Here is a 70,725-nt window from a genome sequence, read left to right on the forward strand (position 1 = left end):
AGAGCAAACAAATCATTGGCACAGATCTCACCTTTGGGAGTTGTCATACTTTGCGTTTTTTCTTCTTCGCTCTCTTTTCTTCTTCCTCCCTGTGAAAAGTTAGCTAGCGCTTGCATATCATCATTAGTGTGGCTGCTGCTCCTTCAGAGATCAAATGCTGTTTTCTCAGCACTAGCAGAAAGTCTGTTGGTTTTAAACTCCAGAGGGTTTGCCCCGAGGCATTAAAAACATAGGCATGTCAATCTGTGCATGTCGAAAGCACTCTCACAGGCTGCTAGATAAAAAAACAGCGATCATTTAAATGGTAAATAGTCTAAATGTTTGGCGTTTGAAGAGTGGAGGAATGCCAAAATAGATGCTGCTATGGTTCATAGGGAAGCAACGAGGGGCAAAGAGGCTTCTGCCTACTATTTCATGCGCTATGGCTAATCGTGCGTGTATCGGAACGTCTGATCGTTAGTGTTGAATTGAAAGGAGAGTTTCTAAGGCTGGGCTTCCAGTCTCAGATCTTTCTGTATTGACACGTTGCAGCAGTGCAGACGAGAAAATGCAGGCAGCAAAACACAGTAAAGAGGGGATTCTCCAGTGATTCGATACTGACTGCAAACACTTTAATATCTGAAAAAAAAATCATGAGGTGCAATCAGCGAGTGTAGAACATACTGTAGAGCAACAAAGAGAGTGAGAGAAAAAAATTATGTGTGAAATCAGGGTGATCTTCATGTTCATAAAGAGTACACTGAAATGCGTAATATCACCATACTGACAGAATCTTCAAGGTGAACCCTTAAATGTATATGTGCACCTTGATACAGTTGCATAGAGGTGCTCTCTTTAACTGGTAAAGATGAATAAACTTTCCAAGAGAAAGGCAGATTTGTCTTTCAATTTAAACAATACTTTTATGGTGCTTTGTGAAACAAAACTCCCTTTGTGTTCAACAGAAAATACAAGATAAAAAGTTATTGATAGTAATGCATAAATGCTGACAATTTTCATTCATCTCATGTTAATATTTTAGCCTTGGTTAAAGTCGAATCCTCTGAACATGTTGTTGAACATGGCACCAGAGTGACGTTTTGGTGGTGCAGAATAAAAGTCAAAAGAGTGATTGTTTTCTTATGAGAGTTCTAGTAAAAAGGTTTACATTTTAGATCATGCTGAATATGTTGACCTGTTTCAGTGTCTATCCAAATATGAAAATCTGGTTTCACAAAACATCAAAAACATCTATACATAATCATTAGGGCCGGGACTCGATTAAAAAAATTAATCTAATTAATTAGAGGCTTTGTAATTAATTAATCGAAATTAATCGCATTTTAATCGCATATAAATATTTGACCTGAGAACAGTGAGAAGTAAGTTTTTTTTTATATGGATTTTTAAATTTCCCATCCACAGGGCCAACCAAAGCGGTCTCATCAGCTTCTTTGTCCATGTTCACTGTGGTTTGTTTTTGTCTGTTTCTCAATATGCGTTCTTCAGCGATCTTGCGTCCTTGTGTTCTCGTTAACCGTCGAAGTTCAGTTCCAATTCTCAAGAACGCAAGTACAGAGGATGCATGAAAGTGCCCGGATATGTTCTTGAAACTGAGGATGCATCGAGTGCAGACTTGAGAGAATCGAGCCGTTAGAAATCCCAGAAAACGCTGTGGGCGGCCGGTGTACGGAAGCCTGTAAGCTTTAAAGTCGCTCTCACAAATACTTAACGGCTCTTCAAGTTGAAAGTAAACATTTATCGTTTTGTTTTGGTTAATTTTAAAGTTATAAGACCCGGAGAAAGTCTGCATTTTTATTGGCATATTAAAATGAATCTTAACAGTAAAACATATAACGCTGTAAAATAAAACACAATACAATTATATGAAAGTAATATCTATAATAGTATGAAATGTTTTAATAAGTTATGACATTTTGTAATATTTATTGTTCATTGGCCGTTTCTTATGCTGAGACTATGCGGTCAGTTAAGCAGGAATGCAGTACATCTCAGTTCTCATAAGTGTGCGTTCTGTGTTCTCGCGTCCTTCCGAGTTCGTTCTTCCAAGGAAGCTTGCCAAGACTAGGGCTGGGTATCGTTCAAAAAATTTCGATATCGATACCGATACCTTGAGTTCGATACCGGTTCCTGAACGGTACTTTTTTCGATACCAGTTTTATAAAATCCGTTTTAATAAGATTACATTATCTGAAAAAACTATTTTTTTTAGCTTGTTGATATTTATACAGACTCAAAGTCTCATCTCCTGAGCCACTGCACAAAGGAACTAAATATATCCAACACAATAAATAAATAAATAATTTTAATAAAGTTCAAATTGTTTTCAGTTTACACATCTGTTAGGCTACGTTTACATTAGTGCATGTTTATTTTAAAACACATAGCTCAAGACAGAATCATCATTTCTAGGTTGTTAAAGACTTCAAGAAATGTAAAATCTTCATCCACTTTCATAAGTGGGTGTTTTATTTTCTTTCACCATATGTTTTATTGTTATTAAATTCTGGTGTAGTATGTCTAATTATTTGAATGCATAAAAACAACTTAGTTTATTTAAATTTATTCTTAAAATAGCCTAATGAAATGTTTTATTTTTCCTCAGAAATTCTGTTTTCTGTATCTGGTTTTCAAATGAAGACATAAAACATTAATTTAATTTATATTTAAAATATTGAAAATCAAAGTTTATTTATTTTGGCAAACAAAGGGAGGTTACTATTAAAATTAAAAACAAAGGGAGGTTACTATTAAAATTAAAACATGGAATAACTGTTGTGTGATCATTACTAAAAAAAAAAAAAGTTTTAATAATTTTAATAGTAGCCTAGTAGTAGCAGTATGTACTGTCTGCTGAACAATATTAATACCGTTAATATTAAAACCGAACTTTTATTTTGACGGGTTGCCTGGAATACCTTTACAGTTCTGTGTGTATATGAGATGAGTTAGTTTTACTCGAATCAAACGGTAAAATGCTCATGAAGTGACTTTCAGAGCAGGTCTGGAGATGTTCTTCATGTCCTCATTTAGAGAGGCGGCAGACGCTGAAATGACCGCGAACGTCACTCGAGCTTCAGTCTGTGTATAATAAACAAACCGCGCGATTTAAAGAGCAGACTGCTCCGGGCGTGCGCTTTCGAAACGCTCTCGCGGAGGTCAAACACTGATCAATCTGCACGTCGCCGTTTCTAGTCAAACACAGCTAGTGATGCAGGCTTATTGGCTCACTGATGTGATGAGATTAACCCCTTAGGTATCGAAATTTGGTACCGAACGACAAGACGTTTTTCGATACTCGGTGGTATCGAGGCAATTCGGTCGGTGCCTAAAAAGTATCGAACTCGATACCCAGCCCTAGCGAAGACCGGTCTCCACGAACGCAAGTCCGTTCTGACGCTAGTTGGTGCTCCAGTATAATCGGTCCGCCGAAACTCATCCAGTGAGAAACGTTCCGCGGTGCAAAAATAAGTGCGATTAAAATGCGTTAAAAAAAATTAACGCGTTATTTTTGTGTAATTAATTAATCTAAATTAACGCGTTAAAGTCCCGGCCCTAATAATCATATATAGTTTAACTGATATAAATAATGAATTTGATTTAATTAAATTGGAAAAATATAAATATATAGTTGTGTAATTACATTTATATATTTCTAATACATTTGTATGACTTGGCAGTCCTATAAACAAGTGCAAAATAAATTTAGTTGTGGTTAAGTATCTGAACCCCCCTCAACCATTGTAAAAATATAATAAATAAAAAAGGACTTGTTGAGAAAATGTAAAAAAAAGCAATGCTTCAAAATTAAGTTCCCTTAAAAATAACTGATAACTTTAGTATTTTGAATAGATTTGTTTTCTAAATACAAAATTATGGGAAAAAAAACCTCTCGCCCCGCCCCCCCCCCCCCCCTCTCTCTATTTTGCAGTTAAAAATGTACTTGTAAAAAAAAAAAAAGAAAAAAATCTATTGTCATGTCTTACCTCATTTAAAGCATCAAGGAGCCCCCTCAACTGCAACCTAAATTCCAGAAATGTTGGGACGTTTTTTTTTTTATATATAAAATGAAAACTAAAAGACTTTCAAATCACATGAGCCAATATTTTATTCACAATAGAACACAGAGAACACAAATGTTTAAATGGAGAAATTTTACACTTATCAACTAAATGAGCTCATTTCAAATTCGATGCCTGCTACAAGTCTCAAAAAAGTTGGCACGGGGGCAACAAAGGGCTGAAAATGCAATAAATTTTGAAAAGATTCAGCTGGGAGAACATCTAGCAACTAATTAAGTTAATTGACATCAGGTCTGTAACATGATTAGCTATAAAAGGGATGTCTTAGAGAGGAAGAGTCTCTCAGAAGTAGGCTCTCCAATCTGTGAAAGAGTATGTAAAAAGATTTTGGAATACTTTAAAAACAACGTTCCTCAACGTCAAATTGCAAAGGCTTTGCAAATCTCATTATCTACAGTGCATAACATCATCAAAAGATTCAGAGAATCTGGAGAAATCTCCAGAAACTCATAACCTTGATAGCCAGAAGTCTTTAAACTGTTTTGAAAATAAGAGGAGATGCTACACCATGGTAAACATGCCCCCGTCCCAACTATTTGGAGACCTGTAGCAGGCATCAAATTTGAAATGAGCTCATTTTGTGCATAAAATTATAAAATTTCTCAGTTTAAACATTTATTATGTTATCTATGTTCTGTTGTGAATACAATACTGATTTGAAAGTCTTAAAGTTTTCATTTTATTCAAATAATAATAAAAAAAAAACGTCCCAACATTTCCGGAATTCGGGTTTTAAGTCTGGATCTGGTTTAGAAGAAAGAAAAAGCAAAAACATCCTACACCAATTTGATTATTTGAATTATTTTCAATGTGGGTCAATGTAATAAAAAAGAAGTGTGCTTTTATGCCTTAAGAAACTTAAAAATGCATAAGAAACAGGGTGACAAAGACTGATAAAGAGAGTGATAAAGAGGCAAAGGGGACAAAAAGATATGACCGAGACAGCACAGTGTAAGAGTCTGAGATGCAGCATCGTGGCTGTGGTAGGACTCCGGCCTGCTGTCCTCCCCGTGTCCTCTCCCAGCGCCCCAGAGTCACGCATCACTCATCGTGTCACAGTGAACTCCAGATGCTCTCACCCAGGAGAACCATCCCACCCCTCTCATCCCTCTTCATTCCCTCCAACAATTTAGTAATGAAATATTGATTTTTAGTTAGATTCATATTGATGCTATTAGCTTTGCATTGATAAATCACAGCTCTGTGCCCGTCGGTGGCAGAGCAAGTGTTTGCGGTGCAGTGCCGGGGAGATTACAATCAAGCCATTGATGTGTTAATTTGATGGATATCTTTGATTTCTGTGTCGTTTTTTCCCCTCCCTTTTTTTTCCCATGCTGTCCTCTATTTCCACGAACCGAGTTTCATAACAATGCTTTAGCACAAATCACACAGCTGGATTTATGAGACTCGCTGTCCACTGGAGCGCCTGCAGCCTCTCTTGCTCCGTCTCTTAGTGTGTGTTTGTGAGAAGGTGATATCATACTCTTCGCCTCAAATCACCCACGCAGCATTTGAGTGTCAGCCTGCACACATCCCAATTAAAGCCCTGAGAGAAAGAGAGGTGAAGCTAAAACTCAAAGCCCTTTTAGTCTACACCCACAGAATGTTTCTATAAACACAGCTGAGCAATAGATGATCCTCATCATTTCATGTAACATGATTAAATACACAATATTTTAATTAAAGCCAGTCTCATCAGATATATTTCTTCTAAAACAAATAAGCGAGGTGACCGTTGCTTAATGTGCGTGCAGTTAGTAAGATGTTTCGGTCAGAAACCACCTGTTAAATGATAATCTGTAATATTAAGAATAAAAATGTAATGAAAGTCGATACTTTAAAAGTTTTTAAAGACTTTATGGATAAAGAATTATTGTAAAACTGATTAAAATTTTGACTGGATTAGTTGTATTAAACCACTATAAAATGCAGATAAACACAATTGCATCCACAGATGAAACAATCTATATATATATATATATATATATATATATATATATATATATATATATATATATACCTTGTGGGGGATATATATATATATATATATATATATATATATATATATATATATCCATATCCCCCACAAGGTGAATTTCAGTCACATATACTAAATGTTTTGTGAATATCTTCAATCTTCAACAACAACAAAAAAACCAAAGCTAGCTAGACCAACAATATTCCCATGTTGATTTTGATATTATATATTATTTGCTCCTAAGTAATGTGTCATATTAAACTACATATTAGAATAATATAGAAATAATATTTTTGTGGTGTTATTTATTTTGTCTGTAGTTGACTTGACAAGTTTTTTAATTTTTTATTTGGTGAACTAATTCAAATTGGGAAAATAAAAGTATTTACTGTATATTCTGCCAATTTATCAGTTATTTTTAAGATAATTTTAAAGATTTTTTTACTTTTTAGTCTTATTTTTCCTCAAGAAGTCCTTTTTTAATACTAAAGCACTATATTACTTGGTGAAAGAAATGTTTATTATTATTTATGATTTTTACTAGTTAAGCAAAGTTTAGGCACATACCTGGGGTGAAATTATTGTAATATGGCCTCGTTGCTTACTGCTTTACTAAGAAGAGATGAATACTAATACAGGTATCCAGTATCAGGTCCTTTTGGCCTTCTTTAAAACTATGTGACCACCAGTTCTTACCAAATACCATATTAAACATTTCCAGTAGCCATTGGAAAGAAATTAAATTTCCTTCCTCTTCGCCACAAAGACATTCAACTTGAACTGAGTTTAATTGGAAATGATGTCTACATACAATGCACGTTCTTTCTTGTAAGCATATGTGAAATGTATAGAGGGTATATAAGTGTAGGTTTTAAAACTGTAATGCTTGCCTGTTTGTCTTCCCCTTTGACCCATGGAGGCAAGAGGAAGTTCACAGTCTCCAAGGCACCAGATTACTCCATTGATCCGAACCCAAAATGGCTCCATGTCTGGCATTTTCAGAGGCCGTTTCAAGTCAATGTCATCCTATCTGCCTCAAACTAAAAGAGACAAATACGACTGGAATAAGGTATCTGCCTAATTATGAGGCACCACAGATCAGAGCGTAAATAGTTTAGACTGATTCACTGACCAACAAAATAGCGCCAGGGCTTCAGTTCGATAAAACAGCCTGTAGCCTCACAAAGCGCCGCTTAGTTGTACACTCAGAGATCACTTTGGTATACTACCAATCCAATACACTGTTAGTACTTTATTGTGTGTACAAATTATACTGGAACTGTAGAGTCATTTTTGTTTTCATAGTCATAATGATTTATTCATAGCTCACTTCTAGTTCAATGCATTTACGTTTTAGTATTTTAACATAGTAATAGATGTTGTTAGCACCTGCAATGTATTCATACTTTACATGTGAAATGCTAACCATAGAAAAGTGCTTTAGTGGGGCCATAACTGAAGCCTTCTCTTGCAGGTAAAAATGGAGTGGTTGCCTTGCTGTTGTGCTGGTATCAGACATGGGCTCTTCGTCAGATGACTAATGGAGTTGTGCAGCTAACCAGGAGGCCCAAGGCTGTTTGTTAGCTCCTAACAAGGTGAACCAGCTCCTACGGAACAGCACACTAGCGCTGAAGGATTTATTATAGATCTGCGTGTCCGCAGGCCATGAACGGTAGCGCCGGTCTCATTGTAGTGGGTCCACCTCACTAGCAGAGGGTTTAGATCATTATTGCCTCATTGTTTTGATACAATTTTGGAGAGCAGATGATGGATGGATGGATAATCGGATGAGTAAAGGAGTTTTGGTAGCCTAGCACATGAGGGTAATGGATGGACTGCAAAAACACACGGAAAGGATAAGGAAAAATGAGTTTTGAACATGTTTTAAGATGGAATTTGGAAAAAGTTTTCAGTCTTTACATATTTAGATTGACTGAATTGACTGAAGTTGTTCGTAGTTGACTGAATTAATGTTCTATGTTGTAGCTCACCGAAGGTTATATTAAACAACATTGCTTTTTATAATTATATATTCATTTAGAAAGACTTACTTTCTTATTTAGTTACATTTAAAAAATACAAATTAAAAAATATATATTTATGCATATGCAAATTAAATCTTTAAAATATAGGAAACATCAATTTATACAAATATTGACAAAATTGTGTTTGTTTGTATGTATATATATATATATATATATATATATACACACATAGTATAGATAGATAGATAGATAGATAGATAGATAGATAGATAGATAGATAGATAGATAGATAGATAGATAGATAGATAGATAGATAGATAGATAGATAGATAGATAGATACTTATCTATATATGATTTATATATCTATTTTTTTCATTGTTGGTAAATGTTTAAATTATATATATATATATATATACATATATATATATATATATATATATATATATATATATATACATACATATATTATACATGCATATATATATACTGAATTTAAATATCTATTTTAATATTTAAACACTAAAGCTTTTACACTTTCTGCTTTTGGAGTGTAAAAAAATGCACAAGTGACATTTTAAACAACTATCCGGCATGTAAACCAGCGCAAATTTTCCCAGAGAAAACTCTGTACTGTTCTGCCCTTTTGTCCCTCCGTCAATACAATCAGCCGGTGTCATCCAGCGGTCAGTCTCCGTGCAGGGGCAGGCTGCGAGAGGTAAGGGGGGCTTTAAGCGACGCTAATCACCGCGCTCACTGTCAATCGCCTGCCAATATTAGCCGCCCCGTCCCCATCTGTCAGAATGGGGCCTGATGGCTCCCTCGTTAGCGCCGATCACCTGCTCTCAGCCGGAGCGGCTGTGCTAACATCCATCACTCACCCGCGCCCATTTTTTCCGCCGCCGCTGTCTAATGGCCTTCGTTCAATTGTCTCCTTTAGCTCGGGCGCTACAAAGTTAGTAGAGCGCAGGGGTGATGGGTTGGGGGGGAGGAATGTAGAGGGAGGGGTGCGACAGAAGCAGCTCAAACATTTCAGGCACGCTGCGGTGGTGTAATGAGCCATGGCAGCTGGATATACCTGTGCATGCTTTGATAAAGGTGAGCTGACACACCAGGGCCAGATAGGCACTTTGGTGTCGCAGACATATGTCTATCTATCACCGCAGAGCGCTGGAGGGGAGAGAGAGAGAGACAGGGAAGAACAGCGTGAGCGGGAAAAAGCCAATAGGGAGGAAATGGTGTGAGAACAGCTGCTAGTATTTTGTAGTCATCAGTACGTACAAGCAGCGGTCTCCAAATTGGACATTCATGGCTAGAAGGCTCCTGATCTCAGTTTCCCCTCTAACAATCCTCTGAAAGCCAAGCGAGATGATAAACTGCTAAGAGCGTCTCCAAGCTATTCCTCTTGTGTGGCCCTCTGCGTCTCTCCCTATCCCTGTATTCTCTTCCGTTTCTTGTCTTTTGTCCAAAAAAGGAAAAGAGAGAAGCAAACATTTAGGGGTGCAGTGTAGCATGCTGGACTGATGCAATACATTCTCTTTGTGGGACCATAGTGGTAAAGGCGCTGGACTGTGGCTCTGCTCGCCAGCCGTGAGATGATTAATTCAAACTTAACACCAGAGAAGACACTAATATTCATCACCTCTGCTGCATTCCTCTCTAACGCCAGCCTACAGCTCTCCTAATTCATCAGCACAGACTACACCCCAGCAAAGCTGCAAAACAACACTGTACGCTGATAGAAAACAATGAACTCAGAACTCTGCGCTGGTGTGGCTGGGGGTCTCAAATAGCTGTACGTTTTGATTTTTACTAGGCCTGATCTCTGTTATATAGATATATTATTATAGTTCTTGATATTTTTGTTCACCTTTTTATTGAAAGCTTTTGCAATTTTATTGTGATTTTGTCATTTTTATTAGATTAACATTTTAATTTAAATTTAAAATTCTATATATATATATATTTTTTAAAGTCTATATATTTTTTTCAGTTCATTTTGTTTAAAGCAACACATTTTTATGCTTTTAGTTTTAGTTTATGATAATAACACTGGGCCTGATGCGATTATGACAATTTGGCAAGCATTTCATCGTCATACAAAAAAAAAAGGATTATTATTTAGTCACACTGGAAACATTAATAAAATATATGATTTCTTTAAAGGCTTTGTAAGCAAAAATGCCTCAGTGTCAAATTATATGAATGTAATATTCAAAAAAAAGAAAAAAATCAAAGTTGTGTTACTGATTTTTTTAATGCAGCCAACCTGAATATAATATTAAAGTGATGCTTATAATATTAAATAAGTATTATTAAGTATTATAAGTTTTACATTCCAATTATTGAATTACATTGTTAAATAAATATATAGTAATAATGATAAAAATAATAAATCATTATTATTATTATTATATTGAAAAGTTTTGACACATAATAAGTTATGTCTGTCTTAATTAAATCAGTGTCACTCAACTTTTCATAGCAGTCCAGTTCCCTTTAGTCTTAATATAAGGGTTATCAATAATATATATTTTTGTTGTTGGTTTTTCTCAGATAAAAACTCTTACTCTATGTCATGTATGTTGGTTTTTGTAACATCCATTTATAATAAAAAAAGTGAATCTGAAGCTCGTTGCATTGACACATATAAAATTGGCATTTAATTTTATGTTTGTGTAAAATTCCCATATTTTGGATGCCAATATGTTATTCGAGTTAACATGTACAAAGATAACCGTAAATAATCGCGACAGGCCTAACATTTACACATTTTTCACGAGTGATTGCGCATTGTAGTCCAGCCCCTTTTCTTTATTTCCATACATGATGTTATTCTGAAACGAGTGTCCCGGTGCTTTTTGTTCTTTTGAAAATAAATCCCATTAGTCAATGCGACATCATACACTATTGTGTAAATCTTTTGTTTCATGCCATTCAGATGCCTAGCTCAAATGAGATATAGATCATCTGAATCGTGATTGTTGAATGAAAGGATTGTTAGCATGTAAATTCATCTCTTAAATTAGCACCTTTCATTGTGTAATCAAGTTCTGCTGGATGATGAAAAATAAGACTTTAAGGTTCTGAATCCTGCGTTGCTATAGAAATATATTTTTTTTTATGCAGTATAATCCCTCTCCTCATCAGAGGGAGAAAATACCTCACTTTGTTCTGTTGTGCTTTGCATTGTTGTTAGCCTTCCATTCAAACAAAGGAGACATTTTATGGTGCAAACGATCTATTCAGTGTTACCTCCTCTCATAACTCCTCTCAGAAGCAGCCTTTTATGCTGGAGAAACACCCTCGTATGTTAAACAGACAAAAAAACAAATCCCTTCTTCCAAGTGGGAAAAAAAGAAACGTGCATTTTGCCGAGAGCTATTTTTCTCGTTTTGTCACAGGGGAGCGAGAGTTTACACGTGCCTCAACATGGCGGCCTTGACCGCGTATGAAGTAGAACAAAAGTGCTGACTTCATCTCCACTTCCCTTTTCTCTCAGTAGCCAGACAATCTCATCAGCACTGCTTCTCTTCAGCATCTGTTTCGGTTATGATGGCCACCTGTCCTGTTGTCCCTCGAGACAAGGAGATAGGACAGACAATTCACACATGTAGAATGCCAAAATATGGTGTTGGTGTTCACACCAAAATCTTTTGCTTTTTTCGTTCTCAAGACATGTATATTCACCTATGGTCTGCAGGTAGGGTGTTTTATTGTTCGCAACATGCCTCGTTCGCTTTTCACCTTTCAGTTTGAAGCGTTTATGTATTATATGGTGCATATCATAAATGAACGAGTTTCTTTTCTTTCTCTCGCAGCCTGAAGAGAGCGAGTCACATCTTTAGAATAATTTCAGGGTTTGTTTTATTTCTTTAAAAATGCAGTGCTTCAGTTCCAGACAGTAAATATGTTGCTGTGCTGGACTGGAAGTGATAAATATTATACAAAAATTCGAAAAGTTCTAAAGAGAAGCTCTTTTTTATTATACTTTTAGACATCTTACATCTGAATGTGTCTTTTCAAAAGCACATCTTGAGTGTGAAAAGGCATACCTGTAAAATGTCTAAATCTAAGTGTTCCCCTGATACGGAGTGGAAATCAATTCCTGTCTGTCAAATTTCTCTCTTCCACATGGTTTGTTTGGTAATTTGTTTTAATGCTGGCAATCTTGACAAGCTCAAGAAGGTGAAAATGGCAAACGATGCGGGGCCAGCTGAAATATTTCAAACCCATTCTCACACATTCCCTATGTACATTTAAAATATTTTCTTTTTGTTTTAGACCTACTGACATTTTACAGCAATGGTAATTAAAAAATAATCAGATAAAGACCCAACAGTACAATGCTCTTCTTATTTATTCAGAATAAATGAATAAACACATTTATTATTAAGTAGAGAAAGATACTCTCCATGACCTTTGTACAATTTGCATACAAAGTATATCTTAAAAAAAAATTGTGCTGATGGTAATGAGCATTGCACAGACTGACTTTCACCTCTAGAATACTTGATTCTGATTGGTCAATTACAGTTTTGTATGATGACCATTGATTGAGGCAACGATTTCCAATCTTTATCTTTTTGCAGTCGCGTCCTCCTCACATAAAATAATTTCATTTCAAATCAGTATTTCAAGTCCATTTTTTTATTTATTTGTAATAGTAGTCATTAAAATAAACCCCTTCATGCTGATTCAATCCCCCTTTAGTTGAATGCTTATATTGTGATGATGCCTGTACATTACCGCTGCGTATACTACAATAATAATATTTACAACAATTTCACTAAAGAGTGGCACTTCAGAGCCCAAAGTTTCACTTGATCAGTTCACAACACCATTTAAATGAAGCAATTATACATTATTTCTTACTTTAACCAGTTTGTTAGTCTATCATAGCACCGGCTCGTACACCTGCTTTTCTCCATTGTTACAGATGGGTCGTGCACTATCATTCGGCACAATAGCTGCCTTTTAACTCACAGAAATAGCTTGGGAGTGACACATTAACACAGGTGTTCCTCTCACAGCTAAGTGTTCCACGAGGTGAAAGGCCTTTAAGTACCTGTTGATAGGTGACAGGGAGGGACATGTTAATAAATACTGTTAGGCTGCGGAGAGGGGCCTGGTGTAATCGTGTGCAGTAAGTCAGATTGCTGTCTGGCTCTGCAGCAACAGTAAAGAGTTAATGACACGCTGTGCCAACCGCACGCCGCCTCTGCCTCGCCTCTCTATTGTAAAGGCCCTGCGCTACACAATGCTGTGAAGAGGGATGAGCGGAGAGAGGCGGCGTGCCTGCCGATGAACAGGAAATGACACAAAGAGAGAGAGGATGGCCTGATAGCAGTGATTATTACCCAAAATATCATATAAAGATGGCAGCGAGTGCGAGGGGGAGGACTAGCGTGCCGCCCACTTAGCCTCGCATAATGAAAACGTGCAAGGTGCGAACGCAGGCCTGAATCGTGTGTATGTGTGTGCGCGTGAAAGAGAACGAGGAGGCGGGGGGGGGGGGGGGGTAAAATGCTAGGTATGTAAGTGTGTTTCTTGAATCTGCCAGAATATCAAGGTTACCAGAATTCATTTGTCCTTTTGCCATTCTTCGGTTTTACCCAGGAGAGATGGACCGCGGTTGCACCTTTTAAAAAGGTAGTTAATCTGGAAGTGAAACGTACACAGACTCGCCATGCCCTTGTAATATGTTGCTCGAATGAAGGAGCCGATCAATCTGCTTTTGATTCATTGACATATTTTTCAGATTAACTCTGCGCTGCCATTAGTGGCCCCTGGAACAGTGGTGAAACAGGGTTATGATGTGCGAGGTAGCGTTTCCTGTTTATGCTGATATTACAATGCATTAATAGCTCTCACGCTTCCAAACAAATGAAATCCACAGTAAACTGACTTTAAATCAATAGTTTTCATCTGAAGCCAGCAGAAGTTGGGTCAAGCTGAAACAATGCCCCAGTCAATGAGCAGAGTGAATAAATCTTTGGATTAGGAGATGGACGTGTGTGAGCTGTGACCTTACTGTTTACTAAAGTAAACGCGAGGTCTGTTACACGGTCCATTACATATTTACAAATAATTTTGATTCTGATTGGTTAAGCCGCATCTCTGACTGCGCATTTTATAGCTAAATTGCTATCAATGCTGATTGAATTTTAGTCACTCATAATTGATTAATTTATTCTACAGTACAGGACTTTCCCATGACCTTTCCAGTCATTTTTGGTGATTAAATGTTTTTTTTTTTTTTTTTATTCAGACTGAATGCCTCATGAACCATTAAGAAGACTGATAAAACAGTTTGGTTAAGGCAAAAAAAAAAAAAAAAGATTTGCTCACAAGTCAAACTTTTCTGTGAGTTGCATGCAACAATGGCAAGATCTATCCAGTAAAATATTTTACAGCAGAGCAGGATTTTTTCCAGGCCTGGAAAAAGGCTGGTCTTTTCGGGTTTTCTAATACATGAATTTGTGATTATAATTTATTTATCATGAATTATTATCTATGAATTTTTTTTAGAAATAACTTTGATTCAGGCTGATTCACTAATGAATCATTTTGAATCATTTGTGAACCAGTTTGACCGATTTATTGAACTGACTCAAAAGAATAATTCACTCACAAATCAAACAAGCTTTATACTCAAATCGAACAAGTTTTAGGCTGAACAATACCATGTTTTTTTTTTTTTTCTTTTTTTTTTCCAAGCTGGAAAAAAACTTCAAGGACTTGACAATTCCCTTGCCTTTCCAGGTTTTCCAGTACAGTAATTTGTGATTATTGGGGGTCATAAATTATTTTCATTCAGGCTGATTCAATGATGAATCACCTGTGAACTGGTTTGGTTCAATTAATTGAAAAGATCCAACATGCAAGAATGACTCACTCAGAGACTGAGCACTAAGGCTGCCTTCTAGTCAAGAAATATAAATGAAAAAAATAAATAATAATAATAACAACAGAGCATATAGTTAGGAAACTGTTTATACACTATAGAAATGTCCAGGCCTGAAAAGCACCTTTTCATAAAATGTCCCCAACATCCAGGTTTTCCACGACTGAGTTTAGGAATGACTGACAAAAAAGTTCCCTGGCTTCAGTTTTACCCGTGACATTTCTAAAATTGAAACCTGAAAACTTCCATTTTAGCGTGAGCATGAACTCCCTCTTTTACCTGCCGTCTGTTCCCGCAGTCTGACCTCCTTGTATAAGGTGTTCTATTATCTTTTAAAACGATGGGCAGATTCTATTTCCTGTCCATCAATCAGCTACTTAAAATGTACTATGCTTGAGATTATGACGAGCAAATTACACATACAAGAGCTCTCAGCTTCAAAATGGTTATGAGAGTCGTTAAGAGTGTAATTAACCTTGTGTTAAGTGGCATTTACTAATGATTAATGTGTAGTATTATAAAGGCAGATTGTTTCCGAAAATGAATACCTCGAACATAACCAGTTTAAGGCTAATTGATCCAGACATCAATAACCCAATGCAGGATCAATTACAGCGCCTATTATCAGAACGACAGGAGAACGGGACAGCTTTTAGTTGACACAAATGGCTTACTTACTTAGTGATATAAATTTATCGTGCAATATTTGCTGACAATACATCGCAGGAAGTGTATTGAACTACACATTTGGAGTGTTTGTAATACCAAAAACAGGAATGACTTCAAGAGCCGTCACGTCGAATCTTGATGAAGAGGGGCATGTGAGGACTCTGTCTCTCTCCTTGTTTTTCACCCGCTCTGCTGACCCGCTGTTAAGCTCTGTATTTGTGTAGCTTCTGCTATGTGTGAGGCCTCTGCCCCTCTGTCCCTTTCTTTCTCTCATCCTCTCTGTCTCCCCCTTTTGCTCGTTCTAGGTTTACATGAGTCCGTGAGTGTGTGTGTGTTTGTGTGCGTGTGTGAGGCCCTGGCCTCTCAGTCTGCCTTTCACAGAGCGAGATGCCTGTCATTCTAATCAGCCGGCTGCCCATCTCTTCCACCACCAGATGGCTGAGTCAACAAGAGAGAGGGCGAGTGTCTGAGTTGACTGGGCTGCCAAAGAACATATGCCCCTGTAACGGTATCTACTCCCCGAGCTCTGAAACTCGCGGCCTTCTCTAGCTGGCAGGGCCGTCTATGATCCGTGTCTGTTAAACCCATGTCTGACTGACACTGCCAGTGAGCTGGGTCCTGACACGCTGACGCTCAGCCGATCTGACACGCCGCTGCTCGGGCTGATTCCTCCGTCCGCTACGGTAGGGAGGGAGTGAAAGGGGGGCTGCAAAGACAAGACAGCAAGGTTTCATTTAAATAAGAGGGATAAGACCGGGATGGATAGATGAAGCGACATTCTATAGGAAAGGAATTTTAAAATAAACACATTTAGAGGTGACAACAAACAGTTAGCCTATGGCTATCCGACCACTTCTATCCATCACTAAATGTCTCAATGATCGGCTAATTATATAGAATAAAATAAATAAACCGTGAATGAATTTAGAAAAAAATCTGCTGGTGCTTTTCTGCAAACTGAACAACGATTGCTGACCTCTCCAAGAAGAAATTTCTGGAGGCAGTTGTCTGAAAATACCTCCAGCCCTCAGATTTAGGCCGCTCCAGGGCTCTCTGCTTACCGTAGCGCGCCATCTGCTGGTCGCATCAACAACTGCGCTTCTGGCTCATTCGAGGGAATGCCGCTCTTTACAAAAATAATAGCCTATGTAGCGAAATATTTCAATACAGGTTGACATGATTGCTTTAGATTAATTTGATCCCGTTTCTGTGTCTAGAATAAGCCTAGCTGTGCGGTCGCCAGATCCAGTACGAGCACTTAAAAAGAGCAGGCTACCCTTATAGAAAAGTTTCGCGGTAAGCCTTAACCTAACGTTTCTTTGACAGTTTTTCTATTTATACATTTAATATCCCTATACTTAGAACATACTAGGACTAGAAGAATGTTTTAAGAAGTTAGAGCGTCATGTTTGTTTCATAAACTTCAGCTTTGCAATTTAATATACGTCATTTAGGGAGCTTTTAATCCGCTGAACACAACCGTGTAAAAACTCAAGTGCAATGATGGTCGTTATATAGCCGTAGGTTCAGTTCACCTTCATAAAGTCACTCTTGGCTCATTAAAGGTTCTCCCATTAACAATAATCCTTCAGCATTTGGCTTAAGGTATTTGGGCAAAGGAGAGGCACGCAAATGCTCCGCTTTGTCGACTTTACGGCAACACCGGAATACATTAAACTCCTGCGCCCTTCTCCATAACTGTTTCCCGCTGTGAGTAATTAGCATTTCTGGGGTGAAAGATTCCAGCATGATTGTCAAGTGTATTACAAAAGACTCAAATTACTCTGTTTTTTTTCTCTCTCTTCCTTTTGCGGGTATTTATCTAAGGACTGACAAAGTCTGCTTCTGTTCCTTGTAAAAGAAAGGGGGGGGGGGGGGGGGGGGTGATAAGTCGAGGACACGAAAAAACACTAGACCCTGAAAGTTAAGTACATTTTACACACCTTTGGATAAGTATAATATATACTTTAATATAATATGTAATATTTAGGCTGTGTTTAGAACGGTTTTACAATGCTTAGTTTTAATAATAAATATTTAAATTATTAGTTTGCAAAATTAATGGAAGTTGTTTTATGAAAATCAAAACATTGCTCTGTTTAAGAAGCAGACCAGCCTGACATAGCAACACTAGCTCAACCAATGGTGTGAGTGTGGGGGCAGGGCTATCTGTTTGTTGACCAATGATTGACAAGGGTGGAAGTGTTCTGGAAACAAGTTTGAAAACAGTGTTTTGCACTTCCTTTTGGTACCACTAGTGGTGGGCAACCTGCTTCTAAGATGGTCACTTTGAATTGCCAAAGGCCATTCATCATTTGTCTCCTAAATATCTAGTTAAACACATCAGCGCTTCTACTTATGCTATTGTTAATGTCGCTGTTTGTTTAGAGAGCTTTCCTTCTTCTCGCTCATTACCAGCTCAATGCATGGGAAGAGGCCTAATCAGAAATTCCACTCCACTTGGTCTGGGAGAGTCGAGTCTTCCTATCACAGTTGCCAATACTGCGGGCTCTGCCTATAAAGAAGTCCCTAAAGAAAATTACACAAGAGTTTAAACCTTCAGGCTAATAGCATTGGCACAGACACTTTGCCAATATACATTTATCACCTTCAGCTCTGGCTGGGCCAAAGGTAGCGGGCCAGAGTCATGTCCTTCTTAGAGGTGTCTGGTTGGAAGATTGGACTGTCCATCATCATTGGCTCTGCCCATTTCCCATGAGTGTAGAGAAGCTTGAAGAGTTGTTTGTGTTGAAGGCGAAGTGATTGAACCATTGTCCTTACACCGCTCTGACTTTGAGAACATCAGTTCTAGGACATTGTTAGAGATCTTTGTGCCACCAGCTTAGAGACCACCGTTGACAGAAGAGGACATGAGAGTTATAAATGGTCCATGAGAATGTTTATAACCTCACTAGTCCATTCATCTCAACTGGTCTAGATGAACAAATGACACATGAATCTGCTGGGCAAACTGGAAGAGCTGTAGAATTAGCTCTTTTGACTAATCCCACGCTAGTCGCTTTAGTCGAACACTGGACGGTTTGTTAAGAGCGCCTGACTGATATCCCGGGCCCTGTATTACAGGATTTACTTTAAACAGCTTCTTTAAAATGTTCTGTTTCTCTTAGCTGTTTTGTGCTTTTGTCACAAAACAGACTATACTGGTACTCTAGCTATACTTCTGAAGGATTTCTGCCAAAAGCGTAGCATTAGTTTAAGCTGTAGAATCCAGCTACATACATCAACTGTTAAGTATCAGTAAAAAAAAAAAAAAAAAAAAATTAATGGGGAAGGGGGATGTACGAAATGTCTTTAACGTTAATGCTAATCACTTTTTGCCTATTAAGCGCAAATTAGTGAGGGCGATGTTAAATGTCACTGGATGTCCTGGGAACCATTTGCACTTTTGAGAGTGCAGATCTACTGAATAGTTTCTGATTAGCATACTTTAGATATGGTTTAATTCTCTCCTTTGCTGATATGAGTCACGAATCACACGGAGCCATAAAGCTTTGACAATGATGCTAAAAGACAAAGGCTGCTGGCTGTCGGAAAATATACAGGACAGGTTAATATGTAAGATTGGGGCTGATCTTCTTTAAGGTAGCTTATATATACCTGACTCTAGTTTAAGTATGTTAGGGAAAACGAAGTGATTCATATGTTTAGCTTTAGAAGACGGTTCAGAATGGGTTACTATTGCTATACTATTTTAGCAAAGTAAATAAGTAAAGCACTAAATTTCTTTTGAACGCTACAAAGGAATTTTAGCCATTATAACATTATTTGGAATTTTGTATGCATTTTGAAATTTACTTAAAAATTATATTTAAAAGTGTTAAAAAGTATTATTGTTTTTAAAAATTAACTTTAGGTGAGATTTAGATGATAAAGGTAATTTAAAGGTAAAAAATAAAGGAATTTTTTACATTATCAGCAGTAGTAAAAAAAAATTTAATTGTGGCTAATACAAAAATGATCATCATTTCATGGCAGATGAATAAATGGCCAATAAATGGCTGATATTTAAATTATATACTATTTTATCTGAATAAATTCAAATTAAAACACTAAAAACACAGTTGTTTTAGTGTTTTTAAAGATTGAGATAAGATTGGACCTAATCTAAAGGTAAAAATAGGGGAAATTAGAATGCACAATAAAATATTGACTATACAGTACTGATTGACTGCAACTGAAAAAAAAAAACACATTGGTTACTGATGTACCTGTGCATCTCTAATCACTATTCACGTACTGTGGTATTTATGTACTTTAAGGTCACTCAAAAAATGTATGTATTATGTTTTTATTGTATTTTACAGTTTTTACAACTGAAGGGTAAACAAATCAAAATTTTTTTTAATTTAAATCGGACTTTTCAATGTCTTTTAGTTCAAATGTCATTCTTTTTGTCATTTAAGCCAGCACATTTTGTGTTTGGAGAATATCACTCCATCCATTACCGAAAGCCTCCTCATCGAGAGACTTCATTTTCTTGGCTGCCAGCCTCTCGCATTTGACAATGGCGATGCGAGGCGAACAGAAGAGAGTGTCTGCGTCCCTGATGACTAGCGTTCGCTCTCTCAGCTGTTTGGCTGTAAATAATCGTTGATATGCATAAACAGCTCTCTCCATTCATTACTGTCAGCATAGTGAGGGGCCTGCAGGCAGAGGTCGTCCGCCAGGGGTCCGCTCTCCGCTCTCAACCCCGCGGTACCCGTCACTCCAACCTGCTCCGCCGGTGCCCTAAACCCTCCATTAGCAAGGCTCTGGGTCGTGACCTCGCTGTGGCATTTGCAATTCCAGATCGTTTGATTAGCAGCGTATTTACATATTTCCTGCCGTAGACACTGTTGGGGTGTCGGAAACACTTGAAGTGTTGTAATTTTCTCTGGCCTTTTTGTTGCGTGGCGATCGGGGCCCATGCACACACATGCACTTCTTTTCTACTCACCTCTGATGACAGTGACAGCGTCCTTCGCTTTTCTGCGACAACCCTACGGTTTGGCTCTGACCCTCACAGAAGTGCCCAGTGAAGTGGATCACAATCCCATCTGAATGCCCCAAAGATGGGTGGCTTCTTGCCTTTTAAATCTAGTCTGATTAAAGGCACTGAGTTTTTAATGCATGAATCAGATTTTACCAATAACCAATTTAACTGCACCAGTCAAAGCAATTCATTTAGTCCAGTTGCAGGGGCAGTTTAATTTCCTGATAGTACAATTGGAGCTCACAAAGGAGACCTGTTTAAATAACTAGTGTTGAAGCATTTTCTTGCTGAAACAGGAGGTTTTGGGAAAAATATATTCTTTGTTGCCTTTATTTCCCTATTTTAGGAAATGTAAATGAAATAATGAGGACTCCATTAGTTTCCTGAGTTATGAAAGAGCAATAAAAGTGTCTCTGTTCAATTCAAGTTTCTTGAATAATTATTCTTTTTTAATGAGAACCTAAACTCATATCTTGCCTTTTACTTTTACCTGCATAGGTACAACTGTGATCTTGAACAGCGCCCCATAGAGGTTTGTTTCTGGTCAGAGGTCTATTGTGTGGCTAGTAGATCAGACAGACTCCCGCAGTTGTTTAGCAATGTAATCCCAAGTCATTTGTCACAGCACAGAACAGCAGCAGCAGCTATGCATGCACAAGAGGAGATCAATGCAATTAGCAGCCGTTTCAATGCAAAGGACTTCAATACTAATGTAAGTGAACACATGACAGAGAGAGGTCAGAGAGAAAAAGAGGGAGAGAAAGAGATATGTCTGTTTGAGTAAAATGCAATTTAGGGCATATTATAATTTGGCTAATGTGTGTGTTTTAGATATTCAACACCATTACAAATGGTAACACTGGATCCCTACTGGAGAATACAGTATCCCCATGCTGCAATGCAATATCTTGGATGACAGTGGGCATGAATAGACTGTCTAGACTAATGTTTCCCCAGCCTTTTTTATGTAATATGATTTTGCATCTTACTATAATCAGTCTTTAAAGCGAGCAGAGGAGCCACATGCTTTAAACGGGACACAATTTTGCAAATCAAGAATTAGTCCTAGAAAAGAAAGGGGAAACAATTCACAGATTTGTCTACAAATTAAACCACACCTGTAAACCACATTCTGTAGCACTGTTTGGGAAACACTGGTCTAGATCAATATTAGCACCATTTGTATTAACATTAATACCATTTAGACCAAAGGTAAAGGTAAAGTTTAATTTAAGCTGTTCAAAACTTCAACAATGGACAATGTAAGAGTTGGAGATGATTTGAGGATGACAGTCAACAGGTTTTGTGTACTTCATTGAACAAAGTATATGTGGAGGGAAGAAAAAAAAAAAAACTTTTAACCACACAAAATACATTCCATACATTCAACAACTACTTCTATTCAAACCACAAAATTAATAGTGTTACATAAAGAATAAAAACAAAAACAATCCAATTGCAAATTAATTTAAAACATGCTATTTAGTTTTCTTAGGTCTTCTGCTCTAGTACTTAGAGGTTTAACAAGGGAAAAGCTATTCATGTTTCTTGTGTCCTAGGACAAATTTTAAAAGTTGATTTGCTGTTAGTAAATTACAATTAGCGGTCACATTTCATCCAATGCAACTTCCAAAACATCAATTGCAGGAACATGGAGTCCCTATAGAGCGACCAAGGGTTAAGTGCCTTGCTCAAGGGCAGCAGTGATAGGACCACGTTCACAATAACTCTCAGTTCCTGGGTCACTGCTGCTGCTTAGAACCTGCAACATGTTTCAGTTTGACTGCTGAGCATCAACACAAATTCACATTGGAGGTTCTTCTAAAACAAAATTCGCAATGTAGGATCAGTTTTCTTGGCTTAGTTTCCAACACAAGGATTTAGGCAATATAAATGCTCTAGATAAATGTTTTTTGACTGTTGTACATATCTGAATGCAATTACATGTACACAGCTGTGCAGGACTATCTCCGTAAATACCTTATTACCATATACAACATTCATAGAAATATATGGCAAAGAATTCCGTTGCTTTTAAGTTTTCAACCTCTAAAAAATATGGCATTCTATACTGCTTTATAAGAAACATTATAAAACGCACTAAATCCCCCCAATCTAGTCTTGCGCTAATTACTAGTCTCTCTATTATGCAATAATTTAAATGATTAAGACAGACAACTTGCAACTCCGCATGTTAAGATTAAAATAGATCCTTCATCAAAAACTTGAACATTTTAACATGGCTTTGAGACCTGATGCGCCATTGAATTAAGTTTTTTCTTTCTTTTTTGGGATACAATTATTCAGAATCCACCGAGGCAAACATGTTTGATGAAAAGAAAAAAAAAACACATTTAAAACTTGTGTAGGCTACATAAAAAAAGTAAGCGCAGACACATAATATTTCTGACTTTGTTGGACCAATCAGATGACACTAACGCAAAATATGGCATGTGTCTCTACCTTAAACTCTTCTTAAACGCTTACATAAATACTTTAAACACAATACAAAGGTGTTCAGGACATAGTTTGATGATAGTGCCAAGTGCTGCCCAATCAGTGATAAAACCCACTCAACTAATAATATTATACACACATATACACACATATATATATATATATATATATATATATATATATATATATATATATATATATATATATATATATATATATATATATATATATATATATATATATATGCTTATAATCAACAAATCTAAGTAATGAATCTCACTGTATGTCTCCGTGTGCAGTTACACACTTGTGAACGAATGCAGGCTTTGGAATTGCGTCTAACTCAAGTCCTGAGAAGTAGAATGTGGAAAACACAATCGCACACACAAACTACACTCGTTGCACACTAAGGCTATTTTGTTTTTAACAACTAGTCAATCGGGGAACTCTGAGGCAGCATTTCAAGTTTAGGGGATCAGCTGAAGTCCTTGGGTTGGAGTACGCAGCTCACTGTCCTACTCCATCAGCTCTGACCTTGTGTTGTCAAGGCTTTAGCCCTCAAGTGTTTCGCAAGTCTCTGGATAAAGGAGGTGTAAACATGTGTCCCCCCCTTTCAGTTTAATCTAGAGCTTTGTGTAGGGTGAAAATAAAAAGGAAACACGGAAAGTCGAACTAAACTAAAAACACGAACGAATCCAATGACGTACATTACGTTAAGTCTTCCTCGAATGGCGTATTTGTTCACACCTTTTATAGATTTCAACCCTCATTTGAGCTGGTCGTGAGGAGGTGGGGATACTCAGTGAGATCCAGAAGGGTCCGTGGGTTCATTGGTAGGGGCTTGGCGGAGTCTCCTGTCCGGGTACTGTGCGTTGTCGAAGGATAGACGGTGCACGGTCTGGACATGAGTCTTCAGGTTACCTTTCTGCGAGGCGCTGTAAGGACAGTATCGGCACTGGAAAGGTCGCTCACCTGAAACGGACACACAAAAAACAAGATGAGGTCAGAGCCTGGACCCCAAGGTGAGAGCGGAGCCGAGGCTGGAACCAGAGAGGAGAGAGAGGTGACGTGGCAGTGATGTTGGCGGGCTGGCTTTGAGAGCGCTGCCTTCCCGTTTCAAGAGGAAAGAACAGAGGCAGGTTGGGAAGGTGGGGGGAGGGGCCGCGGCATGATTGATGGGCTGATGACATGCCATATGGAGACGGTTGACTGTTCCCCCCGAGGGGACGTCAGCCTTTTGTTTTCTGTTTCTGTCAGCTGTTCGTACAAACACACAAACTCACAGACACAGGAATCTCTGCCTGCCTGCCTTCCCCTGAGCAATAAGACGTCACACCGACGGTAGATGTTGAAAGTCTGGGCATATCAAGTTTTGCGAGGAGAGGCGAACTTGACAACCACACACAGACCTAGTTTCTCCTTCTGCCCATGTCTGTTTGGGGCTCAACACTGGAATAATTGTCAGAGTCCCAGTTTCAGCGTTTAATTAGACTGATGTACAACGCTGTCCTCGTGCAATCGCGTAAAAATATCCCCCCACACCTGAGCAAAACAAATGAGTCTGCCATTCAATTTCTCCGTATTATTATTTTTGAAAAATGAATGAATTATCCACTAGGAAATAATTGTCATTCCGAGGGGCTGAAAGAGGGGTATTATCATAAATCATGCCTCATAAAAAAATGAAGACAGACACAATTAATCAGGACTATCTGAGGCTGGGTTGCGCTAGCTGCCTGATAAGGTCTGCGGCACAGTAAGAGCTCACCCAGGGGCACCGTGGTTCCCTAGAGGAGTAGAAAGTGAAACCCCGATCCAAAACAGAACCCACCAAATTACATTAAAGGTTATTGTCAGAACATCACAGAGAGTGCGGTACAAATTTAATTTGACCTTTACTCTCGGCCTGCTTTTGCCATTTGTAATATGCAACACATGCAAAAGGGGTAATTCATTAAGGATGGGCCTCCCCGCTGCAGCAATGCACATCTCCGATTGTTAAGGCTCCATTTGATCCCCTAGCGTTGGTTTATTTCTAGAACTTTCTGCGCTGTAACAACGGTGGCAAGTAGAAACTGCATATCACAGAATGAAGAAAGATGAAGAAATGACTGACAGGACAGAAAAAAAACAACACAAGATACACACAAAAAATGCAAACAACCGAACGAAAAGTGAAACATACTTGTTTGGGGGCTTCTGTAGAGGATGGACTCCAGTTCCCATGAGTCCATTGGACTCAAACATCACTGTGGGAGCAAGGTGGCCGGGTTAAACAGAGGTAATCAAGTTTATAATGTTGCAAAAATTGGAACTTGTTCCCTTGTATGGTTACCCAGCAGGGTGCAAGCATCATTCTAGTAAAAATTAAACTTTTAAATCAACATGAAATCAAAATTTACCCCATTTACTTTTGAATCACACATTCCTGGTCTATTTATGAATGCCCCATTGGTGCACACCATTCCAAAGCAAAATAAAATTGTCTTCAAAATAAAATAGATTGTTGCACCAAGCCCTCTTATTTTTCCCTACAACCACATGATTTAAAGACCAATCAGCTGGGCTAATAAAAATTATTAAATTATTATATCTCATTGAATATCCTTTTTCACTGGGACTTACGTCACATTACAGAAATAAAGTTGGTTGCTAATGCATTTCAAGTTGACTTTAATGATGTTTCTGCTTGCCTGGTACTGTCAACGGAAGTATTGCAGGAATCCATTTTAAAGGCGCTAACGTGCAAACCCAGAATCCACCCGCTCATCGAGCATTAGCCGTAAAGGCCGTGAATTAGCATCACCAGTTAGCGTGGCCGCGGCAGACAGTGAACTGAAACTACCAATTTAAAGTGACACACAGAGTTAGTGTGCATGCTAATGGGGGCCGGGGGCCCCTGCCCCGCTTCATTTGGAAGCTCACACTGAAGAGAGCAATCACTGATGATGTTGATTGTAAGTCTAAGTACGTAGAGAGAGAGGGAGCTCCGTAAAATGTAGCATTTGGCCTCTGTCACTGGGGATCAGTCTGGCTTGCATGCGCAACCTTCACACACTCTTAAATTTTTTTTTTTAAAACTCACGTCCTAGTCGTAATCTGAGCGGCTAAGTGCACCCTGTTTAAGAGAGTGGAGGAAATCATATTCGTTTGGACTACTGCGAATGGTACATGACCCCTTTATATTATTAAAAAGCTGCTACGGTGCATGCTAATGACGGCAGTAGCATTTCCCCCATGTAACCAGGAGGTAAATTTAGTAAATACTCATAGCAAAGGTCACTTCAAATATTTTCAGAACATAAATTGATATAATATACAATTGCAATGCATATCTAAATAATGCAAACATAAAAATGGCACACAGATTTATTATGTTGTATGAAAGTTTGTTGTTAAACATGAATGATGGATCTAATCTTATCTGTGATGAAATGAAGACTCCTGATGGAGTAGGTGAGTGTATGTGTGTGTGTGTGTGGTTTGACAAGAAGACAAGGGCAAACTGTCACATTTTCTCAGCAAGCATTTGACGCATATCATACTGGACTGGCGACTGCTGAGCTTATTAGCATGCACAATTACAGCTCCATAAGTGACATCTGATTAATAATGTATACAATTTTCACAGGTCAGAGTCACACGCAAATATGTTTGCGGCGAAAAAAAAAAAGAAAGAGTCTCGTCCAAGGACAGAGAGAGAGTGCTCGTTATACATACACACACTTGCACATAAATGCATGCATGTACATTTAAATATATATGAAAATGAATATTAGATTATATTTACAAGGATAAAATAAAATGATAACATAAAAATGACAAAAAAAAACTCTGATATTAAATTAAATGAAATTACTGGATAAAGTATAGTATGTTATGACAATATTTTTATAAAAATTACATTTAATATATTTACCATCATATTTATAATGTGACATTAAAAACAGGATAAATTATAGTATCTTATAATTTTAATATATTTTTCATTACATTTATAATGATGTGATAGTCTCAAAACAACATTTTTAATTGAAAAAAAAATTCATCTGGAAAAAAAAAAAAAAAAAGCTAGTAGATTCAGTTAATTGCTGTCCAGCGCCGGTGTGTATATGTTTGTTTCTAGTGTGTGTTTCTCACCTGTGTGTGATCTCATATGTGTGCGGTAATGGCTGGGCTGGTTGAAGCTCTTCCTGCACACTGGACACACATACTCCCCCTGCTGAGACCCTGACCTCGCCAACCCTACAGTTCACACACACAAACAGAGAAATAGAAATGAAAATTAATAGGAAAAGCATGTAGGCGAACTTACACGGAAGAGAAAGATAGGTTAAGAGAAGCAGGGAGAGAGAGAGCGAGAGAGAGAGAGGAAGCATCATTAATATGTTTTATGTGTCATTATGGGAGGCTACCTTCAGGGCTTGGATGGGGAGCTGTCACGCTGCATCACGAGAGCATCTCCGACAGCCTGACATGAACACAGGCCCATGTGACCGCATAAATTACTGTGAATTAAAAGCCTTGCCCTGTGATGTGCCCCCATCTGCGCTACCATGTCACATGTCAGGTGTGCTGCTTTCCCCTTCCTCCCTCTCTCCTTGTCTCCTTCCCTCTCGCTGCTCTTTTCCTGCCCGTCGCTCTAGCTATGTCAGCCCTCGTCCGCGTGGGGGGAATCGTTCAGACACGTGTGCGTCGGTGAAGGACTCGATGAAGTAACAGGAACGGATGTGGAACCTGAAGCACCCGGCATCTCGTTTCCCCTTAGGGTGCTTTAAGAGCAAGAGCTGAAATACTGTCCCTTTGGCTCCTGTCCGTCACCTGGCACTGGTGGTCCTACCTGCTCTGACCCCTCAGGTCTCGCTTTGTTGTAGCGCCGAGCTGTGACTGAGAGTGTTGGTGGCAGTAGTAAGCAAGGCTACGTTTAGTAAACATGAGTCCATGAGTTATTACCATACCAGAGCGATGCAACAGGAAAAGCAGCGGACAGCACAAACAAAAGGAAAGTCTAATATTGGAAAGGTCACTTTATTGTATGTGACTCAAAGGGCTAAAGAGAGCGCTGATGATATCAGGCCAGACAGTTGACAGAAATTTCCACTGTCTTTCCGCAGAACTATGCTCACTGATGCCGGCCAACTGGACCACCGCCTGGCAAAATGTCCTTAAATGAAGTGGAATTAAAAAAAAAAAAGCATTTGAAAATATTTTTCAAAGCAGCTGGTGGCTTAGTGTGACTCCTCTTGCTCTTTCGTTCATTCACTCGTTGAGTGTGCTGTTTTGCATATTTGTGGCATCGAGGCGCTGTAACCCCTCAGAGAGCACCCGGCATGCCGTTACGAGCCTGATGTTTAAGGCTCGCGATGCCTCTCAGCGATAGCTGTCTGAAATGTTTTTACACACTTTCGTAGGTTACACGATGATGAAGAGATTACTCAATAGTTCCATTAACCTTTGGGTATGCGCATGCTGGCACAACGCCGTGTATGTGTGGGGTGCTACATGCCATTTTAGCCCTCATTGTTCTCATTTGTCATTTCAGCTCAGGAGCAAATCTAGTTAATGTCTTCGCTGAATAATTCAAGTACTGTGACCTGACGACCATTTCCCAGCGTGTCAATCTTTACCTGTTTATTTCTACAAATGCACTGTAAAGTTAGTATTACTGCTGAAATTGTTACTACTGATAAACCGATAAATTCTCTCTGAATAAATTTGTCAAAACAAATACAAATAAAACCCTTCAAAACTAAAATCAATTGAATCAACTGAATTTAGGCATTACAACAATGCCTAAAATTGAGTCATTTTCAGATTTGAAAAGATCCCAATAAACAATAAGTGATCCCAATAAATTATTAGTGTTATTAAAGATTAAATTTAGGTGAGTGTTAGATTACAGCAAAGCTGTCAAATGGGGAAATGAGCATACACTTAAAAACTAGCAATACCAATACATTATATCCCTCGGCCCAGCAAACATCTGATGCTACAAGATTTGGCAATGTAAAAAAAAAAATGTAATCAACTTTAAATTTTACTAGAATTAAAAAAAAAAAAAAAAAGTAAGTTTGTGTATATCTTATTTTCTATCTTTTAATTGTATTACAGTAAGTATATATATTGACATTATAGGCCATCCTACTCTCTAGATATCAGTATTGGATATCACCAAGTGGCTTTTACCACCATTAGTGGTAAAAGCTACCACTAATTGAGATTTATTTATTTATTTTCACCATTCAATATTTCTGTAATTGATTAAATGTGCATTCACAGTTGTAGTTCCATTTGAAGGTTTCTATATCTGTTGTTGACTGAGGTATGCAAATGTAGTATCTGGCTTAATAAATGCATATCTGCATCTTACGTTATTTAATATTTCAAGAGTCAATCACAAACGTACAGGAAAATATGGAAGTCCAGTGTGTACTAACTGATTGCAAATCTAATTAGAATATGATTTCTTAATACCAGTTTAGTAATCAGTTTCAGAAAAAGTAAATTAGGCTCAAAATAAATCATAGAGGGACCCCAAAAAAGTATGTGGACACACAAATGCCTATACACTTACCTAATGTTTCATCATTACTTTGAGGTGTCATTGCATAGATGATAACATCATACCTAATGACTTTTTAAATCAAAATATTTCACGATTGATTGATTGAAATGATCTTACATTTCTGAAGGTTTCTGTCCAAATACTTTTTGGGCTAAACAATAAAAATCAGCATCTCATAATACTGGTTATGAATGTCAATGTAAAATTCTATACACCCTCTTACCTGCTTGCTCTACCACGGCGTTATTGAAGCCCCAATGGTGGTAGAGGGCAGCTAGATCATGATGACTGCAGTTCTTCAAGAAACTCAGGATGTCTGTCACAGGTTCTGGACCATTGGTCGTCGACTGTCTCTTGGACTGGGAGTGAGAGGACGGGCCGCTTAAGCCAAGTCTGCTCCAGGGGTCATACCCAGCAACAGATGGTGTATCCTGAGCTTGAGAATCAGACCTGCCAGGGGTCTGAGGAGCATGGGCTTTGGAGCTCCTCTGATCTGAGAGTTTGTGTTTGCTAGAGAGCATAAAATGAAGCCCCTCTTGAGGTAGCAGACTACTCTCCATCACTCTGCTTCCTGTCTTTGGGTTTCCAGTCTTCTGAGGACTTGCTGTAGACCGTGAGGAACTGTTTTGATGGACGTCTGCTTTGTGTTTTCTGCCTGCCAACTCATCTGTCCTGGACTTGCTGGTCTTGTGTTTGGACGAGTGAGATGATGCCCCCGGTGCTGTGGCTGTGTGCCAGCTCTTGCTTTGCGAGGAGCTGGACTCTACGCTACTTGTCGGAGGTTTTGATTTCTTCATCCCTCCAGGGCTGCATTCAGGTGGACTCGTTCGGGAAGTTCTCATCTGCGGCAGAGAGGGGCAGTCCTTACCCTCCAGAAACGGAGGTGGCCCAGTGCGTCTCTTGAAATCGAGAAGTGATTTGGGCCCCTTGAGGCCGTTTCTCGGGGCCCACTTAGGCACCAACGTAGTGCTGTCAACTTTATGTGCAATTCGTTGGTGGATCCAGAGAACTTCTGGATAAAGTGTTGCATAGGAGCAATAAGGACACTGGTGTCGAACCAAACTTTTCAATAATGTGGAAGAAACCTCTTCTTTTTCGTCATCCACCTCCATGGAGAGATTAAGCAGATTAGAATCTGCTTTATCTGTGGTGCTACTTTCTTCCAACCCCTTGTTGTTTTCCTCCTCAGTCTTTGACACGACATGGCTCAGTGCTGCCCTCTCCAGGTGAGTTGAGCTGGTGTAGGGCCAGTAGGGCTGCTGCAGCAGGGCATTTCTCAGCCTTGGGAAGCCCATGTGGTCGGTTTGGTGAGGTTGGCTTTGGCTGAGTGAGCTGGTTAAGGCATCACTCCTCTGGCCCCAGTTCCTGATTGCCAAATGATGCGTTTGAGCATGGGTAGCGATGGCCGAGGGCTCTGAGGTGCAAAAGTCACAGTGCTCACAGGTGTATGGCTTTTTATCTGTCATGAAAACAACAAATATGGATTTATAACTACACAACAATAGCATGTTCTGAACAAAAGCCAGCAATCCGAACAACACTGAATTCACATGAACACTGGAATTCAAAACAGTTTTGGAGTTTCACCACAAGATGGCACCACATAACTATTCATTTGACTTCGGTACAAGTACTAATACTGTACAGAAGTTTTAGATTATGTTAATGACTCTAAATTGATTTAAAGAGGTAAGAGCAAGTACACAAACACTAAAAGTTTGTGGTCAGTAAAGTTTTTTTTTTTTTTTTTTAAATAGAACCTCCCTACTTTATTCAGCAAGCATAAATTAAATTGACCAAAACAATAAAGAAAGTTTAAAAAGATGCTAGACAATATTTAAATTTTGGGTCTTCTATTCACCAAAGAATCCAGACAAATCTGAGGTTTCCATTAAAATATCAAGCAGCGAAATGTATTATCAACTTTTCAACATTTATAGTGCTTAGAAATGTTTCTTGAGCACCAAATCAATAATATATATAAACATGCTGTAACATATATCATGATGTAACTACAGCATATACAATATAATTGTCTAATATAATGCAACATTTAATATGCAACATTTAAAAACTCTCAATAGCATTGTATAACATACACATAAATGATCATCTGCATAGTTTACATAAGGTCAAAAACTTTAACAGTGCTAGCATAATCACGCAGTTTGTTTAACAGTAGTACAATGGAGCAACAGACTACTGGGCTTGGGACTACCTCTTCTCATCTGTCAGCAAGATGTTTGTTTACATTTAACATGTCTGCAATCTCTCAGTAGCTCTCTCTCTCTTTCCATTTTCTCTCTCAAGCCATCTGGATTGCATTTGGTGGCTTACACTAGCTGCTGTGCAGCTTTCATTCCAACCTCTCTGGGGTTATTTTTGAGCCAATTCGGAGAGGGGGGTCCTCTGAGATAAACTTTACACGAACGTAATGGCCATGTCTGCATCCCTACATTCTTTGTCCTTCAGTAGAAAACCTACAAGAGGAACTATCATATTCTAAGAAATATTTGATCTTATTATGAATCTTCACGCCTACGTGAAAATATCAGTAGTGAGTGGACATCTGTTTAAACTCTTACACAATGAAACCTCTGTTCTGGAACATTCTGTGTAAATCCCTAAGAGGGCATCTTTTGTTTAAGGCAATTTTATTTTACTTAACTTTGTGGTAACGATGGGCAATTTTATCAGATCTACAAGTCTACTATAAGTCTTCCATTATAGACGATTAATATAATACCCAAAGATTCCACTAAATATGACAGAAATGATCAATTATCAGGACAGATTCAGTGCTCTATTGGGGCATATTGTTGCAACTCCTGCCATCCTCAGTATTTTCCAGTGGTTTTAGCAATGTGTTTTAACTGAAGGTCTGCACTTAGATGGGGAAAGTGGAAAAAAAACACAAATCTTTAGAGCTCGTCTTCCTGAGACAGGAAGTCCAGAAATAGCATCATGCAAAGAGGGCTGGACAGTTCCAGTCACAAGCAAAAAATTTAACAATTCAAAGCCTGTTTTGCACCTTGATAATTAAAAACATGCTTCAAAGAGCTAATACAAGCAGTAATCTGAATTTATTTATGGTATCAAATGACAGAAAACAAATGTGTGAGGTATAAACAAGTGATACTGAGACTTAAAAAAACAACAACCAAAATATGTAGACTGTATTCGGAACTGAAATTTTAAACTTTAAATGTCTTGAGGTCCTTTTCAACAAGTGTAATTTTGTTTTTATCTTAGAGGCAGAAAAATAAAAAACAAACCAATACTACAAATGTAAATCAAAGTGTCTATACTTAATGGGTATTTTGTGCAAAAAGCTTAAAATGTGTTATTTTTTCATTGGAAGCAAAGACCATGCTTCCATTAATTAAACATCCAAGTGAATAAATGCCATAATAAAATCAAATGCATGCACAAACACTACAATACAACTGAACATGTTCAGATGTGCTGCTGCATTTGTCCACAAGGTGCCTCTGTCCTCCGTAACTTCAGCTTCAGAAACAGTATATCATGCTGTATCTGTTAAGCCACCATTCTCATATCCTATTCCTGGACATCTGCCTTTAGTCTAACACACCTTCCAGTAATGATCAAGTAAACCTGAAAACCTGACTTGCTGGTTCAAGTTTGTTTGATTAGAACGCTACAGGAAGGTAGATCTACAAGAGTAGAATTAATAACAAAAATAAAAGATCAAATTAAAATTTCTAAAATTTAGAAATGTTGATAAAATGTATTAGTTAATCATAGCGTAATTTCTGATCAGGCACCAGTTACCCGTTGAGAAGTTTACACTTTCTTTGGAGCTCAGTCACATAGCTAATTCAGCATGAGTCAAATTAATCTTAACTGTAATCAAACACACCTGAGTCAACTAATCAAGGTCTGTATGTTCACTTTGGTGTTGAATAGTGATAAAAATGGAAATCTAATAAGTGAATTTAAACATTAGCTGTTCAACATGAAAACTTTGCCAGAGGTTAAGCATCTGCACAGCATTGCATGAATAGTGTTGTTTACAAACTGTGAGTGTGGTAGTGCGAACGGAGGTTATCATATGCAATCAAGTGGTGCTTGAAGTTTATAACATTAAGAACACATTCCTGAGATTATGCTTGAACTTCAAGCTTGCTTTAAATTTCAAAATAAGGACGATACCCTTACCTGTGTCCCCAAAGAACCCTGTTTGTTTTTGATCCCTGAAGAGTCCTGCTGATGCGCCTGCTTTAGATGGGCTGGACGCTGCTTTACGGAACAGTCCATTTCCACCAATGGTTTCACCCAAGCCACCATGTCTGATGAGCATGTGAATCACCATCTGTTGCTGTGTGCGGAAGCCCTTTCCGCACTCCAAGCACTCTGAGGTTTTCTGGGCATTCTTACGGCTAGGGCGAGGAGTTGGGCGGTACTCAGTGTCACTCAGATTCTCTGGGCTTCGCTCACCTGTCGAGACCTGGCCGTTCCTTTCTCCATTGCTGTGTTGATCTGTACTTGAGCCTTGGGTCCCAGCCCCTCTCCGTTTCTTGGTTGGAATACTCACTGTTGAATCAAGCGACTTCTTCCGCTTGTCCTGTCTGAGCAAGACATACTCGCCCTTTTCCCTGTCGTATGCTACATCTGCATCGGCTAACCTCTCTTCCCAACCCAGGCTCTTCTCCGATACCTCCACCACTTTGCCTCTGGTGGCCAGTTGCCAAGACTGGTAGCTACTTACTGGATCAAGCTCCGGGATTCTTTTCCCTAGAGTTCCCTTGGTGGGGTTCTCTCCATTTCCTGCTGGTTTCAAGTTTAGGCATTCCAAGAAGCTTGTCTTGGTGACAGATGCAAAGTCCTTATCTCTGCAGAAGATATTGTTAGGAGGCTGCTCAACATTTCTGTGGACCTGTTCATGCAACAGCAAGCTCTTGCGGTTGTGGAAGAAGTTACCACACTTGGCACAGAGTTCATACAGACACACTTCGTTCACCAAGTTGGACTCGTCCTGCGCCACCTCATTGACAGTAGCCTGAAGGTAGGTGTCAGTCTTTGGTTTTACCTTGGTGTTGTGGGTCTTCATGTGGCTACGTAGAAACCAGGGCTCACGAAAGCGGCGTCCGCAGATCCGGCACCCATGATCCAAACTGTTCTGATGCTTTTTCCTGTGAGCTTTCAGAAACCAGGCCTGTGTGAACACCTGGTCACATTGCTCACATGGGAACTCGCCTTTACCATCAGCTTCCTCGCTGATAGAGACTTCTTTGGTGATAGATTCCTCCTCGATAGGATGAACCTTCTCAATGTGAGCTTGCAGCTGGTCCTCCTGCAAAGTCTCATAAGGGCACAGTTCACATCGGAAGAACTTGTGAAGCTCCTGTATATGCTGTTCAAGCTCTGCCTGACTGGACAATCTTTTCCTGCACAGAGAGCACTGCACTGACTGTTTGCCATTCTCACTAGAGGTTCTTTCCTTCTTCCCACCTTTCTTCCTTGTTTTGGTCGACTCCTCACCGCTCACAACCTTGTTGCAGGCCGAGGTACTCTCGGTCGGACTGGAGCAACCACCTTGATCTTCTGGCACCCCTCCTTCCTTTTCCCCTTCCTCGTCCACGTCTTCCTCCTCCCCACCGGTGCTCTGGCTGAGGCCGTCCAGTTTGTGGCTGCGAATGTGGGCCTTTAAGCTACCCTTTTGGGCTGAGCGGTGCTCACAGTGAGGACACTTGTATGGTTTCTCCCCAGTGTGCTTTCTCATGTGCTGGGACAAGGAGCTGAGGAAAGGAAAACTTCTCCCACAGAGTTCACAAGTGTGACCCCTGCTCGTCTTGCCATCAGGGTTTTCCTGGCCACCCTTGGAGAAGGACTCTTCCTCTACAACATCCGGCCGTTCCACCTCCATCTCAAGGCTTGAATGCTCCACTATTCTGCTATCTGTTGTCCAAATTAGATCCTATTAAGTCTGTCTCGCCTGTAGTCATTCGGTCTGGGTAAAAGTTATCTTTGTCAAACGTGTCAATGTTGGTAATTCTGCCTTGACAGTGTTGCTTTTGTCTGGAATATGTCTGGAGTTTTTTCTCCTATGAATCATCTTAAAAGCTGAGGGTTTGCTTCATTCTGGTCACCTGAGAGGAAATAGAGACAGAACAGAAGCAAAGTTGAGAACAAGACTTGCAAATGAGTAAATAAAAGTTATTCATTAATCCATTAGTCCATGGCAACAAACAAGCCATTATTATGAAATGGAAGGCACTATTTTTTTTATTACAAATTGCTGTTATGAATCAAGTGCTATACGCAAAAGCAGTAGAGATACAAAACGAAAGAACTTGGGACAGTGTTTGAGACAACCCCCAGCTAACAGAGTCCTTTTATATAATGCCATCTGACGGTCTTTTGTTCAGTCAAAACTATTCGTTTAAGGCAGAATCCATACTGCATAGCTGAATACAGAGGACATAGTACATTGGGTTTTATGCTCTGCACCATTTACAAGTGAGTGGGAGAGGAACAAAGAGATAGAGCGAGAGACTGCTGATGTCCTCATTTAAGAGTCAGAGGAAACAGCACATCTTTAAGTATTGCATAAACACACTAACTTATCCGACATGCTTTCTGATTATTCTAACAAGACCATAAACACAGATACAGTAAATACATTGCTCAATATTAGAACAAGAAGGGTATTAATTGTTGCAAATCCACAAAAACATACACACCCCAGTCCAGAATCAGGATTTCCTGCCATTATGTTTTGTTTTCTATCAAATCTAAACATAGCAAACCTTTTTTGCATTCTTCAAAAATGCTTATGCTGACTGAATGTTTATTGTAATGCGCAACCTGTGTGTTAGCATATCTTTTAATCTAGGTTGTGCAATCGGTTAATGTGGTTAAAATAAATACACTACATCACAGAATAGACTGAGTCTAAAGTACTGTAACAAGATGTAATACACTATATTGCCAAAAGTATTCGGTCACCCCCTTCTAATGAACATGTTTGACAACTTTAGTCATTTCTATGAGTACAAATCTTAATGTGAAAGCATATAGTGATATTCTACGGAATTGTGTGCTTCTAATTTTATAGCAACAGTTTGGACAGGACCCTTTTCTATTCAAACACCAATGACTTGTATAGACACTATAAGGACAAAAGTGTTGGGACACCCCTTTATTTAGAACAGAAAAAGGCACGTCCAAAACTGTGGCAACAAAGATGGAAACACAATTCATGTATTTAAAAATTGTATTTCCATCTCTGTTGCAACAGTTTTGGATGTCTAAAATGATAGTACCCTTATGTACAAGTCATTGGTGTTTGGTGATGGGTTTTTGGCTCAATGTCTGCATTTTAAAGTCACACCAGAGGTGTTCAGCTGGGATCAGGACTTGGCTTTCTGCAGACCAGTCAAGTTCTTCCACACTGACTGAATCAATCATGTCTTTTTGAACCATGCCTTATACACAGATGAATTGTCATGTTAGAATAGAAAAGGGTCCTGTCCAAACTGTTGCTATAAAATCAGAAGCACACAATTCTGTAGAATATCATTATATGCTTAAACATTAAGTTTTGTACTCATAGAAATGACTAAAGTAGTCAAACCTATTTATTAGAAGGGGGTGACCCAATATTTTTGGCAATATAGTGTATCTCAGTAATATTAGGGGCATATTTTGAATTTAAATGTTAGAAATGTATACAGTTTGTTATATTAAAATATTTCCAGACCAAAACAATGGTTTGAGTTTTATAATTATGGATTACTCTTTAACGTAAATTACTGTTTAAATTTAGCTAAAATTCCTATAATAGGCAGTTTAATGGTAGGTTCCCATTGTGACTCCAAAGAGTGTGACAACATGCCCCACTATTAAGGTCAACATGTGTTCAGAGAGCTGTAGCTTTTTTTCCTGTTCAATAACTGGGAATGTTCAATTTTTTTAAGGTATGTGTGACAACTTGCCCCCATTCACCTTATATTTCAGCCAATTTCATATGTATATTTCAGTGGGTTTGTGTGAATCTTTGCCTGAAGGACAACAGTAAGTCTCAGTTAGTCCCCTCTCATAGTCAGTATGAGCAGTGGCTGTCTGCTCACAAGCCTAAATTCATTGTGTGTCTGTGTGTGCGCGTGTGTCTGCTGAGGCGTAAAGAGACTATTCAGTGTTGGGCAAGAGAGGGGCCAGTTGGAATGAACCCTGAGGGCTGGTCCTCTCTCTCTCTCTCTCCCAACAATCAATAATCCATTATATACAAACTACATTTCACCACTGGCCTCGCATCCCCCTCACACAAACACACACATTCTAATGCACAAAAAGCACTCGCCTCTCCACAGTTCATCTTTTACGGTAAGTTAACTTGCTGTGCTATAAAATGCCAGGTAAGAAATTTAAAGAGGAGATGTTTAGGAAATTGGAAGTTTTCCTAGAGGTCCTATCATCCATTTATCTCGACTTATATCCAGTGTTTGCCTTCTTATTTAGTTTATTTCCTTTGATTATTTGATTTTGTATGTTGGGTAGTGTGTAAACAGTGTAGCCTCCATGACAATGGAATGGATGAGGTGCTTAACCGCATAATAACGGAACTGAACATGCTGAGCTGGTAATGAATAGTGTTTTGCTGTTTGGCAAACCAATGAGCTGAGCATTAAATCACCGTAGCTATGATACCAAGAGGTTTGGGAGATGTGTAAGGACACACATTACACAAACACATACACATACATATACACACATCAGCAGTGGGGTTATTATTGAAACATGGCTGTTCTCGGAGGGCTTACCTCAGCTCTGCTGACCTACTTATCCCCAGACAGTTCATCTCATCTTGTAGCTCCATCAATGCAGGATCAGTGCATTTTTTTCAAATTGAGCTGTGTATGTGTGTGTGTGTGTGTGTGTGTGTGTGCACTCAAATCCTAAACCAAATAGTGCAATTTGTCCAAATGCACAGGGACAGTAACCAAACCACTAACAGGCATCAATACTGACAAGAGAAGATAGAAGAGCTTGATTGTCTTTTGTTCTTAGTGTGATGTGACAGACGGCAGATTAATCACTTGTTTGACTGCAACCAATGGGATTTTTAATGCATCATTTGTCCTAAAACAAGCTAAATGAAACAAGCCAAAACTTTGATATAAATTGACATACGTTTTTGATTTCCGCTCAATACACAAATGGCATCTTGTTTTTATTCAAAATCACAATTACCAATGATGAAACTCGCTTGTTATCCATCACTTTTATGAAACTCCATATTGTCTCTATGGCCTTCCTAACAATTTGGTGGATCTCAAATCCCCCCAAACTACAACTGCATTGTGCCTTTCGCACCAGAACTGTCACAATAGCTCATGTCTATACCTCCTCTGAGCTGCGGGGAGTCCAACACGGCCATTGTTGGATGCAGGGGTCCATCCTACGCTAGAGGCCTGTCTGAAGCATGTCTGGTTGGGGAAGACAAAAGGAAGTCCCTCCTGGTCCCATTTCGGAGCAGATCCTGCCTGGTACCCTAAACTGCTGATTGTGGCTGAAATAAAAGGGGGGCCCTGATGCGAATTTACGATTGCGAGCATGATAGCAGGTGCTGAGGCTAACATTGTCATGTTAAATTACGGAAAATATTCTGGTGTGTTCCAGAGATGTGATTCCCCCAGGTTTGAAACGAGAGGAGCCAAGAAGAAACAGGCTTGGTTGGACATGCTGCACGAAATGTCACATCTAGCAAAGTTAAAGTCTGTGTAATGAGGAATGCAAGTACAGATGTGGTCATACGATAAAAACCGAACGGAGAACGGGTACAAACGTTTCTATTCAGCTGAAATGTAAAGCTTAGTGATACAGCTTGCACAGGGTGAAGGGCTCCTTTGTTCTGCAGTGGTTCTGAAATGAAGACACAATGAACACTACTTAACTGTAGCCTGTCCACGTTACATTGGCATAAAACAAGATTTACAACTCAAGTTCTTCAAAAATACGCTTCCCCTATAGAGACTTCATCCTTGTCCAGTAGTTATGGTCGCTGACAGTGGTTATGATTGGGTGTTTGTGATTCTATTGGTTTCCACAGTTGGGATACAGCCACCGTTCATTTGAGATTCCAGAGGAGCCTTCCTATGACACGTCTGTGGCTGTTACCCCTGCCTCAACTTTTTGCTGTCGTTTCGAATACACTTTTACCATTATATACACTGTACAAAGCAAGCACCTTTTAAACAGTTAGTGATTCAGTCCTCTTAAAGGAAACAGTTCACTCAAAAATTCAAAAAGTCACCTTCACTCACTCATCACGGTTTTATTTCCTTATGTTTTTATTTTCACTGTGGAGTATATAAGTAAATTTAAAGACTCGTTGCACAATGACAGTTTATTTTGACCAGGGGATGGTCAAACTCCAAAAATCTGAATTTAAGTAATTTTTCACAGATTTTCAAAGCTCATGTCTAGACTTAGAATATAGCGCACTATCCATACAAACCACTTTTATGATGCTTTTAAGGTGTTTCGTTTGTATTTTTGCCACTTTTTGTCATGCTGTTATAGTGATTACTAACATTTCTGTTTCTATTCTATTAAAAACTTTGCAGAAGTGAAAAACTCAATTTTTGGGTTGATAAGATTGTTTGATATTTGCTGACCAAGGCATTTATTCGTTCAAAAATACAGTAAAAATTGTAACATATTGTGAAACATTGTTTTATTGATTTGAATATATTTTAAAATGTAATGTATTCTTGTGATGGCAGAGCTCAATTACTCCAGTCTTCAGAGTCACATGGTCCTTCAGAAATCATTCTAATATGCTGATTTGCTCAAGAAACATTTCTTTTTTATTATGAATGTTGAAAACATTTGTGCTGCTTAATGTTTAGGTGGAAACAGTGATCCATTTTTATCAGGATTCTTTGATGAATAGAAAGTTAAAAACAGCATTTATTTAAAATAGACATTTTGTAACATTAAAATGTCTATACTGTGACTTTTGATCGTTTCAGAGCATCCTTGCTGAATTAAAGAATTTTATATCTTTTAAAAAAATGATTAAAAAAATTGCTGACCCCTAACGTTTTTTAACAATAGTGTAAATTAATCTTACTTTTTACTATTTTACATCAAATAAAAAGTTAATTTAGATATTACCACATTAAGCATATTCTTTGTTACCTTGAGCAATTTCACAGTATACAGTGGAACAAATATGCTTAGAGTAAATGTTATCCATCCTTATTAGTACTGTACTTTTTCTGTGACATATTACTGCTCAAGTAATTAAATCATAATTAAATGATCAATTATTGATAAGCAGCCATATGCTTGAGGAAAATCTTCACTAAATGAAATCACATCTTTATGAGTGCACTTAAAGGCAGGATCCACTGTTCACACGTAAGCAACAACACATGTGCCAGTAAAAACATAAAAACACACACAAAGACGGCCAGCTTTCAGTGGAAAGAAACAGCAGCACATACACAGGCCCGTATCTGAGAGACATAGCCCTGAGCGAGAGCTCCATTCTTTCCCCTCCTCTCTTTTCTCTGGCTGATGAATAGCTATGGCGAATCAACTGTCTGCTCGCTTATTCAACCTGACGGCTAGTCCAGCTCAGCACAAATGCCCCATGCTCTGGACACTACTCCTCTGCTCTGAGCCAGTGTGTGCGTAGGAGAGAAAGAGAAAAAGTGTGTATATCGTCATGTGAAAGACAGAGCTAAACAAGTCCCTGACACATATGGTTTTTCTAACACGCCCTGGCCTGAATCGTAAACTGTGAGCCAAAATCCTATGTGCGTGTGTGTGTGTGTGCACTGTGCACATATGTTAATTGTTGCATCCGTGCCAAACAAACATGTTGCATGTCAGTGTGTGTGTTTGATAAATCCTAAAATACCACGAGAGGCCGAGCAAGAAGGGCTGTAAGTTTTGAAACGTACTACAATGGCACTGCTGATGTCAATCTTACACCACAAACCAACAGTGCAGCACAATGTGTTTGTTATTGACTTGTGACGCTCATCTGCTAATAAGATTACACCGCTGCAGTGACTTCTTCACAAAGCAGTAGTTTTGTCCAACCTCAGTCAGAATTCATAGCTCATAATTGTATAATGGAATGATAATGGCCTCAGACTGGTTGAACAGCAGTATTATGAGAGCTGTGTTTCTCCAGGAGAGATTGCAAACGCGCGAGGGCTCCATGACCTCCCAGCGCCGTCACTACAGAACGCCACTCCCTAAAGCCAGAACACGGTTACACAAGCAATAAAGCAAGGGATTATTTTCCTGCTAGTGTGCTTGATGTCTGAGCAAAGAATCTGGGAATCCTGAATGATGATATGAATTGAAAATTAGGCTTGATGCAACAAATGTGACATTCTGATTAGCAGCAAATTTGAAATTGTTATTAAATTGTATAATTAAAAGGTGCAGACCTTTTGGTCAACAGAAGTTATTAATAATTAAAGCTATTCTTAATCTATATTTATGTTTGACATATTTTTGTAGTAAAAATATCTAAAAACATCCTTAAAACAATACATATTGGGATATACTTTGAGTGATGTAACTGGTGTAGATTTTGGGCGAATGGACCGAGGGGGACCCCACCCCCCTCATACTCAAGTCAAATAATCATCAAATAAGATCTTTTAAACTGAAATTCCCCAAAATTATTTTTTTTATGAATGCAAGTTTATTCAGATTACATTTTATTTACTTTTTCTTAATATTTAATGATTTAATAAATAAATTATTAGCTTCATTAAGATACCATCATCATTCCTTAACTTTTTTACAAATATAAATATATAATAAATTTAAAAACTGACAAAATCGAGAATTGTTATCATTTATTTGCATTTATGTCATTCCAAACCTGAATGACCTTCTTTCTTAAGGCCGTTTCACACTGGGCGCGATGTGTATATCGTATATTGATTTTACATCGTCTGCTCCTCAATAAACAATATACTTTTATATATACAATATACTGCTCTCTTGCGGGATACTCTTCTTCAGTGATTGTTTACACTGGTTTTCGAAACAACTATACCAGTCTTTGCCTTTTGTGCAACAGCAGCTGCTCCAGGCATGTGATCTACGCTCAAATCCAATTGGATGGTCTTTTTTGTCGCAGAACGATGGGGAAATAAATAAATAAATAAATAAAATCGATTTATTTGTGTGTGAAAAGTGTGAAAAGGCCTATGTACGTGGAGCACCACTGTACTAATGTAATTCTATTATTCTGCTAGATTTACCTTTTTTTTAAAACAAAGATACTGATTAAGAATATAATTTATTTTTAGTGTATAACAAAGTGACACTTATGAAGTCACTATAACATTACAGTGTACTTAATTCATGCAGATCTGTCAAAGTTGTAAATTGCCATATAAATGTTTTTGGAATAAAAGGAAAATATTTCTACAGGTGTCCACAGGTGGACATGCAAGTGTTCACGTATTTCTCTGTGTGTGTGTGTGTGTGTGTGCGACAGCAGTGATAGAGAGATGAGAGAGGGACACCAGCAGCAATGCTTATGTAATATCAGGCCAAGCCTCTGCAGAACTCCTGATGGCAGTATGGCATAACACCTATGCGGCCACACAGCTCGTCCAAGAAACACACACACATACACACTCAAACAGACAAATATCTGGTCTATATGATTTGAATGCAAGCTATAATGACTTGATAGTTTCAAACAACGATACAATTCACAGAAAAAAAAAAAAAAAAAATACTAAATATGAAATTCTCTGATAATTTACTCACATTCATGTAATTCACATCATGAAAGTGAATGATGACTGAGGCCATCAAGCTTCAAAGAGACAGATACACCACAAATTAAGTCTATATGATTTATGAATTAATCACATCTTCTGAAGTCACGCAGCAGCTTTATGGAAGTAACCATCTAAAATTTAGAAGAAGAAATGCCTAATTTGTGAACAAATAATTATTTTGAATCCGCATCAATGAATCAGTTGATCCAGTCCAAATTGGTCTTAATGGTCTTATTCATTTTAGGTTTATTTATTTTAGCACATCAAGCTAATAAATGAAAATGAGAAATGATGCTGAAATAAAATAAGCGTTTTTATTTTATTTTATTTCAGTTAATGTTTTTGTTTTTCAAGTAACAAAAAAAGTTTATTTTACGGGTTTAGTTTTAATTAAGTAAAAAAACCTTTAGACATGTATTTTTTTATTTATTTGTCTTCTTTGGGTGACTGTAGAATTGATTATAGTGACAGTAAGTGGCTTGCAGATACACTTGTGTGGTTGGCGTGGTCTACAGCTGAACTATAATCTGAAGGCATTAACTTGCTCTCTAAAAAAAGCTCTCTGAACAGGGATTAGATTATCATGGTAAGGCCAGCTCAGACTCTCATTCTCGCTCCCTTTTTTCGTCTCTCACTCCCCTTCTTTTTTGCGCACACTTTCTGAACAAATGAAGGTAAAATGAATAAATGTGGCACAAAAACAGGAAAGGCTGCAAATGTGGGTCATTCTTCGAGTTCAACTCAAAGCTCTGTAAACCATATCAATGTTTCATCTTTACGTCTAGCATATGTTATGGCACAGAGCAGCCTAAACCTCTTCACTGGGTTTATAGCCGGAGGGCGAGTGATTGTTGACTATAGGGGCTTTGGTAGCCCCCTGGGACAACTCAGGGTTAAGTGCCTGGCTTTGGGTTGCCAGATCTGCACCAGATGAGCTGCTCTTAGATTTGACCCATATTTGGCAGAGTTCTAATAAAAATGCAGTGAACAACAAAAATAATTTTCTTAAAGGAATAGTTTACACACAAATTGAAATTCTTTACTCATGTAACCGTTAAAAACTGTTGAAAGCAATTCTTGTGTTATACACTTTTAAACAGCACAGCTCATCCCTCCACTGCCTGTAAGCTTTATTGACCTTGATGGCAGCACAAGTGGGACACTCTTCCCCAGAACCGTCTGGTCTCCGTAAGTATATCTGCGTCCTTGGCGAGGGACGTGATCGCAGTCGCTCGGTTAGAGTTTGCAGGGCAGCCAGATGTCTTTCTCATGGCCTTCAAAGTATTGTCTCTCCAGCTGTTTATTTATTAATGTTGAGTTCACACTGCGATAACTTTCACCCTGCAAATACTGTTTATTATACGTTTATTATACCAGAACCATGAGAAGTGGCAAGTATTTAAAGATGAATGCACATACATTTTAGTGCTTGCCTGTGCAGGGGAAAAGCCACTGTACAGTTTTGTCGGTGCTTGCTTATCCAAGTCAAAAGAACCCTCTCCCTAAGTTCTCCCTCTGTTATTCTGCTACCTAGATATGATGCTGGTTACTCTTTCAATACAGTCAAAATCGTACGAGTGCTTAGAAAAGTATTACAACATGGTTTGAGGTTTTATTCGGACTGTAGCCGAAATAAAGTTGAATACTTAAGAGTTGGAGGTTTGTTAAAACCCTATGTATGAGCAAGAGTGATGTTTACATTAGCAAAGGGAATTCCTGAAGCAGATCTTGAAAATGATCATTTTCAGGGACTGGATTTCTCAACCAAAAAAAAAGAAAAAAGTGCATTTAATCTTAAACCTCTGTTGCATGATACCCATTGCAATAAATAGATTATTCCAAAGCATTCAGTGTGATCTTACTCTCTCTCTCACACACACACACAGAAATTATAATATAATTATAACTTTATTTGGTATGCTACTTGTTGTGCACAATTCACATTTCTTAATATTAAGTCTAAAATGTGTTTTAATGTCACTTTTGATGAGGATTGTATGATCTTTGAATAATATCTTTACATGCAAAATATTTAAAGTGCACCTGAAGTATACTTGCAATAGTTCCACTTTACAATCACATATAGTAATTATATCTTTAATTGGACTTCAGCAAAACTTTTACACAATTGAAGTGTATTAAGTACAAAATTAGTTGTTTCAATTTAGCAGACTTTAAATATACCAGTTTAGTATACTAAAAGTGCAATTGCAGGGTATTTCATTAAGTACATAAATATGAAAATGTATTTGTAGTATACTTAGCATGAAAAGTATATTTTTTTCTCACTAGGGTTGTTTGGAAGTAAAAAATAATCATTAGGATTTTAAAAAAATTAATTACAGTATTAATGTTATGCATCAGGGGCTTAATACATTAAGGAATATGAATCTATGCTTAAGGTCACCGTCACAGTCTCTGAACAAGCTCAAGTTTCTTAAAACAGCTGGTTTCTCTGGTTAGTTCAGAGAAGGACAGGTAATCTAACACCATGAAAGCCATCTCAGTCGCTCTCTTTCCCTCCCTCTTCTCTGTTCTTCTTTTGCGTGTTCCTGTTCTGGTAAGAGAAGATCTGTCTCTTTTTAATGAAACTCCCCCGTCACACCCATCTCCCATCTGGTATGTGTGCATATATGCTTGTGTGAGGTGGTGGGAGGAGAAGGCTGGTGTGGTTTTGTGTGTGTGTGTGTGTGTGTTAGAGTATATATGTAACCAGAGGGAATAAGAACATGTGTATGTATGTGTGGTGTCATTACAACAGGAAGCCTTTGCTCTGATGAGAGGTCTCACTTCCTGTTTATAGAGCAACCACTGGAGTGCAACAATAGCTGGAATTTTGATGGATCCGCAGAGAGGACGCCCAACTCACACCCTCCAGAGAAAAGATTTAGTTTTTCACTCTTGCTGACAACAATACAACACAATCTGTGAGAAATCAGCAGCAATACATTGAGTGTTACTGATCAGCTGTAAATGAACAGGCAAGTCCCTCTGTAGTCTGGTTTTATTAAACAGTGCCTAAAGCAGTTTTATAAACTCACCTGATACATTCATAAGTTACATTTATAATGTTACTGTATCATGTTTGAGCCCTAAAATTAAATTAATATTATTATTACTACAATTCATAACATTTACAATTTAATTTATAATTAGATATATATTTTAATTGTCTGTGTGTGTGTGTATTACATACATACATAAATATATACACACATTATCTATACATACATATATATATATATATATACACATACACACACATACACGTATGTTCAAGTAATTAAAACAATTAATCAGCATAAGTGGTGTGTGTGGCCAAGTATGGTGACCCATACTCGGAATTTGTGCTCTGCATTTAACCCATCTAAGTGTAAACACAGTAAACATACACCCGGAGCAGTGGGCAGCCATTGCTGCAACGCCCGGGGAGCAGTTGGGGGTTCGGTGCCTTGCTCAAGGGTCTCACCTCAGTCGTGGTATTGAGGGTGGAGAGAGTGTTGGTTATTTACTCCCCCCACCTACAATCCCTACCGGACCTGAGACTCGAACCCATGACTTTCGGGTTACAAGCCCAACTCTCTATCCATTAGGCCACGACTGCCCACAAACTCAATTTAGTACAACAAATACTACTATGATCTGTACTTAGAATAATTCTACCTTAAAATTATAATTGACAATTAAATTTTTTAACAACCGTAATGACACTCATATTTCTGAGTAGTTTGCAGTATAGGCTACTGAGAATTGTGGGAGTTATGTTATATAAACAAATTTAGCTTCGTTTTATATGCAAAATCTAAATAACTTTTAAATAAATAAAATCATCTGGATATTTCGTACAATTTTTGTGAGAGTCCCCCATTGTCTTATTTTGGTCATTTGCTACAGCTTAACTGTAACAACAGCCTAACAAGCTATTGTGTAAAGGGCTTTTTTGATTAATGTCTGATCAAAATAGTGTGGAGCGTTCCCCTCACTGAGGGATATGTCATGTCGGGCTCTCTGGGATTTGAGGTCAGTCCAGCTGGACGTCTGGTGCCAAAAGGAGGTGGATTACACACGTTAATCCCAGTCACCCCAAAGGAAGTGAACTAAAGCTGCCAGCGTCCTTCTTCAGACCACAGACTTCATACAGCTGATCTTTCTGAACCTCTTTAAACAGACTTGGTGAAGTGTGAAGTAGTGTGCTACTATCACTTGTCACGATACTAAAAAAAACAGATGTAGAAGAGTTTTGCCCTCAGGGGACCATCAGGAATGTCTTGCGAGATGAATTATGTATTTACACTGTATCATGTGATGAGGGTTGAGGCTTAGAAGGCCTGTCAAGGAATTATGTATATAATACTTCTATCAATTCTTTAAAATTTACCAAATGAAGAAGTTTGGTCACACTTTACAGCAAGGTTGTATATACTGACGTCAGTTAATGCTCTAGATTTCAAGAAATAACAATGTTAATTACTACTGTATTAAATCAAACTATAAACTTTAATGTTAAAAATGCATTAGCATATGTAGAATGCTGTACTAAATAAATACTGTAAATCGTTAGTTCATTAAGCTACATTAATGTTCATACACCAAAAGAATTTGTTCGACTGAATTTCTTATTGTATCTCCTAACAAAAAACAAAAATGGCTGCCCAGACAACAAGGAGTTCCAATTCAACTTTTTATAGCACAACATATTGATTTCAGGTACAACACTTTGCAATAGCTGTACTCACATGAGAGTATAAGTATGCACTTGCAAAAATGTAGTAGAAACTCAGACTTTAAGAACTTACTTGAGTAATCTGAACAGAAGGGATGCGCTGTATTGGATATGAGAGGTTTGGCACTGAATGCTAGCTTTATTTTTCTCAATAAGCGAATTCCCTTGAGCTTGAGCTATTAATAATCTCTGAGCTCTTTCTCAGAGGAACAGCTGTTGGGGAAGCTGAAATTTTCTAATATTTCCAACCTAGGCTCATTGGAAAAACGTGCCTCTACCTACACAGACTCCAAAAATGTACCGCTACATACAATTCACTGCAGTTTCCAGGTGAAATCAACACTAGTGGCACTGAAACCCATTGACCTTTCATTCTTGTTCAAACTAATTGTGATCACAGGGGTTAATTATCAATTAATAAAGACTTATTTTTGCGTGTTTCTTTGCACAGTACTGTTGTGACTTCAAAACACTTTTAGTACGTTATTTGTAAACCAACACATTTAATGTTTGCACTCACATAACCAGCTCCATATGTATGGCTTTTCTGACATAGTAAACTTGCTCTGTAGCAATACTGGTACAATACTGCATTTGCAATGGAGAGTACTCAGGTGCAAATCCTGTGAAACCTGAGTCACGATTTAAAAAAAAAAAAAAAAAAACCTTATACACTTGTAGACACAAGACCGAATGGCGTGGTTGTCTCAGCATATGTTTATGTCCTGTGGTTGCTTTTGTTACAATTATCAGTTAGGTTTAGGGTAGGATTTAATGCATGTTATTTTCAAACGTAATAGAGCATGAACCTTTTAGCACCATTGTATAGAAATTTTATTTTCCGATCGCTGTAATATGTAGAATGGTTCATATTCATAATGATCTGTTTTGGATAAAACTGAAAACAGCCAACTCGAAAGTTTTGCAAGATGTGCAAGAAACAACGTAATGTCATTCATTTGCTACCTATATTGCAGACATACTACTTGTCCTTCCCATTCACACAATCGTAATCCTTTAAAAATAAAATATACATACCTATATACATGTATTTTAAAGCAACAATTAGTCAACATCTAATACTTAGCTGCATTTAATACAAAGTACAAAGATATAATGTGCTGTGCTTTTCTACATGTTGTTTTACAGACAAACCAGACTCTGAATAATTTACAGCAGCAAGGCCTTGACATCCACAGGATCCAATTAGTTGAAATCCACATGCAATCAGTCCACAGGAAAAAGGCACAACAGGGACATCTCCAGAGATGAGACACTATTAGCAAGTTTCTAAAATACAGAGGGGTGCACTTCTTAAAGAGAAGAGCAAATGCACCGCTGCTTTGAATAGAACATTGAATCCTTGAAATCAGATCAGTGAACAAAGAATGTGATACTCGTATACAAATACCTCAGTTACTCAAACAAACCTCTGATAAGGTTCTACTGACTTCGTAACAGCTGTGCTTTAAATAGCAACAGCTATTAGATATAGTGCATGATTTAATTTAATGTATATATAGCTCTATGGTGTAGTACTGTATAGCTTATGATCTGGTGGGACATTTGCTTGTGGTCTTGTAAAATGTAATTTTTAAGTAATCAGTTTAATTGTCCTCAAAAATAAATAAAAGCGTCAGATGGCGAAATGCAAAACCCAGACGAGCTGAATGTTTGTCTTCGCTGAAGTTTAAACTTTCCATAAATCAAGTGAAGAACTGCACAGCTTGTTAATGTTTTCCTTCAAACCAAAGACTGTAACCACGACTGACTTTCTTCTGCTGAAAACAAAAGATAATTTGAAGAATGTTTTAGCTGTGTTTGTGCAGACAATGAAAGTCGATAGGGTCTAATGGTGTTTTATGGATAAAAAAAAAAAAAAAAAAAAAAAAAAAAAAAAAAAAAAAAAGTTAAATTTTTTCAAATTATCTTGTGTTCAACTAATAAACAAAAATGCATTCAAGTTAGATCAACACAAAAGAGAGTACATTTTTGGGTGAATTATCACTTAAACTATTTTTAAAAACTATATAATTGATCACATGAAACTAACAAGTCAAGTTTACATAGAAGAACCGGTCCTAGATGTTTTACAAAATTAATCCAAGCAAGAAACACAATATGAACTACTTATGTGAAACTGTAATTAAAATTCCCTGTACCTTTATCAGTCAGATTGGGTTTGTGTTGGTTTGCATTACAAGCTCAAGAGAAAAAGAGCCGTTTCAGTTCTGTCTAAGGGTGGAGTCGCCACAACTGTTTGTGTGGTTTCCAGCCAATGGCAACAATGGCTTGTTTCTATAATCTCAAATGGAACATTTGTTAGACGTTGTGTGATTATGCACTACGTAATAAAGTATCATAAAGGGCTTTGGTCTGGTTCTTAGTGTAGTATAATCAGGTTTGGTCTAGTGTGGCATTGATATGGATGATGTGCTGTGGTTTGGAGAAGTATTATGTTCTAATTGTATAACATGATCTGGTTTAACCAGGTTTGGTTTGGTATGGTCGAGTCTAATTTGGCCTTTCATGGTATCATATGATCATTCTTTCAGCATTGCTATAGCCTTAGTTTAATATGGTTGGTTATGCTGCAATGAGGTAAAGCCACAAAACGGGGCAGTTCACCCAAAAAGAAGAATTCTACTAATTACGTTCAAAAGTTTACAGTCAGTAAGAGGTTTGAAAACAATACAGCAAAAAGAGTCATACTGTGAAATACCATTAAAATGTAAAAGAACGTTTTCTATTTTAATATATATTCATGTCATTTATCCCTGTGATATTACTATTTTTGTGGACATTTTTTCAGGTTTGTTTGATGAATAGAAATTAAAGCATTTATTTGAAATAAAAATATTTTGTAACATCCTTACTGTCACTTTTGATCAATTTAATGCATCATTGCTGAATAAAAATGGTAATTTCTTAAAAAATAAGAAAAATAAATAAATCTTACTGGCTGTAAACTTGTCATTTACTCAACATCATGTTGTCCCAAACATATGAATTTCTATCTTTCAAAACAAAAGATGAATTTATGAAGAAAATCTGGGCTGATCTTTTCCATATTAAGATAGTAAATGAGGACTGGAGCCATCAAAGTCCTAAAAACATAAAAAAGCACCATGAACTCATAAAGAGAAGAATTTTCAGTTAATACAGCAATATAGATAGTTTATGAATTTCTTTTATGTTACTTTTTTGTCATTTTGGAGCTTTACAGCTGCATTCCCCCATTTACTTTTTGGAAAAACAGTCATTAAATACGATTTTTGAGTAATCTATCCCTTTAAAGGGACAAAAGCTGTGGCAATGGTTCAGAAAAAAACTTTGCTAACTATAAGCTGGACATGATGGCAGTGAGGTCATGGTCAAACACAGGGATGTGTGCAGTATACAGTACCAACCTGTTCCTGTTGGAACGTTGGACAGGAAGATACACACTGCCATCACTTGTTGTGCTCTCTAGTGCCAAAGCTGTGCCCTGCTTAGCTCTCTCTGTCTCTCTCTCTGCCCACTGCTGCCAGCTCACCCATGCGCCAAGCCCTCCACTAGACACAGGGCATTATGCACGCCCAACACAGCTGATACACACACAAATTCTGGACACAATCATTCCAAAACAGTTTTTATGCTCAAAATACATTTGTTCGCATTACTGCGAGCAATTTACAGTAATGACATCACCAGCCTGTTTTTCCACTATAGTGGGCGATGCTGATTAGTCAGCATTACTAATTTAAAAGATAAGGAATCTGCCATTATTTGAAGAACTTCTAGTCAAGACAGAGAGTTTTTGTTTGTGTACATATAAAACAACACACAGGCATATTAGGACATGTATTCTCAACTAAACACTCTGGAAAAACAAGTTCAGTTAGTTTACCTTACTATACCAGTTGAGGCGTAATGCCTTAAAACAGAATTACTCTAATACGAAGCAGAATGACATTTGAAATTATAAACAAGCAACCACACAAACATACAAATAAATAAAAATTATTAATTATTAGTATTGTTTTTACTACATGCATAAATTGTACACTTCAATATATTTAATTTAAAAAGTACTCATTTGATTGCATTTTATTTCAAAATATTAAACCAAGGAGCAAACATATGACCGAGAATTCACTTTTAACTTAACCAATTAAACAATCTGAACATGTCCAAATAATTAAATGCTCAACTTGAAAAGTGCTTTCTTTAAAACAAATGGCAATGACAATAATCCAATGACATTCATACATTTGAAACTGTGGCTAAAGTGTCCAAAGACTTTGTGTGCAACTCGCTCTGTATTTACTATAAAACACAGACCATTTACGGCCTAATCAAAAACAAACAAAAAGCACAAATAGGTATATAATCAAATAAATATCAACCAATTTAAGAAGACATCTGTTCACTCTTAACCTGGACGTCTTAACTCTGCAAATTAAACTCTTCATGCGGAGTCTCTCCTCCCCCTCAGCTGCACTTAATCCCAGTGATTAAATAATTTTTCTTCAGCCCTAATTTTGCCTGTTACAGGGCTCTGATGGAGGATGGGTGTGCTCTTTATTGATTGGTGGGTTGAGCAGATTACCCTAATAGCGGGATTACCGCCCACATGTTGACCACGCGTGTTGGAGCTGCTGGGCCGTGGTGCCAGCTCCCTATCAGATGGCCAGGGGGAGAAATGAAGACATAACACACCACTCAATGAGAGCATGTGTCTGTTCATCTGTCTAGAGGGTGCGCATTAACAAGTATTTGGCAACTCATTAAATTCTTTTATGTGCAAACTCATTAGTCATCTCAGCTGTGTTGCCAGTTAAGATGTAGTCAAATTCACCATAATTATCACGTTTAGCTGCCTTAGCACAACTTGACAACTCGAACATGGCAGGTTCTATAACAACTGGCGTAAATGCCATTTTTAATCTAATGGAGTATGTTAGCAAGCGCAATACTACCCGTGCTTCATGTGGAAATTGTTTGTTGTTATTCAAGTGAAAGATAGGGTTTATTATATCGGAATAAAAATTGGCAACATTGTCAATAATAAAAGTAGTTTAATGTAGAAATAGCGCCTTAAAGGGACAGGTCACCCAAAAATGAAAATGTATTCACTCTTATGTCATTCCAAGCCTATGTGACATAAAGGGAACGTCCAAAAAAAAATTCACAATTCCGTTATCATTTACTCACTCTCATGCCATTCCAAACATGCCTACATTTCTTTCTTCTGTGAAACATAATAGATGATGTTTTGAAGAGTGTTGGTAACCAAATAATTTTGGGCCCTACTGACTTATTTGACATGTTTTTGTCCATACTATGAAAATCAATGGGTCCCAAAACCATCTGTTTATCATAATTTTTCAAAATACATTCTTTGGTGCTCCACAGAAGGATGAAAGCCATACAGATTAGGAACATCATAATGAATACAGAATTTTTATTTTTGAGTGGACTATCATTTTAAATAAATGATATGTTGAAGAATATCCAAGCTGCTCTTTTCCATACAATGAAAGTGAATAGTGACAATCATTCTAATGAATTATTTTTAATGAAAATTGACTTAAATTTCAGTTTTTCCATCACTCAAAGCTAACGTATGGTTTTATAACAGTGCACAAGTCATGTGTCTACTTTTAAAATGCTTTTCTAGTGCTTTTTTGTCTTTTGGGGAGCTTGACAACCTCAGTATCCATTTACTTTCTTTGTGGAAAAGAGAAGCTCAGACATTCTGCCTGTGTTCTACAGTAAAAAAGACTTTAAATTTTAAGTGACATGAAGAGAAGTAACGTTAATTTTTGTGTAAATTATCCCGTTAAGGGAAGAAGTTCTCATTTTCATTTTACTCGCTCTCCGTAATTCAAACCAAAGGTGGATTAAGACCACGAGGGAGAGAATTCAGGAAATTGATGGATATTTCCTTTCAGAATTATTGCTCCCGAGGATGAATGGCAATTGACTTGGTCTCTCAAACTGTACTCTGTGTGTATGTCCTTGAAGCCATTTTCCTGATTATGATTCTATTAGACTGAATGTACAACAGTCAGCTGTTTATCAAACAGACAGTTATTCAAATTAATCCACAACAGGTAAAACAGCACTTCAGTTGATGATATATACATGACCAAATCCTCCAGCCCTCTCTCTCATCTACTTCTGTACGTGTATGTTTGATTTAATGAGCAATGAGAGGTAATGATGCAGCAATGAGACATTAAACAGCTTTGTGACATGCTATAATACACATTACGCATACTGTAGCAATAAAGTCAACTCATAAAATCTATTTCCCCTACTATGAATGTTTTAATAATCAACAGAACGTATCATAAAACATTACTGCACACACTTCACCAAAAGGATCTTACATTTGCGACGCCCGTTATTACATCTTTTGAATCCAAATGACACTAATGGCTAAGCAGCCTCAAATTGCTTCAGTATAACAATGGCATTAAAATATTAAAGTTGCAAATGTAAGCTTTTCTCATGTGTCCAGATGGGGGAACTAGAAGCTTAGTCAGGCCACGGAAAAAGAATTCCAGTAATCTACTGCTGATCCTTCACAATGCCACCCTTGTGCCTTTTGTTTTAGCCTCCTCACTGCCTGTACTCAAAGCCACTGATAATGTTAATGGTCCTTTCCTCCAGCCAGCGGATCTTGAGCTATTAGGGGTTGCGAGAGGACTGAAAACGCTTGTTAAGTCATAGTTGAATTTTGAGGGGGACGAACAGGGTCAACTTCGCAAGGTCAACACAAGTTCAAGCCATAAACCTCAAACAAAGTGAAAATAGTCTGGTGACAAATGGATATGTCAAATTAAGACCAGATATTTGTGCAGTGTTATTTAATCTTTTGGATATATTTGAAAAAATGTATTTAAAAAAAAAATGCTGTGTATTCTAGGTAGACACGCAATGTGATAGAACCACCATTTTTAGTTCCCCCAAAGAAACTTTCTGTGAACAATTATTTTTAAATAAAGAACATTTAAGTGTTCAATTATAAACAACCTTTTGTGCATCACAAATATTCCATGCATTCTTAGAAATATAGGTTCCAGGGGGGCGGGTTCATAAAAGTACTGCCATAGAGGAGTTAATGTGAAAAACATTTTTACAAATTTTAATAATTTTTCACACATGTTGAAGGTTCTTCATGCAGCCATCAATGCCAATAACAAGCCTTTATTTTTAGTAGTGTACCAAACGCAGGTATTTTAAATAAACAGCTTGGGTTCCAATTCGACCATCACTCTTTAAACGTCTTGACATTTTTAAATCCGAAAATCCCACATCTTTCGACATTTAAACGGTTGAACCCAAGCCCCCTGGCCCTTTTCAGATGAAGAACAAAACAAGCACAGAACATCTTATCACGTTTCCTTACATCTCAGAACAGTCACGGCTGGGATTTCATAGGTTGCTTAGGTCTCTTCACAACTCAAACAAGCAGTACAACACCCACTCACTCATTCCCGAATGAACGTGCTGGAGTTTGTTTGATTTGCACTGTCAAAAGGTGTGTAGTGCATGAACCGAAGCCGTGTAAACAACCTGCTTCATTGAGGCTGAGCACAGTAACCAGCTGCACATAAAAGAGAAGTGACTTTAGCAAAAGGCCCATGCAAATATCTCCCACCACTGCTGCAAGGTAAGGTTCGGCACAGAACACAAGAATAACTGTAGTGTTCAGTGTCTTTTTTTTTTTTTTAACCCATGGCAGCCTCTTGACAACCAATAACTTAGTAAACACAGTAAAGTATGCAGTTGGGACTTTGAGAAGTTAATTATTTTCACATATCAACATTCATTTTTTTTTAGAAAAGACATGCAGTTTGTTCCTTTAGAGTTAAACTACATGCCCACTATGAAAAATATGGGATTAAATGAATTGATTTAGAAATTAAACACCATTTTAGGTCCCCTGACAAAACAATTCTACAAATCTACTTCTATCAAATTCCACTTCTATCTACACAAAACCTGCTATGACAATGTAAAACAGCAATTTCAAGAAAGGAATACACTCCTACACCCAAAAGAAATCACAAAAGTAACCGTTCATTTTAGTCAGAAACAGACCCCTCATCACAAAGCAAAGGGGTATTAACTAGTGTGCTGACGCCATCCCAGCAGCAGCCCCCCAACAGCCCTTATGCCAGCAAATTCACCTAATAGCACAACAAGAGAGCCCTGCCTGTTGTGTAATTTAACACAAAACCACCCTCAACTTATTTGACTGGTAGCCTACATGAACTTTCAGCTTCACATGAGCAATGTTCCTTGGCACCATGACAGTTGTGATAATGATAATGCACACACATACCACACTCCCCTCATTATCATACAACACTAAAACCAGTTTAACAGTTTTATCCAAGCTAATGAGCACAATAAATAGGCTGAGTAACCTTCCTTATATTTAATAAGCATGCAAACTTAACACAGTAGCTAGAAGCAATAAAACACTTTAACAATTGCTTTAAGATTATAACCAGTTTCTGAATTTTTTAGATGTTGTTGAAACTGGACATAGTTGTTTACTTACCAAAGTGTATTACAGAATCAAATACTGTATAATCAAAACATACTATAATTAGTATACACAACAATTAGTTTGATTATATTTTATAGCTGTAAAATGCCTTACCATATGTTTTTATTTATCAAGTGTCCTCATGTGGAAGATCAGTCATGCACATTCTTTAGGAAGCACAAACATCCTCTGCTGCTTTTCAAATGTTTCGTTCACATATTCCTTATCTCCATATAGTTAAGATCCCAATTCAACAGGGCCGTCATCCAAAAATTCCCCGTAAATCGCAGTCCATCGTCCTCTAAAGGCTTTGAGCCTTGATAATGGTAAGCTAAATGCGAACTGACAAGCATCCGACAAGCTTTCAGGGAGAGGGGAGGAAAAAAAACTGAACAAAACAAAAAAAATAAAGCACCAAAGCCCCGCCCTAGACTGTAATAGCTCTCAAAGTAACACTGGGTTTAGATTTAAGACAATCCGAAGCCATTGATCGCTATTGAGTATTGTACCCCCCCAAAAACAACAAAAACAAAGCTAAAAAAAAATGGACAAATGTCTAATAATAGAATGTTTAAAGTAACCTAATCATGTCGGGAAAAAAATCAATAGGATGATGGAAGATAGCTGATAACCTAATTTAATGCTAATTGCATGGCATGTTTTTTCCATCTAAAATAATTGGTTTTCAGTGATGAATCATGTGTTGCATTGCATCAACAAGTTTATTATTTAAATGTACAGCTGTTTCCCTGAGCCTGGATGAGTTTTGGGTTTAGCCTATAGTTACGAGCAGAACAAAAATTCATTTGTGGGCTATATGATATAAAGTGCACAACATGGCTATTGTTAAATTAACAATAGTAAAGGGTGAATAAAATATTAATGCTCGTTATTTGTCGATTGTAGATCTAAATGTCAAGAACACATTGAAGTAAATAGCCTACATTTGGCGTCAAAACGCCTAAAAGTTATGTTAAAACATACACGACACCTCTGCATGCCAGCTCAAAAGCTTTACATTTCTGAATTCCCACAAACAGAGTTTGGAAAACGAGAACCGGTTCTTAAAAATAGGTGCCATTTAACCAATACCGAAGCGAATGATTTTCACGACATTGGATTCTTGGCGTGTATTCTCGGAACAAAGCTGTTCTGATTGTGTTAAGTGTTGTTTATAGCTACCAATAATGAACGTACAGCGCGAAACAAACAGCAGCCAGCATAGTCCGTATCCCGAATGAATGATTCTCTTATGAGCCGGTTCTTTATAATGAATCAAAAACATAGAGCACCGGTGTAGTACGATTTCCAAACAAATGACTCTTATGAGCCGGTTCTTTTTAGTGAATCAAAAGCACTTTAATCTCGTTTTACTAAAACCACAATACTTGCTGCAGCGATCATAGTATTTTATATAGGCTAAATAAACTACACAATCAATTGTTAACCCAGTTTTGTTTGTTTTATATTTTATGCAAGATACACAGTGGATTGCCACCTCTTAAAAAGTCTGTGAAAACTCATTAAAAGTCTATGTAAGCACACCCTTTGCCAGAAATGTGTTGACTTTATTTCGGACTTTTTTTGTTATAGGCTATGCCTATGTTATGTAGAAATCTGAAATGATGTCCTCGAGCTCATCAGCAACAAACTGCTGAGTGCAGTATAGGCTACAACAAGAAATTCTTGTTTCCAAACATTTCTTCCTCAGAAGTTAGACTACTCGTTAATGGCATTATGCAACGGTCAGGAGGAGTCGGAATCAATAAATTCCTTCCGATTTCCATCTCTACATGCTTCTATGGTTAAAGCTCTTCAGAAGAGAAACTTCCTAAAAATAGCGCATGGACAAACAGAATGGGATATGGCAGAGGTTATGTGTGAGTGCGACACGACATGCTTTATGTGCTGCTATCTACACTAAAGAAAGCAATCATTAAGAGTGCGACTATCGTTTAAAGTGAGTTGCCAATAGATTGATCTCTAATCTTAATCTAATCTCAATTAGACCAGCGCTGAAACAATGCCTATTCACATCACGACAGCAAGCCCGAGCGAAATCTCCCCGTCTAATCTCCCTTCAAAGTAGCGAACTATTATTAATACAGAAGAAGAATAAGCGAACCCTATTGTTTATGTTCGATTCTTTCTCAGAATTCGATTCGAAACTTACCTCGCTACATAATAATGACGTAATGAAGTTGTGGTGGAAGGTGACACTCCGCTAGGATGATGAACTGAGTGGCATCCGCAGTTTCCAAATGACTTCAGCGTTGAAATCGCAAATCAAAGCGATCAGATCGGCTAGGTTTGGAGCTCGAGGACACAATGTGATGACGTTGATCCAGATCGAGACGGATCGACAGCGAAGTGCCCCGTGTGTTTGGTGCGACACCTGGAGCGGCAATGGTTCCTCCCTCTTTCATTGACTATTGTTTGTTCAGCATAAAGTTGGGTGATGCAGAAGTCTTGCAATGCTACAATCTCTGTCTATCCTGATAATGTATAACGATTGACATTATTAAATGATCTGAGAAAAGACAAAACATATAGCCTACTATATGGGTCAAGGACATGATGCTTTTTTTTTTCTCAGAATCTATTAGGTTATTAAAAAGATTATTTATTTTACGAAGTAAATAAAGAAATAATGCAAAATTGAATTAAGTAATTTAAGTCTCAATATGTTTTATGTAGCGTAAATGGAGAAAGTTTTTTAAAAATCGAATTAATTAAAAGCCTAATCAATATTATTTATTATTTGTCTGAACCTGGTTTGTTTTGGAGCATGAATTGGCAAATCAGTGTCTTAACCAACATGCTGGAAGCCATTTTGTTGTCATGTGACCTCTTTAGACCATCATGTGTCAAGAATATTATTATTTTTATTTTTATTTTTACCTTTTAATAAAGCAGCACATTTTGTGCAGGTCAAGTTGAGTAAAAATGACGATTGAGTTGTGTTCACCTGTGTACTCAAGTTGCAAAGAAAAAAATCTTTGTAGAAAAATGCTAAAAAATGTCCCACAATAAACACAATTTATTTTAAAATTTAAAACTGCATTATTGGCACATGATGAGTATACACGTATATACTTCTCAAGATTTCATAAATGAGTTGAATTTAATGGTATTAAGTTTGTTGTTATTTTTATTTAATATTTATGAAAATATTATATTAAGTGTGTGTGTGTGTGTGTGTGTGTGTGTGTGTGTGTATGTGTGTATCTCACACCTTTACTTTAATTAACTGATTTCATTGTTCTTTTCATCGAGCAGCTGCTTTAAATGCTTTTCTTTTAATTCACCCCACTTGCCCTTTAAAAACAGTGCAATCTAAAGTCAGTAGTCAAACTTAATCACCATTGTATAATTTCAGTCCTTCGTTACATAACTTTCAGGCCTGCCATGCAGAAGTGGATAATGCAGTAGCTGTTTGGCTGGAGCTGTTGCAGGACACCTATGTGAAGAGTGGTCATTAGCGGCTCTCACCAGAGGCTGTGACAGCTGTCGCTTGTGGCTGCTGCTGGGCCCCAGTGCCTCCCCCTCGCCCGCTCACAATGCTCCAGTATGAACAGTAGGTCTGAAAAGACATGCAACCTGACCCCCTCATCTCCATTTACCCATCTCATATTTAATCCCAGACTCACCCTGTCATTAAGCACCAGCCACACTACCTCTGGCCCACCGCTTTGATCATTAATCAACGCATTCGCGCAATTATCGAACAGCACAGCTGCCTGCCTAACAATGCGTGTTTTTAAACTTTTCTCTCACATTTTCTGTAATAATTTGTACACATCTTTCATCCTTTCTTATCGAGTATGCTTGACACTTAGGGTGGTCAAATTAGGCCTGGTTTGTGGTATAAGGGACTGACACCCTTTTAAGGGCTTGTTTTTGAGATGGAAGTCCATGAGCGAGAGTCGATGGATTTTTTGGTTGTGGGGGAAGGGCAATTCTGAACTCTTTCACCCCTCGATTCCTCTCAGGCACACACAAAAACCTCACACACAGGAGTCTGGACACAAGAGGAAAGGATGAGTATAAATTATCACATGTGAAAAACAATAAAACTCTGTGGCTTGAATGGAATATTTTAACAGAAGCACAAACAGCAGGGTTACAGTTGGGCCTGAGTATGTTTAAAAGATGTTCAATATCATTTACATTTAGTCTGTCTGCGACCTATTGTGTTTTATCCCAAGTGTATTTGCACTGCAGACACACTTTGCCCTAACAAAGAACACCTTCTTCTCATTTCTTTTCTTGCGGCGTTTGCATTCTGCTCCGCACTACAGGTCCTTATGCATCCTAGTTATGGTACATGTGAAATGATCTGAAAGAAGCAACCTGTTGTTTTCCACCGCAGTGTGGAGCAGGACAACTTTGACCCTGAGAGTTAGTTTGAAGAGTGGGGGAGGATGCATGTGAATATTCTTCCAGCAGGTCAGAGTTCATGGGCTCCATCGAGAAGTGCAGAATGCTTTTCCTGTTCACCTCCAACTGTGCAGTTTATAGAGACAACAGAATAACATTCTCAATTGACTCATTTACTTGAAGTGAGCCGTTGTGTCTGAAAACTATTCATTAGCTGATGCAATCTCTTGGCACTGTAGTAAAACAGGAAGCATCTACTTTAAATCTGGGACATATACATAGTAGCCAACGACATCAGTTACTCTCGTCTGAAGTGGAATATGAAGAGTTTTGTATAGAATGTTGCAGGAAAAGGAAATCTAAAAATAGGTCACGCCAGCAGATGCATTTTGGTTTCTCATTGGTTAAAACAGTTCAAATTCCGCATGTTATATACTTAACCCCTCTGCTTTAATCCCTTGTTTTGTGATTTGCGGTGTCAGGCCTGTTACTTTGACAACAGCAGAATGTGGTGAATATTTCATGACGGGGGGGAGGGGGAAAGGGAGCCCGCCAAACTTTGACCTGAGGACTAATCTATTCAGACAAAAAGAGGCAAACCGGAGCTGAATCCTGAGACAATTAAGGTGCACCGTGGTCAACTCTCTGTGAGTTCTCTCATTTGAGTGTTATGTTTACAAATCACTCCTGCTGCTTTTTCAGCTTTAAAACATTGTTCAGTTAGCTTCTCTTGAGACTTTTTCATTCTTATAAGTCAGCTTCTTTCGTCTTAACACGGAATTCACTGTATTTGGCCCTTCGGTTACCAAATGGTACTAATGAAACAGAACAACAAAAGTGCTGGAAACTCTTTTAGAGCACTGTAAATCAAATGAAATGTTAGTACTTTTATTTATGATGCAAAATTAAAATATTTAATGTCATTATGTTGTGGAAATAGTTTTTTTGGAGTATTATACATAATAAATTCCAATTCCACCAAAAGGTTTACAAATTAAATCTTGAGAACATTAAAACTTTCTGAAGATTTCTGTTAATTGCATTTAACCCTCTTCGGTACTGTGTTGGCATGTGGCAACATATGATTTTTCTTCAATTTATTGCTCTTCTGGAAAAAAAAAAAATCTAAAAAAAAAAATAACTGCAACAGTTGTTGGATGTTAAATATTTATAAGCAGTCAAATATTTGTCTATGTTATTTTCATCACACATCAACTTGATTTAAGACAGTTTTATAGTAAACTGAGAAAAATAAACATTGCCATATGTTTCTGTAGCTCAGTGGAATTTCAGTGGAATTCATTTCATCATTAGGATTTTTTCTGAGCGGCCTCAATTATATTGAAATATATATTCAGTTATTTGTCTATTTGGAATTGGTTATAGTAATAAAACCATATTTATGTAAAACACCAATACAGTTCAAGTATTTAGAAAAAATGAAGCATTCTACAAAAAAAGTCAGGAAAAATATAACACAGTTGACTAACACTGACTATGAGGTTCACTTTAAAGATACATGTCAAAGAATAAAGCACTCAGTCTGCATTTGTATAAATATAGCAATTCCTAAAAGAATCATGAATTTAATTTGTTAATTGAATAGTTCCCCTCAAAAATGAAAATTCTGTCATCATTTACTCACCCTCATGTCACTCCAGACCTGTATACATTTCTTTCGTATGTTGAACACAAAAGGAGATATTTTGAAGAATTTTGAAGAACCAAACAGTTGTTCCTCATTGACTTCCATAGTAGGGAAAGAAATACTATGGAAGTCAATGGGACCATCAACTGTTTGATCCAGCATTCTTCAAAATATCTTCTTTTATGTTCAACATAAGAACTCATACAGGTTCGGTCATAATCATAAACCATAATCACATTATGGTGAGTAAATGATGACAGAATTGACATTTTTGAGGTGAACTATTCCTTTAAGAAAAGAATATATAAAAATATTAAATATATATTTTTCACCTTCTTTCTTTTTTAATCTCTTATGTTAACATAAAAACATAATGTGAGAAGCATTCCATTGTTACAACTTAATGGATACCACAGTAGGTTATAAGAATATACTTTTTTATCTAAAGAGATTTTGTGTGCACTGATAGTAGGATGGTCCCCCTGGAGTACCTTAAGGTTAAGGGCCTTGCTCAAGGGCATTGAGAGAAGAGATGATCTCAGTAACTCTCCAGGGCCCCTCCTAGTTTGCGATTGAACCTTTGAGTCTCTGTGTTCATAGCCTGGATCCTCGCTGGTTAGAGATTCTAGGCTTGTTCAATGACTGACACTCCCGAACAGAACTTAGAGATGCTGCAGAAAGTCTTCCGTCGTCCATTACTGCACAAATCACATTTATTTAGTCTCTCATCATCCATCAAAGCATAGGTGCTTTCATCTGGCAGTGTCTCTTTGTACCTGTAATTAGTTTTGGGACAGGAGATCGACTCTATTAAAACAGCATAAAAAAAGAATAAAGAGGTTTGTGTTTTCTTGGCTGCTCGGGAGCTCTGTCTGATAATGGCTGATAGATTTGTTCTGTCAGGCTATAGAGAAAACGCTAGTCTGGCATGTTTATGACATTACCTCAGAGCAGGACCAGGGCTGGAGTCAGCCACTCACGGCCGAAAGGGCTTCATGTGTCCTGAAGTCGCACGAATGGCTTTGTGGCTCGGACAACAAAACAGATGTAACCCAGCAAAATATATATATATGTTTTAAGAATGTTTTGATAATGTTCAAGTCAAGCCAGTTATGAACACATTCTTTCTGAATGTTCTCTGAAGAAAATGTCCATTATGTTCAGTTTCCATTATTCTATTTAAAAAGAAAAAAAAGGAATATTCCATTTTATCATTATGAGAATGTTATTTTTAATGTTCTATGAACATTCTTAAACAAATAGTAAGATTTAAAAAAAAAAAAAGATGTAGAAAAAATATTACAATTAATTTGACAATCAACTGCAAAGAAACAGCAAGTAGCACACTGAATTATAAATAGAATTTTTAGACTGAAATATATTTCCTTGTAGAACATTAATAATTTTTGTTTTATTTATAACTTTTAATGAACATGAACAAAACTTTGAAAGAACCTTACTAGAGCATTAGTCAAAGTTCTGAGAATGTTCCATGTTAGCTTCCTGATTTGAGTTGTGTTTTAGGTGATGGTAGACTATAGCAGAGCGTTTCAAATGCAACATCGCCTGCAGGTGACTGATAGTGGAGAGCAGCTGTCTAACTGGCAGTTTTGTTCATCTGCAAGCTGGCGGTTAGAAAGAATATGTCCCTCCTAACCACATTACGCCAACAAAATTACAGTACGTGTGTGTGATGTCATGTACCTGTATGTGTGCAACTCTTCTCACCTTTGAAAAATGATAGTATCAGCTTCCTAGTTTTCATTCAGAAACTCATTTCTAATGCATTCTAATGCAATACACTACATTGGCCTAATAACCAGCGAATCTGATCTCTCTCAGAGATGGACGTGCAAGGAGGAGGGAGAATCAGGATGAATGAGAAAGGAAGGGAGGGCTGAGAGAGAGAGAGAGAGAGAGAGAGGAGGGGGGGGGGGGGGGGGGGGGGGTAGCAGGGGCGCGGGCAGATGGTCGGGCTGGTGTGGAGTCTTGCTTCGGTGGAAATCCCTGAGTGCTTAACCCCTCCTCCACTAGGGAGAGATGTGTCATGACAACAGTCCCCCCCCTCCCTGCAGCAGATTCTCACTGCTATCACCAATCCAGGCCCCCAGAGGAGAAGAAACAGCTCTGTCAGTCTGCCTCCGCAATACCACTCACATCTGCCTTCTTTATGCAGGTTCAGATAGATAGATAGATAGATAGATAGATAGATAGATAGATAGATAGATAGATAGATAGATAGAATAACTTAGACATGGGATTAAAAAGGATGTTTAGGATATTGTCCTGAATATCGAAATAAAGCTAGTCTTTTTCTGTTAGAGCCACTGCGGCCCTCTACTGGCTGATTGCAGTCACGACACCCACCTTATAAAGTGTTAACAGTCAGTTTCTCAATCTTTGATTCCGAGGCCTCCCATTTTCAAAGACAATATTCAAAGGACCCCCATGTACAGAGTGCTAAAATATTAAAATAATTCGATAAAATAATGTATATTACAGAAGGTCAAGAACTTAATTTTTCAATAATTTGTGAAGGATTTTTATAGATTTAGAAGATTTTTTATAGCTATAGAAGTTAAATGTATTCACAAATAGCAATTTCAACCTGATAAAAATATTTGATAAAATATTAACTTAGGCATAACTACAAAAAATGTATATTCATTATAGCAATTTCCATGACTTTTTGATATTTTATTCATTTTCATGACTTTGCTAGGTCTAGAAATGACATTTTGAAAATTCACTAATTTATCCAGGTTTTCCAAGACTGTGGAAGAGTTTCTTAAAAAAAAGAAGAAGAAGAAGAAGAAGAAGAATTGTTCAGGAATTAATGAATAACAATACTTTGCATCTTGATTTTTACCTTACTCTTTGTCTTAGTTTTAACACTTTTTAACTCTTTGTCTTATTTTAAACCATTTTAAGTTATCTTGCGCCCGCTTTGAATTCTGCCGAGGGCCACCTAGTTTGTGTGTGTGTGTGTGTGTGTGTGTGTGTGTGCGCGCGTAAATATTCCCCTAAACTGCTGGGAATCTTGGGCAAACAAAATTACTGACTAATGGATATTTATGGCTAAGATTGTAGAGAGTAAAAAGAAAAGTCCAAGTCCAATAACAAGTAAATGTCCAGTATTCTATAAATAAGGAGGACCCATGCAACTTTTTTATATATGCGCTTCATTATTACACCAAAGGAGGGCAGTGTTTCACGGTTTATAGTAATATGATCAAACACCTGTTGCCATGCGCAACAGAACACAGGGAATAATGGATTTATGTGAGCATCCATGTGTTACAGGGATGTAGATATTACAAAAACAGATCAAACATTTTTTCTTCAAAGCAACCAGTGACACAACCTCCTCTTTTACCGTTGTTTTACTTTTTATTTGGACTTCGAGGAAAATGTGTTGGGATCATGTTCAAATAATTCTCTGTGACAGCTTCTCAGGTAAAGAAACGTCCATTTGTGAACACTCCAGATCTCAAGAGCGTGTTTGAAGTCATGAAATATTATGTGATTTGAGTGAAAGGAAATAGTCACATGATCAGAGGCGCAGTGTTCTGGTGTTTTTGTAAAAGTTATGGATATTTTCTTTCATGTTGATTGGTAGTTTTATGATTAGACATGCTGTGCAATACTCTTCTTGTAGAAAGTCTGGGTTGTGTGTCAGTGAGCTTCAGTTGGTCAAATGATTCAAATCATTTATTGTTTCTTTCGTGTTTGTAGGTCCAGATCAAACAGAGTCCACTGAGACGACATCAAGTTAGACCTACAAACTGCTCATTTTTATGAGAGAAAGAAAGTCTTTGCTGAGGTGTGAATTCCTTCCTTTCAGTATTTTTTTTCTTCTTCTTTCAGGGCAGTATGGACATTCTCAGCTGAATAATTTATTTTCTGAGAACATATCCAAACATTCTGTTTTAGTTGTTCTAAAAAGAGAGATTTAAAAGTTAAAGGGATGGTTCACCCAAAAATGAAAATTCTGTCATTGATTACTCATCCTCATGTCATTCCAAACCCGTAAGACCTTTGTTCATCTTCGGATAAATTAAGATATTTTTGATGAAATCCGAGAGCTCTCTGACCCTCCATAGACAGCAAGAGTACTACCACGGTTGCACAGAAATGTAGTAAAGACATTGTTCAAATAATCCATGTGACATCAGTGGTTAAACCATAAATTTATGAAGTTACGAGAATACTTTTTGTGTGCAAAGAAAACAAAATTAAAAAATGTATTCAACGATTTCTCTCCTGGGACAGTCCGCTGCCATTATCAAGAGTCAGCAGCAGCACCATACGCATGCGTTGTGGAACTCTCATGAATGAACTATTGTCATTATTTTTGTTGTCAAAAATATTTTAATTAGTGTTCCAAAGATCAATGAATGTCTTACAGGTTTGCAACGACATAAGGGTGAGTAATGAATGACAGAATTTTCTTTTTTGGGTGAACTACCCCTTTAAAGTTGGAATAGGCCTACACTACACCAATATGAACAGATTTTAAAACACTGGGCATCATACACTAACCGACTTTGTAGTCACAGAGGAAAAACTGGCCATCATACACTAAACCAGGGGTTTTCAACCTGTGGGGCGCGCCCCCCCAGGGGGGCGCCAGCACCTGTCAAGGGGGGCGCGAGCATCAATTAATTCAGAGACATTGCCTTGAAGATTTACGAAGACGAGCTTTCAAATCTTCAGCCATCCGCTAGGGGGCAATCAGACTCCCGCTGTTAGGCGACAGTGAGAATGGTGTAAAATAATTTACGGTTAGTCATGTCAGAAATCCAACCATTGGCATGTTGTTATCTCAGAAACGGGCTCAGCCATCACACTGAATCAGGTAAGCTGGTTATATGTGTATGTTTCTTAATGCTACGCACTGGAAATGCAGCAAACAATATGTGAATGATGTTCACGCACTTTGGGCTCGGGGGGGGGGGGGGGGGGGGGGGGGTTGATGTTGGGGGGGGGGGGGGGGGGGGGGGGGGAGTGAAATTAGACAAACTTGGGGGGGCGCATGTCCTAAAAGGTTGAAAACCCCTGCACTAAACGACTGAGGATCACAGACTACCAGACTTTCAAGTTGTTCCATACTAGACTTTCCAAGCTGAGTCCTCTGCACAATCTGACTTTGCTGCAGCATGGAAAAACCTGCTGGTTCGTCTGGCCAGGGGAGAACTGGCCCCCTGACTGAGCCTGGTTTCTGCCAAGGTTTTTTCTCCATTCTGTTACCGATGGAGTTTTGGTTCCTGTCAACTCCAATCTGCAGAGTGCAGACTCCCTCTGATATTTGGCAACTTCTCCAGACTGTAAATCGGGGGAAAAAATGGGGCCCAAACTGTGTAGTGTTTTCCAGCATTTAGCTTGATGTTCCTTGCAATATTCTTTCAACTTAATTTTAAACAACATAACATTCTTGGAATTATTTTGGAACGTTCCAAGAACAAGAAAATGATTTCCTTAATGCTATTAGAACATTAATTTAAGGTTAGCATAATGTTCTTGCAACATTCGTTCAATATGTGTTCTTTTTTTTTTACCAGTAATTAAGGGCTTGTTATTATTAGCATTAGCTTTATAGCTAATAAAATTAGTAGTGTTCTTGGCTAGTCCAGGTTAAATTTTAAGGCTAATATGTACTCTCTGAAATTTGATACATAAATGGAAACCATTTAAAGGCATTTTCAGTGCACTTTCAAGAGACCTATTTTAAGGGCATTTAAAAAGAAAGCATCAGTCTCTCATTCACAATTGACTAGTTTGAGCACACAACGCAAAGGTCATGGCAATTCTTCTGCTAACATTTACTTCAGAGAGAATCCTGAGAATCTACAGTAAATCAACAAAAAGTTTAACACAAAGAAATGGACAGTTGACATTTTTTTTTACTATTGGTTAGACATAAAAAGAAACACAAATTTTATCCAGAAGCATAAAATGATCTGTTTTTGTTTAATTTTATAGCTATTTTAATTGTCCTGTGTGTGAGAGACTCCTCATTGTTGCAGAAATGTATCAAGATGATCATTATGCATAGTTAAATATTTTAGCATTATCTGGTGTGGCCTAAAAATAAATGACTGTCCAATCAAGATAAATAAGTAAAATCAAAAAGCACAACTGATTTTTGAGAACCTCAAGGGATGAACAGACGCACAATCAAACACAGGCTACATATATTTCCAATTCTTTATTTAACGTTACTTTATAAATAAAGGGAGGGTTAAAGATATTACATCAGAACACCAGGCCACTTCAGAATATCCTGTGCATTATATAAAGTGTAGCACCATTTTGGAGACAAATCCAGCGCTGACAGGGAGAATATTTGACCTAATGTTTAATTCAGCAGTATTTCAGAAACAGTACATACAGGAAGAGTCTATGAGACACGAAACAATGAACATTATTAAGACACGTGAGAAACGTCACATAGAAAACAAAATCAGCTGAATAAGCTCTACCGTACTCTTTCAGAATTCCTCGTTTATCATTTCTCACATTATCCCTCATACACTTTCAGGTTTCTTTCCTTTTCCTCGCCGGTTTCGTACCCTTGATGCTCCCATGACTGTTTGTCCTAGATTTCTACATGTCTGTTATTTAAATATTAATCCTACCCCTGGTAATTACATGAGACCTTTCTAAAATAACATAAAAACTGCAGACATATTGACGCAGACAACATTTACAGGCTGTTTTAACACACATATGCAGTGCAACATCTGAGGGCATACAATCCAAGCGCCAGATATGCTCAGAATCTATTCCCTAGTCCACAAAATCGTGTTTTTAGTCTTTGATTAACAATTTTTAAGGCACATTTCTAATTAAAGAGCTAAATAAATCAAATTTAATATTAGGTAAATGTTTTTTTTTTTTAAGTTGCTCAAAACACAATAAAGAATCCTATATACATAGTTCTTGGTACAAAGGAAATAACCAATATATAACATAACGCAAGGACCACAATTAACATAAACATCCACAAATACGCTGCACATCAATGAGGCTGAACACTGATCTCAACCATGGAGAAGCTTCTTCACTGTAGCACAGTGACTAATGTCAGGCATCAAATGCTGGATAGCACACAAGCAACCCATTGTGTAAGATACATCTGAGGTAAATTCAGAATTATACAATAATGGGTCTCGATGCCAGTTATATCTTAATTTTATGTTTAAAGGTTCAAACAGAGAAATATTCTGTCTAGTTCAATCGATTAAGACCAATAATCAATTGAATCAATTTGAACTGAATTTTGGAGGGAGACTTCCAATATAGCAACTAGACATTCGACTATCGCATCTCCTGACCATTGATAACTATTGCAGCAGTTTTGCACACATACAGTCAACACGTGCTTATGAAACCCTGCAGGCATGTAACTACAGATACTTGGATTGTATCTCTATCTACAAAGCGAAGATGGCCAATGTTAGTCTGTTAAACTCGCTGCGACTTGTGAATCTATAGGGCAGAGATCCTCCCTCTCAAGTTTTTGCTTTTTATCCATTTCACTCTCTTCCATCTTGGCGTTTTTCTGGTCGGAGAAGGGCTCAGAAGATGGTGCTCCAGCGTTTGGGTGGAGAGCGAGATCGGCTTTCTCCCTGAGATCGGAGAGAAAACCAGTATGGTCATCGTCGTGTCAATTGCGTAACACGAAACCTTTTCAAAATTGGTGCTTGATTATGCAAGGTCAAAATCAATGTTAGTTCTGAAACACATTACAAAAGAAGAACTGCTGAAGCTTGCACAGAAATAGCACAGAGCATCAGCAGAATGGGTGAAGGACCTCAATGTTCAATGTCAAAACTCAAGAATTTAATAACAAAAATGGCAATGGTGAGTAATTCATATTGTAGGAGCGCTATCAGCCATTACAAGCTATGCTACATTTCGAAAAGAGTGATCTGAGCACTCAGCGTTCTAGCTCTACAGCACAATGGATGTGGAAAGCCAGGCTGATTTGATT

The 70,725-nt window shown here is 37.8% G+C and overlaps 2 protein-coding genes across 6 annotated transcripts in view; both read right to left on the minus strand.

Moving 5' to 3' along the window:
• Positions 1 to 23,902: 23,902 nt before the first annotated feature.
• LOC306885034 (zinc finger protein 516-like) lies at positions 23,903 to 57,940 on the minus strand. Its single transcript, XM_079441347.1, has 6 exons — positions 56,816 to 57,940; positions 33,817 to 35,747; positions 29,858 to 31,093; positions 27,210 to 27,314; positions 25,255 to 25,318; positions 23,903 to 24,041 (listed from the first exon to the last, which is right to left on the minus strand). Exons 2-6 carry the CDS (start codon positions 35,522 to 35,524, stop codon positions 24,038 to 24,040), a joined length of 3,117 nt encoding a protein of 1,038 aa, XP_079297473.1. The 5' UTR covers positions 35,525 to 35,747; positions 56,816 to 57,940; the 3' UTR covers positions 23,903 to 24,037.
• A 10,979-nt stretch (positions 57,941 to 68,919) lies between these two features.
• The window catches only part of LOC306884996 (myelin basic protein-like), a 7,876-nt gene continuing 6,070 nt past the window's right edge, over positions 68,920 to 70,725 (minus strand). For 2 of the 5 annotated variants that reach the window (XM_079441302.1, XM_079441301.1), the window contains exon 6: positions 68,920 to 70,360. In XM_079441302.1, coding sequence (XP_079297428.1) covers positions 70,310 to 70,360 — 51 coding nt within the window. In that variant the 3' untranslated portion in view covers positions 68,920 to 70,309. The remainder of the gene's footprint in view (positions 70,361 to 70,725) is intronic. The other 3 variants (XM_079441300.1, XM_079441299.1, XM_079441298.1) reach the window with 2 other exon arrangements.

Source organism: Barbus barbus, assembly GCF_936440315.1.
Source record: "Barbus barbus genome assembly, chromosome: 19".
Lineage (NCBI taxonomy): Eukaryota > Metazoa > Chordata > Actinopteri > Cypriniformes > Cyprinidae > Barbus > Barbus barbus.

What these genes read in the sequence shown, in the direction of transcription:
- LOC306885034 (XM_079441347.1), bottom strand. Translation starts at nt 35,524, where the DNA reads ATGGAGGTGGAACGGCCGGATGTTGTAGAGGAAGAGTCCTTCTCCAAG. An exon ending in AGGGTTCTTTGGGGACACAG is followed by an intron (nt 31,094 to 33,816) that starts GTAAGGGTATCG and finishes TTTTCATGACAG; the next exon opens with ATAAAAAGCCATACACCTGT. An exon ending in CGCCGTGGTAGAGCAAGCAG is followed by an intron (nt 27,315 to 29,857) that starts GTAAGAGGGTGT and finishes TGTGAACTGTAG; the next exon opens with GGTTGGCGAGGTCAGGGTCT.